Source organism: Leptidea sinapis, chromosome 12, assembly GCF_905404315.1.
Source record: "Leptidea sinapis chromosome 12, ilLepSina1.1, whole genome shotgun sequence".
NCBI classification, from domain to species: Eukaryota; Metazoa; Arthropoda; class Insecta; order Lepidoptera; family Pieridae; genus Leptidea; species Leptidea sinapis.
The window spans coordinates 4,483,042-4,555,130 of NC_066276.1; the positions used below are offsets into that span (position 1 = coordinate 4,483,042).

The window sequence follows — 72,089 nt, forward strand, 5'->3', positions numbered from 1 at the left end:
ACCAATGTCAATTAGTGAAAATGCAGCTTTCTAATGGTTAAACAATTTTGAAAATTGGTCCAATAGTTTTTGTATGAAAACATTACAAACATACATACAAAAACACAAATGTTTCCTCTTTATAATATTAGTTTAGATGTAACGACTAACACTAGAAAATTTACAGAATTAGGCGTTACTTCGCGGAAATCCATAATTATACAAATGATTTAAGTTTTATTTAGTGTTAATTCCGCCAATATTTGTCTTTAAAACAATTCGACACGTGTTTCGCCTCTACACGAGGCATCCTCAGGACGTATTGTCTCGCCAAAATCTGCCACGAGACTAAAGAGAGACGAAAGAGAGTCTCGTGCCAGATTTTAAATTAACACTAAAGAAAACTTAAATCATTTGCATTACTAACACTAGAGCAACCGCTTCCTTTTCCTTTTATAGCAGTTATCTATCGCAACTCTAAAACAATTCTAACATTCTTAAAAGCAATAATTGATGAGAACTTTAACACTGGAAAAAGATATATCACAGAGTAATTTATAATAAGCTACTGAAGTGTATAAAGAGTAGACAAAGACTCAATTTACTTACTCAATAATCTCATTATTAGTAATAACACCCACATTATTTTCCATGAATGCAAATAACGTCATAGATGGCGAAGTAGTTAACAGAATTAACCTAGGTAGTAAATTTTAATTAAAACCTTTATTACTATTCAATTATATATGCTTGTCTACAAGTATGTTTTATTATTCATATTTTGCTCAATATTATTTTAACCAGGATTCCGTATTTGAACTGTAACTAACTGGCACCTTAATATTTAAAACTCTAGACTCTGTCCGTCTGTCTATAGTCAGTGGTTTTGTATCTCATTGAGCTTTTAGTATCAATAGCGCTATTAAAACAAATAATACTAGATATAGAGTTCGTCTCACGAAAGAATTCGACATTAATTGGAATTAATTAATTATTACTTTTAAGTGTGCATGAATTTATTATAACAATATAAATTTGTTAGGATCTTAGATTAAGGATTGGTCGATTGTGACAAATCGTCGAATAACGTATAAATGAATTCGAAAGCCTACAACACACATATGTGGTACATGGGGACTGACAACTCAAATGATTGCGGAATTGAAGTGGTAGTGGGCAGGCCAAATGGTTCGTCGGACAGATGGCCGTTGAGACAGTAAAGTGCTTGAATGGCGACCACGTAATGGAAGACACTCACAAGATGGACAGATGATCTGGCCGGAACAGGTTGGATGAGGGCAGCGCAGGACCGATCGTCGTGGAGACCTTGGAGGGGGGGCCTTTGTACAGCAGTCCGTCTTCCAGCTGATGATAATGACGTGGTGGGCGAGGATCAAACCATGGTGCAATTCAAATGTAGCACCTATTTTGAACCTGACGTTTATTGACGCTTTTACCATAAATTTCCTATAAATTTCTGCACATATAAATAATCATATAATTAAACATAATAAAGATGAGGATTTTTCTACCAAAATCAAATAACTCCGACTTTTAATTCATCATATATCAGGTATAATTGCTGCAAAGAAAGCTGCAAAAATTTTTACTCCTTTATTTTGTAGTCTGTCATCAAGTAACATAAGAAAATATATAAAATACTAGCTGACCCGACAGACGTTGTTCTATTCATAATAAATAAAAAAATGTTTTTTTATGAATTTGTCAATAATATTTCATAACATCAAGAATTATTTAAGTATGAGTATAAGAGTTCGACGGAAACAAACATCAGGACACTGGATTTATATTATATATTAAGATGAACGGTTCCACAGTACCGGTAGGTTACCTGAACGATGACGCAAAGCACGTTGAAAGTTTTGTGTTAATTCATTATAAAACCGGTTTTATCTCATTTAATCTCGTAACTAAGTTTCGAAGCATAAATCATCTTTTAAAAACTAATCTCTTGTGACGTCAATTTTGATATTGAAAATATATACCTGTTTAAGTTACAAAACGGTTCATTTAACTATTTATTGCTATTTAATTTAATTATGCTAGTGGTCTCGACTGGTGAAGTCTACGTTCCGACCCGTACACATCCAGATCCAAAAACCTCGAAAGCATTCAACTCGAATTTGCTTCTAATGCCTCGGTGACTGCATAGCCGTGGACGAGTACAATCACAGATTCCTGGCAGCTGTCCAAACGACTGGGTCTAAGTTCTTCAAGGTTAGCCATTCAAAAAGAACCAGAAAAACCTGATCTCTCAAATTGATAGATGTAAGACGCCAAATGACTCTTTAGTGCCCCGGAGGATGCTTCCCAGTATAGACAGCTAAATATACAGATCTCCAAGTCATTGACTCGCGATATAAGTCGCCACAAAACAGATTGTGTGAAGGCGACCATAGGGCGTAACAAATGCTCCGAAGAATTCGCACGAGATTTTTCTATTGGGCAGAGCCAACTCACGAAGCTGAAGACCGGTGACGGCAGGGTCGCTTCGTGTTAGCCCGAACTTATTCCCTCAGGAAGTCGAAGAGTTCTACGGACAGTTATACACGACTGCACAGACACCTGTTACTAACAAGGCTGATGATCCAAGAGTCAAATTAACCCGAAACTATACCGAAGATATCACAGACGTCAGCCTGTACCCCTGTGGCCCTAAAACAGCTGAAAAACAACAAGGCGCTGGGTGATGATGGAATTATAGCTGAACTACTGAGAGCTGGTAATACTCCTGTGCTTAAGATCCTCCAGAAGCTATTCAATTATGTCATCCTCGAAAGCAAAACGCCGCAAGCATGGCACAGAAGTAAAGTGCTGCTGTTCTTCAAAAAGAGCGATAAAATGCTTTTGAAGAACTTTAGGCCCAAATCACTTCTGAGCCATGTATATAAGCTGTTTTCTACTTCTTATAGCGAAAGCGTTCTTCCGAAACAAGCCAAATTCCGACGAGGCTTATGCACCATTGACCGCGTACATACGTTGCGGCGGGTTATACAGAAGACTGAGGAGTATAACCAGCAACTATGCTTGGCGTTCATGGACTATGAGAAAGCCTTTGATTTATTGTGCTTCAGTCTCTACAGGAGTGCCACATTGATTATCGATATATCGAAGCGTTGAAGTGTTTGTAAGGTAACGCCACCATGTCAGTCCATCTCCATGATCAGATCTTGAAGCCTATCTGACTGCAGCGGAGTGTCAGACAAGGTCACATCGAATAAGCTGTTCACCGCTGCGTTGGAAGATGTCTTACCACATTACCCATAAGATGGACCGACGATCTGGTCAAGATCACCGGAATACGTTGGATGAGGACGGCTCAGGGCGTTTGCCGTGAAGCAGTAATGCGTAAACATTATTGAAAGGCGCCGGAGCTAGTGACATTACTGGGCGAATGAGACTTAACATCTCGATCAAGGTGATCAATCCAAGTACGATGCTGCGCGTAATTTCAGATTTTCAAGAGCTTTCGTATAAATTACAAGCAAGTGAAGATTTTGCACGTCTGTTCACTTTCTCTGTTTTACTTCAAAAAAATAATATAATCTTAAAATATTTAACTGTACACAAAGTGTGGCCCTATGATTCGGTACAATAAGTAACAGTTTACAAACCAAAAGGCTTTAACACTACACCGTAATATTAAAGTGTGTTTAAGTTAAGATTAAATATCCTTAAGTGGGTACCATCTACGCCCCTCAAAGGCCTACTGGCGGCCCAAGCGCTGGCAGCTATTTCGGTCAACGGTTCAGCCTAGCTATCCAACATGTAAATTCTACCAGTATTCTTGGTATACTTCCATTTTAAAGACGATATTAATCATAACTTTGCACAGGATGCCGGCTAGATTGTGGGTACCACAACGGTAAATGTTTCTGCCGTGAAACAGTAACGCGTAAGCATTACTGTGTTTGGGGGTAGCTAGTGAAATTACTGTGCAAATGAGACTTGACATCTTATGTCTCAAGGAGACGAGCGCAGATGTAGTGCCGCTCAGAGTTTTTGGGTTTTACAAGAATTTTGAGCGGCACTGCATTGTAATGGGCAATGCGTATCAATTACCATCAGTAGAAGGTCCTGCTCGTCTCGTCCCCTATTGTCAAAAAAAATATACTATCACTAGCTGACCCGTCACACGTTATGTTCTGTGCAAAATAAATAAAATATTGTTTTCTTATGAATTTGAAAATAATATTTCATAAAATCAATAATTATTTCGTTAAATATGCTCCATGTTGTTATAATGAAATTGTTTCACAGCAGATTTCAAAATAATTTAGCATCTGATATAAATCGACATACCACGGTGTCTTGTAAATAAGTAGCTAATATTGATGGCTTTCATAGCACTTACATAGCGAGCATTGACAATACCTCACCATATCTTAATATACTAACTATGAATATCAGAAGTATTAACAAGAATTTAGACGATTTTCTTATTTTTATAACTCATCTTAAACTTAAACCAGACATTATTATTTTTACTGAATGCTGGATAAAACATTTAATTAATCCCCCACTTATCTCGGACTACTCAAGCGCTCATACAAAAAATAACAATAATCAAAATGATGGAGTTATTGTTTACATAGCCACCTACTTGAACGTTGCATCTTTTGAGACTTCAATTTCGGATGCTAACTGTCTTGTTATTTCATACAAATATTCATACTATAGCAATATATAAAAAAATCCACGGACGTTCTTAGATTCTTTTAGTATGTTCTTAGAAAGTGCTAAATATAAACGAATTATTTTAACGGGTGACCTAAATCTAGACCTTCTTCCGGATAGTCTCTGCACTTATAGCCAGGAATACCAAAATATTCTCGCTTTCAACGCCCTTGTACCAGCAATCGATTGCCCTACAAGAGAAATGCGTTGTCTGGATCATTTTGCTATAAAGAACATAACACATTCCCATACATTTGTCTTTGAACCCACTATTACAGATCATGCTCCTATTGTATTAAACCTAAAACTAAACAACAAAATAATTAATAACTCGCTAAAATACAAAACTAAATACTTATATGACTACGATGCCATGCAGGAAGGCTTAAGAAAACTAGACCTGGAAAGCTTTTATAAATCAAACGATACTAATTATACTGCAAACTATCTCGTAAAAAATGTTCAAGAATTAATTTCAAATAAAACGCTAATCTCAACTGTCTCTAAGAAATTTAAACCTGTCAAACCATGGATTACGTATAGTATTCTCAAGTGTATGAGGAAAAGAGATCGCCTGTACAAAGTATCTAAAAAATCGCCATCCGATCTAAATAGGATAACTTATACTATGTATAGAAATATTTGTAACTCACTGTTGAAATCACTTAAGCAGCAATACTTACGAGGAAAATTAGAACAAAAACACGGGTAACTCTAAAGGTACTTGGGATACTATTAAAGAAATTTGTAATTTACCTACTACTAATGATCTCCGTACTGAATTATTGAATACTAAGTCTACCCTAAGAGAATCATTAGCAGAAGTAAATAAATACTTTACTCATATTGGTAAGAATCTTGCCTCGCCAATAATTAGTAAACTAGGCAAACATAAAATTGATTGCTCTGATATGGCCTCAAATATTCCCCTCGGATCTCTTATGCTATACCCTACTGATATTGTCGAAGTGAAATGTATTATCCTCAAACTTAAATCAGAAAGTGCTCCAGGTTATGATAAAATTCACTCAAATTCTGTTAAAAGATTTATGAATTTAATCTTAGAACCGCTTGTTCATTTAATCAACTTAAGTCTTTCTAGTGGCATTTTCCCAGAGGTTTTTAAACAGGCATTTGTTATTCCGGTTCATAAGAGTGGTGACAAAAAAGTAGCTTCAAACTATAGACCCATATCATTGCTGAGTGTTTTTAGTAAGATCTTGGAAAAAATAGTTAATATCAGATTAACCAAGTTTCTTGAAAAATACAAGCTATTTGCGCAAAACCAATTTGGTTTTCGGTCAAATAGATCTACTCTGGATGCAGTACTTGAGGTTACTAAATATATCACTAGTACCCTAGAAAGTGGCAATAAATGCATAGGCGTTTTCCTAGATCTGCAAAAAGCATTCGCTACAGTCTCAATTCCTATCTTACTCAATAGACTTTCCAATTTGGGAATTAGAGGAATAGCTTTGGACTGGTTCAAAAATTATCTTAATGGAAGACAGCAGTGTATTAAGATAGGCGATCTTACTAGTGATCTTATCACCATTGACTATGGAGTTCCCCAGGGAAGTGTTTTGGGCCCTACACTATTCCTAGCTTACATCAAACCTCTTTGTAAGATTTCTCTCTCGTCAGGACGTATCGTTTGCTTTGCCGATGATACTGTGGTTCTATTTCATGGAAATCAGTGGGATGACGTGAAATCGCTAGCTGAAGAAGGATTGAGCCAAATCACGTCTTGGCTGGAAAATAGTTTACTAACTGTCAATACCGCTAAGACTAAATATATGTGCTTCATTATCTCTAACAGAAATAATCCTGACAGACAATTTACCCTCCCAATACACACGTATCCTTGTAACCGGAAAAACGATCGATCTTATTGTAAATGTAACATCCTAGCCAAAGAGGAAACCATAAAATACCTTGGTGTTACGCTACAACTATGATGGTGTATAAATCTCTCTGTGTTCCAATCATGACCTATTTAGCATGACCTATAGCATTTGTGCGTGGGGTGGAGCTGGCAAAACGTTTATGCTTCAGTTAGAACGAGCGCACAGAACTTTAATAAAAACAATTTTCAATAAGCCGTTTAGATACCCAACCAACCAATTGCATGAAGAGAGTAAACTTCTTAGTGTCCATCAGCAATATATTTATGGAATAATTTCAAGATTTCATGTAAAAAGCAATATTAACTCCAATGATAATAACAGAATAACCACATTTCGTACCCCAATCACTAAAACAGGCTTTGCTCAGTCACAATATGAATTTAATTCGGCATACGCTTATAACTACTTCAGTAAATATAATAAAAATATAAGTAAAATAAATAAATACTCTTTAAAAAAATCTTTAAAATCATGGCTAGTAGTATTAAAATACGACGATACAGAAAACGTTCTTAAAATTAAAACTTAATATTCAATTACTAACATTTATTTAATCTTGTGCACAGTTGTGCACTTGTGACATACTAACAAAGACCTAATAAAAAAAACACACACACACACACACGCAAACACACACACACACTTACACACACACGCACCCATACACACACACGCACACACTCATATCTCTTTTTAGTGAGTTTGCTAATTATGTTTAATAATGTATAGCCTTTCGGAAGGACCTAGCATCTGCAACTCAGGGTATCCTATCGCAGAGGATAGGATAGGTAGCACAAAAAATTTTGTACCACATATAATTAGTTGAATAAATGATTATTATTATATTATTATTTAGTTCCTATGTACTAAGTAGGTGTGCATTTGAGTATATTGTGGTCTTCCAACGCACACATTACTATCTGCTACTAATGCAGGTTTGACAACGAAAGAACATTGATCTAAAATTGCGATTCCCTAATTATATTACAAAAAAACTGAACGATTTTTATAAGATGACTTTATACTGGGTAGGTGAATATGTAGGTAAGTAGAGCTGTGCGATCTGAATTACACCTTATTATATGACCGCAATAGTCCATATTTCTTTAATTGATTTTGTGAGACTTCCGTATTTGTACTATTACATATTCTTTGCCGATATTCAAATTTATTAAATGGGTAAATAAATAAGAATTTAATTTCCTTTTTTTATGACATTTAGGGACGAGACGAGGAGGACGTTCAGCTGTTGGTTATTGATACGCCCTGCCCATAACAATGCAGAGCCGCTCAGGATTCGTGCAAAACCCAAAAATTCTGAGTGGCACTACAATTGCGCTCGTCACCTTAAGACATAACATGTTAAGTATCATTTGACCAGTAGTTTCACTAGTAACGGCGCCTTTCAGACTGAAACATAATAATGCTTAGGTACACATTACTGCTACACGGCAGAAAACGGTTGTTGAAACGGTGAAAACGTTGTGGTACCCGTAATCTAGCCGGCATCTTGTGCAAAGGAGGAGGAGGAGAAGGAAGATGTACGCGCTTTTTTTGAAGGTACCCATGTGATAAGAAGCAAACAAGAGAAATGGACAAAAGAGATTATAGAGTGGTATCCAAGATATGGAAAAAGAAATAGTGGGAGACAAACCAATCGATGAGACGATGATTTCAAAAAGATTTCAAGATTGCTGGACCTACATGGAGAAGAACAACTTCCGACAGGAAAATGTGGAAAGATCTGGAGGAGGCCTATGTCGGCGGACAAGCGAGTAATAATTAACATAAGATATAACATATATTAGGTGAAATATAATTATAATCATTTACAGCCTTACAAATAAACTTGGTATAAACTTATACATGAGAATAAACCAAGAAAATTAAAAAGGTTGGTTATATTGCTGACAACACTATCAATACAATGATAATTCTGAAGTTTGCCGCATGTCAAGAAGCCTTGCAAAGAAACGCGAGAAGCGTTGTGCGTCCGACTGAAGCAATCATAAACAAAATGTCTATTTGTAAACATTTTGCATATTCTTGGTTCATACTCAGGTATAAGTTTATGCCATTTTTATTTATAAGGCTGTATGTATCTATACATGGGGCACACTAAAAGTTTTGCACTTCTAGCTAATCTAAACTAATTGAATTTCAAATGTTATATATTTTAAAACGTTGCAACCTTCTTAGTAATATAAAAAAATTGGCGGGAAATCATTTGTCAATTGTTTTGTATCACACATCAAAGTTCTACGTACGCAACGAAAATGGAATTAAGTCGAAAAGATTTTAGAGCGATGAGTTTTTATGATTTTAAAAGTTCTCTCTCTCCGCAAGACTGTGCCAATTGTCTTCAGAATGCTTTTAGGAGAGAAGCACCTTGCATGAGCACCGTGAGGCGATGGTTTGCTGAATTTGAGAGAGGTCGGGTTTCTTTACACGACGAATTTCGTGAAGAACGGCCTTCAACTGCCATCAACGAAAATAATGTGGCTACTGTTAAGCGGCTAATTGAAAAAAACTCGCGGATTACCTATGAGACAATTCGAGGACTATTGGGATGAGCCAAATTCAGAAAAATTTACACGAAAAATTTAAAGTTCGGAAACTTTGTTGTTATTGGATCCCTCATGAACTAAAAGCGGAGCAGAAGCGGGCTCGCGTGGAATGGTGCTCACAGATGCTAATGAAATACGACCACGGACATTCTAATGGTGTCTATAACATTCACACAGGAGATGAAACGTGGATTTATTGTTTTGAACCCGAAAAGAAACAGCAATCTTGTGAATGAGTGTTTGAAAATGAGAACAGTCCAACAAAAGTGAGGCAGGCGAGAAACGTTGTTTAAAAATAATCGCATTTTTTTCTCAGCAACGGGTCCCATCGGCACAATTCCACTTGAAGATCAAAAGAGTGCTAATGCCGAGTGGTATTCTACCATTTGACTACCCAGGGTGTTAAAAAAAGTTCGGGAATGACGACCTAAAGACGCGTTCATCACGCTACATCATGATAACGCTTCTTCACACACATCCTCGTCACCCATCCTGCACAAAGCCCCGGCCTAGCACCCTGTGCTTTCTGTTTTTCCCCAAAATCAAAGATTTGATGATAGGTATCACTTTTACCAACTCCGAAGAGGCAGTGATAGCGTTCAATCAGCACCTAGAAAACATGCCTTCAGATCTGTGGTCCTCCTGTTTTAACAAATGGTTCGACCGCATGAAAATATACATAAAATGTAAAGGAGAGTATTTTGAAAAGCAATAAACATTATATTTTTGTTATAACATGTTGATTTTTTAAGTTAAGCAAAACTTTTAGAGTGACCTACGTAAGTAGTTGTAGCATAAGTTAAAAATGTACCTTATTCGTTTACTTGCAATAATGCAGAATTAAGAAACCTGTTTTAAGAAATTTTCGTTCCACATTATTTACTTTATTTTACCTATAGGACACCGAAATTCAAATATAGTTTTCGCGAATAGACATACGTATACGGAAATAAAAAATGTATAACAAATGTATGTTATTAAAGTGAATAGCGTCAATACAACGTAAATTAACATACAATACTTTATCGACCTATGAACTGTAGACAGCTGAATCGTTAATTTTTTTGTTTTCAAAACCATTGTTACAAGTTTCATTTGTTGAAATTTTTTGTTTATCTTCAATATCGTATAATCAGGTACTTGCGCAGACTGTACGTCTGCATTGTTGATTTTCAAAAAGACATGTGTCGATAAACTAAATGCTGTTCATGAATTAAACAATTTATTATGTAAATATTCACATTGTATTATTTGAAGATAGTCTACAGTGTAATAATAATAACTTTTACTAGCTGATGCCCGCGACTTCACCCGCGTAAATAAAGGGTATTTTAAAATTGTAAGCAAATTTGGAATTTAAGATTATCTCGTGTCCTATTCCAGTTCCGATTCCCGTTTTCGCTCCAGTTCCAACATATTATATGAATCTTAAATCGAAGAAGATTGCTGTGGCGAACTAAACCAAATAGTTATAGCTCATCGAAGGGAATTTCAGCTATTCACAAATCCCGGTTGGAATCATGGATTTTTCCGGGATAAAATGTAGCCTATGTCCTTTCACAAGCTGTAGTCTATCGCTGTACCAAATTTCATTAAAATCGGCTCAGAAGCTCCGGCATAAAGGCGTAACAAACAAATCTACTTTTACATTTATAATACTGGTTGGATTTCCACAATATTATAATAAAGGGGAGAACGGGCTCATTACTGATTATTTTAAATTATTTAAAATACCTAGACTTATATTAAATAATTAAATAATTCTATTTTGTTGTTCTATGTACCGTATGTACACCGATTACGCTGTGATTTATGGTCCAATTTTCGTGATTCGTTTTATGAATATTTTTAATGCATATTTTTGTTTACGTGGATGATGTTATAATAGTTTGTGTACCGCTTTTTTAGAAGTTTTCATCTAGTTTGATTATATATTATTATTATTAACCATTTGCCGAAATGTGTTTACCTGATTAATGACACTAAAAAGTAAAAAATACAAAAAAAATACTTATGAAAAAACCGACTTCAAAATCTCTAAAGTATAAAATAACTTAATAGAGAGTTAATTTAATTCACCTCTTACGCAAATCTTATACCTTTAATATTAATAAAATACTATTATTTGTACGATGTGCCTACCTATTGATAGGTTTGAAGTCGGTGCCATGCCAAATGTATTAGCAGGTATTTACACTCGCTACGCGTGACTTTGAGCGGGATAGCTTCGTCTAGAATCAATCAACCCAAGCGGGCAAACTAACTTAATCCCTACCAATAGGTAGCACATACAAATAATAGTATTTTATTAACATTAAAAGTACAAGATTTGCATAAGAGGTGTTTTAAATCTCTATTAAGTTAGTTTGTACTTTAGAGTTTTTGAAGTCGGTTTTTTTAAACGTAGTTTTATTAAATATGATAGATATAATTGCACACAACTGTAATTTAATCAATATCCTTGGAATTTAAAACATTCCTAAATTAAAGTAGCGCCTGAATTAATTTACATCAATTATTTGACCTTTAACCTCAAACCTTTTGTTAAACTTAGCCGCTGTTACTTGACAATCAACAAAAACAATGTGTGCTAAATACCAATATTATTGTTTATTATTGTGCACTGAAGTAGATTTGTTGTTTGGAAAAAAAATATCAACCAATTTGATATTCCCTAAGTCTCTTGTTGATTCGATCCCTACTTCGGCTAGCTACAGGCCTATTGCTGCTACATGTGTGCTCTCAAAAATAATGAAGAGGCTTCGAAGGAACTAGGTGTAATCAATAAAAATCATCAGCAATACTTCATGCCGTCTCACTGAATAGTATGTACTCTAAGGCTCCAGCGATATATGGAATATTACTCGTATATTCCGTCTAGTATCAACCAAATGTATCTAAACAGACAGAGTATTTTGCGAATGGCACGATATTTTTGACTTATCGTAAAGATGACACATTCTAAAGAGTGATAGTACATTGTACTCGAAACAAACATAAACTCGCAAGTACATCTACTAAGCTCCGTTAAATTGCTAAGTCTTTAAAAGTCCATTCTGTTATTTTTATAATAAACTTACAAATTATATTAAAATATTACCATTTCAAATTTTTAAATGTTTCGTAAAAAATAAATTAACATCTAAGGCCTATTATAATGTGAAATATTATTTGAATGATAAAGATATTTGGGATTAATGTTTTTTTTATGAAAATAAGGGACGAGACGAGCGGCACGTTCATCTGATGGTAATTGGAACGCCCTGCCCATTAAAATGCAGTGCCTCTCAATATTATTGAAAAACCCAAATATTCTGAGCGTGACTACAACTGCGCTCGTCGCCTTAAGACATAGGATGTCAAGTCTCATTTACCCAGTAATTTCACTAGCTACGGCGCTCATTAGACTGAAACACAGTAATGATCACACATTACTGCTTCACGGCAGAAATTGTGCACCGTTGTGGTAACCATAATCTAGCCGGCATCCTGTGCAATGTGTGTGAAATGTGCCACACTAATTGATATTTCTAAATTAATTCTTAATAAATATTGTTATAATCATTTGAAGGATATTGTAACTATTGAACTTCATCTTGACTTCCACTAAATAATTTATAAAGTTTTACAGTGAATAAAGATTTATTTGAATATGATATATCCATGTTACCACTTACCACACGCAACTTCCATTTCATCCTCAATGATTAAAACTGCAATCATTTCACATCCTCAGAATAAATATAAAAGTACGAATAGTATACGTGCTACTTTGGAAGGTTTTCTTCAAGGAAGCAAACCGCAACGAAGCTGATCTAATAGAGTAACCCCACACAAAATATTCCGCATTGGTAGAATTATAAGATAGTATAATAAATACTTATAGCGCGTGCGTAAAGCGTACTTTAAAAAATAGCCGTTTGAACTCCTCTACTAAGAAAACTTTCTTCTTGGGATCCCTCAGTTCTTATGGTCGTGACCTTTCCATGTATATAGCACATGGAACTCCCTCCTCTCCCTGTCTTCCCTACATTCCCACTTAATCCCGGTAAAATTGTAAGGGCATATTTCCGTTTCAAATCGAACACACTGACATGACATTGACTGAACGGACTTCGGATTTTGTCACAGTAAAAAATAACCAGTAAATTTATTTTATTCGTTGTTTTCAGACAATTATGGAATTTCCTGCTATTCAGTATATTTGGGAAACAAAATTAATAAAATATTATAAAATAATAAGTATTTATCAATAATTTATGAGCTAATAAATTAATTTCTTATTATTTTTTATACTGGTATCACAAATAATTTTTCGATATCCCGATATTGGAAGAGCAGCTATATGCTTACTTAAATGTGACCTTAGCTAAGGAAATTAAAAGTGATGTCTCTGGGATAGAACTGTCCTTAGTAGATTAAAGCATACTTAGGTAAGTACTCTTTAGCACTAAGATATGGAACGACTCTATAAAGAAAAGTTTTAATGACAAACAAAAACTCAACGTATGAAAATCCTTGAGGCGGCAATTATAGCAAAATATTTAATTAAAACTTAAGTCACTCGACAGTCTTTGAGAAATTGGGCCAGGTTTGAATCAGTTCCTTCAGAAGATGGCCAGGGCTTGTAGTATTTGAAACTTGATAATGTCCCAACAGTTTGTAGTCCCCAAATATATTCCTGTTATCTACGTGGCACATTATAAACTCCTGTGCCGATTTCAGAGCAGCATCGGTCGGTAGTTTATCTGGAATTAAATAATAGTGCATATTTTGGGCTAATCCGATCTTATCGTGAGAGTAATATTGTCTGAGTTATTTTTGGCACAACCACCTTTATGATGTGGCTGACTGAGAGATGGCAACCATATTTTTTTCAATTCTTTACATAGTTTAAAATAAATTACAGGTACCTGCAGCTTATTTTTTATAGGCAACCTATCGATAGTACATTTCTCCCTAAATGATTACTTAGATGAGTTTCATCAAAATACGTACCTGCAGAATCGCGAGGCAATATCTTAGTATAAATTGTTGCATGGGGTCGAGCAACTATAGGGGGCCTACACAAATGGAGGTGAAAATATATAGAATGAAAATAAAGAGTACGAACCTCTGAAATCTCCAATAAATGAAATTCCAATAGACTTGTTGTTATAACCGCGTGTGTGGCGGCCGACATTCCAGCCAGCACCTTCATATATATTACCATTGCTTGCTACGTAGAAACTGAAACGCATTTGGAATTTGAAACTGCATTTTGCACTATTTTAAATTTCTGACAAAAAAGTTGGCGTAGACGAGATCAGCTTTATAGAATATGGCTCTATTTCCTTGCTTACATGTTGGAAACAGTTGCTTAAAAGACGAAGCTAAATGATATGGCAATACTATGACAGGAAGAAAATCCACAATTCTATCATAGTAGATATATTTACTCAAAGGGTGTACCCCGTGCACTCACACAGCAGTTATTCCAAGGAGTCACACTATATTTACCAACTAAATTATGACATCTCATACTGTTTCTTTACGCATACTTTGCATTATGTACATTTCATCCTCCGTTACGTTACTCTTTTGTTCTACTCTCAAATGACAGCCATGAGCCAGTGTCACGAGGTGGCGGAATTCAGGTCACAATGCCTCGGAAGGCCGAGGTCACTACCAGAGGTCATTGGCAATATCGAGTGTCTGCTAGGCTTTCTGGTAGAATTTGGTAGGTAGGAGTAACGCTGTCAGCTCTTCATGCAAAATAAGCGCACATAAGTTGCGGAAATATATATATGGGCAGGGCAGTGGGAAGGGCACATAGTTCGAAAGACAGATGGCCAGTGGGGCAGAAAAGGCCTCGAATGGCGACCACGTACCGGAAGACGCAGTGTTGTTAGGGCGGGCCCCTACAATATGAACCCCACAAGCTGGTCAAGATCGCCAGAATACGTTGGATGAGGGTAGCGCAGGACCGATCGTCGTGGAGATCTTTTGGGAGGCCTTTGTCCAGCAGTGGGAGTGTTCCGGCTGATGATGATGATGATGAAGCGTCTGATGTGTACACCCTTGAATTTTCCAAACTCTTTAATCTTAACATTTCACTGGCAAGCTTAAGACAAGGGTATAATCCTACACCTAGAATTCCAATGAAAATTCCTTACGAATTTCCAATGTCATTAAACTTTCGTTTTATTATGTGGACCTCGCGAATCTTCCTCAATAAGTGTACACATTCTTCGTCGGTGTAGCATTCAGGAGACACTGTATGTTGGATTATGACGTAGTATACCGGTTTTTCAAGTGGAACGGGATTATTGGGAGGTCGGTCCGAACCCCACCAAGCTAATGGAACCTCGCCGCATTCGGAATCTGCAACAAAACAACCACTCGCTTGTTATTTAGATAGATAATCAACACACATTTAACTAAAGACACTTGGTCTGCTAATAAGAAGACATTCTTCTAAGAGACTTCTTTGCACAGGATGCAGGCACGATTATGGGTACCACAACGGCGCCAATTTCTGCCGTGAAGCAGTAATGTGTAAACATTACTGTGTTTCGATCGGAAGGGTGCCGTAGCTAGTGAAATTACTGAACAAAAGAGACAACATCTTATGCCTCAAGGTGACGAGTTCAGAGTTTTTGGGTTTTTCAAGAATCCTGAGTGAATCACTGTTTGGAAATGGGCAGGGCGTATCAATTACCACCAGCTGAACGTCCTACTCATCTCGTTACTTATTGTCATAAAAAAATCAAAATTCCAATATGAATTTCTTTCACTTAATTACAACGAGAACCCCCTTGGTTATATCCGGATAAGTTAACGCTCGCAATTTGCAACAGCTTAATACTGTACTTATTACTAAATTGTATATTGTTATTTAAAATTGTAATGATTTAAAGTAAAAATATTATGTTTTTGATATTATAAATTGCTATTTTTATCACAGTATTATACTTTAAGGAATCCATTAAATTTCAAGAAATCGCCACAATATCTCATAATTGAAACCGTTTCTTAACGGTTTCTATAAAGCTTTTATTATTACGAAAAATAATTAAATATTTACAGAATATAAGAAGAAAATTCATTTTTTCTTTACATTTCTATCTTGAATAGACATTGCAAAAAAAAAAAAACACATAAGTACCCCTAACTCTTACAATTGGGGCCATGTTAATCATTCAATCCAGATAAAAATTGTATGAAAATACTTCTAATTCTGAATTAAAACAATGGCGATCTTGTGCGAGATTGGTAACCTAGATCCGCTCGATTCCTCAAGGCCGTTGGCTCGGTCCCCAGCCTTAAGAGACTATTCTTAGACTAGGAACATCTATAGACTATACAAAAGTAAACAGAAAAAAATGGCAATTTTTCAATGGAATGCAAAATATAAGTAGTTTATCTAGCACAAATTCTGCTATAGATATCACGCGTTATATACTTACCTCGCACAGCCACTCTATGGAATCAAAATCCGGCTCAAGTATTCCTGAACCGATACGACTAAGGAACATTCAAGCTAAGCATATTCCTTACTTTAATTAAAGCAACACTTATCTTGATCTCTGGTACTGCAGATGTGGGAGGCTTCTTTGCACAGGATGCCGGCTAGGTTATGGGTACCACACGGCGCCTATTTCTGCCGTGAAGCAGTAATGTGTAAGCATTACTGTGTTTCGGCCTGAATGGCGCCGTAGCTAGTGAAATTACTGGGCAAATGAGACTTAACATCTTATGTTTCAAGGATGGCGAGCGCAGTTGTAGTGCCGCTCAGAATTTTTGAGGTTTTTCAATAATCCTGAGCGGCACTGCATTGTAATAGGCAGGGTGTATCAATTGAACGTCCTGCTCGTCTCTTCCCTTATTTTCATAAAAAAATCCTGACCACTTCCCATCATATGAATCTCTTGCCTGTTTGCCTGTTTTATATTTAAAAAAATGTTGACTTACTTCGCGGCGTTGGCGATTGCAACACTGTCAAAAGTATCGAGAACTCGATACTATTATTGTACATGATAAATATAAATTTTAAACACCTACTTTATATATTTTGCTAATTGTGAAATTCTGCAGCCGTAGATTCAAACAATAAATTTAAAGACCTACCGAGCATAAAACCTAATTAATAATTCATTAACACGTTTCGTATTAAACCATGTACAATACAGCATATTATCAACAAATGTATTAATACCAATAAATTATTATGCTATGTCACGAAAACGAAAAATATTTACGTTTTCACCTCCTTATGAGAAGCTCAATGTCAATCAATGGACTCAATCTCAGAGGACAATGGAGAGGGTCGGAGTTTCCCAGCGAGATCAAATCCGAAATGAGATGATTGCAAAACTGAAGTTGCAGTGGGAAGGGCACACAGTTCGACGGACAGATGGCCGTTGGGGTAGTAAAGTGCTCGAATGGCTACCACGTACCGGAAGACATAGTGTCGGTAGGCCCTCCACAAGATGGATGACCATTGACTGAAAAATAGATATATGTATATCCAATAGGAGAAGTAGAGAGACCAACCATTTCCACGTACAGCTTGAGAATCAAGATAACTTGATCATCGAGGGCTTGATAGCTTTTGTTGTATGCGGTAAAGGAAGGATCTGGTGCACTCGCCCATTACCGCTATTCCGAGAGATGTTGGCATCGCAGCAACATAAGAAGTATATAGGAATGAAGACCGCAAATTTTCTGTATATCATTAATATGCAGTTGAGAGAGACAGCGTGAAGGAGATGGTAGCCATGTGGGACAACAGCGTTTATTGTTTATTAACCATGTTGATCAGTTTGTTTATTCCCGGACAGCCCTACAGGAAGTTTCAATGGAAGCGCTTTGTGCCACACACAATCGAAAGTGCTTTCTATATACACAATAACCGCTAATCTCCCCTCCCCTTCGACTCAACCGATCACTTTGACACCGAACCGACACGTAACGACCTTGGAAACCGTACTGGCTGTCGTTTATCAGTTCTCCCAAGAGCTAGCAGTTGATGATCAACTCGATCACCTTGGTTAAAAGGAAGATAGTAGTGATGATGACTGAATAAACACTTTAAACGCAATATAATATAATCTACACTGTGTAATTGCGCTATGAGAGACATTACTACAACCGCTGCCATATTTATGTTCTCCTAGTGTCTATGTAGCAAAACTTCGAGTGCATGACGTCAGAATATATTACGGTATACCAGGGGTGTACATATCATATAGGCAATTAGGCAGTGCCTACCCAGTTATGAACCTAAATAAATATAGCGCAAGTGTTAAAGTTAATTTAGTTTAATTTGGTTACGTTATTTTATAGCAAAAATCCTATTTAACAAATACCCACGGTAAGCAATCTTTATCTATTTAGATCCACAGTGCCTACCTTACTTTCTAGTAAATGCACGCCCCTGAGGTATACTAGCGTCATACATAAGACAATTTCTACTTCAACTATGATCGCCTGGTACTTCACAGTGGAAAGAAAGCATAATACAGTGTTTTGACACTGTATATGCCTATCTCATTTTCTCCCACGTTAAATCTGATTTATGTCTGTCTCTTTTGAGTGTCGCTTTTTCGTTTCATCGACTTGCTAACTTACCAACGATGCTAAAGAAGTTTTAAGTTCAATAAAAATTCTTCTATCCGTTACTTTGTCCTGCTGATTTCTTTGTAACAATTTCACTACTTTTTATTTAAGCAAAAAGACATCTACATCCATATATACTTTCCCTTTAAAAAGATTTTACAAAAAAGTATTGTTAAAATTACCCATTCGAATTGCAGAAATCTGTTAAATTTAAGGCGTAAACCACCTCGTAAGCTAAACTTGCTAAGTTAGATCACGATGCTTTGAGGTATTTCTGCCTTACAAGCAGCAATAAAAAATAATTATAATTTTCTGAAGCAGTTAGTTTGAAGCTTTACGCTTGATGGCGGAAACCCTTCCTAGATAATTTCAGTTGTTCAGCTTAAAATACACAAGTCTTGTAATGAAACCTTCTTTCTTGAAGTCTGTTAAAAAGCCAGGATTGGCTTGTGCTACGGGGTAAAATCTTGTAAAATGAAAATATAAAATATTCTCTCAAAAACTGTACCTTATAATAGAGACATAATCATGAAGGTGTTTTGCAAAAGAGCATAGGCGTAAGTCAGTATGTTTTACTTAAAGGACCCGCAAATTATATTTAGTATTTATTCAAACAATACAAATCTTATAACTATATTTACAATACTATTATAACATTAGATTAAAACTATCATTACGGGGAAGTGTACCAAGAATACTGGCAGCATTTCCGCGTTGGATAGTTAGGTTGATCCGTTAACCGAAATAGCTGCCAGCGCTTGGTTTTCCAGTAGCCCTATTAAGGCGCGAAGATAGTACTTTGTACAAAAAGAAAATTAAAAAAATTAGACGGTTAACTGACATAGATACGGCGAGATTAGTATACTTTAGTTATTTTCATAGTATTATGTCCTATGGTATATTGTTATGGGGCAGTGCGGCCGATATTAATACCATCTTTGTACTGCAGAAGAGGGCTATTCGCGCGATTTATAACCTAGGTCCTAAAGAATCATTAAGAGAAAAATTTAAAGAAATAAACATTTTGACTGTTGCTTCTCAATACATTTTTGATAATGTTTTGTAGGTTCATAAGCACATTGAGGAATTTTTTTGAAACTGTGACATTCATAATGTTAACACGAGGAACAAACATAAACTTGTTGAGCCTACTACTCGGTTGGGTCGAGTTAGTAAGTCTTTTGTTGGGCGATGTATATGCTTCTACAATATGATCCCAGAAAATGTACAAAACAAATGTGTTACGAAATTTAAAAGAATTGTTAAAAAACGTTTGTGTGGGAAAGGTTATTATAGCATAAATGATTTTCTTAATGACACCACGGACTGGGAATAAAGCGAACACCCTCAGGCTCTTTAATTATAAATGTTTATTGTACGATATTACATTGTAATCCATATTTTATATTTAAAAAAAAAGCCCGCTGAGTTTCTTGCGCCCATTCTTCTCAGGTCTGAGGCAGTCTCTTTTGAATGGGTGGTAGATTTTGACGTTCAATAAGTGATTTTAAATCCTATTTTGAATTTGAATTTGAGTACATTCTCCGCGCCTCTGGGTCCCACGGGCCAAGTGTCTCGACTCCAAACGGCACAAAGAAGATTCACTGAGACCGACATATTTGCGACGCTTAGGCAGTCGAAGCAGCAGCCCCAGCACCAACTGACGTAACTTGAACATGAGAAGGATCCAGAGTTTCGACGCAAATCGCGTCCCACACTAATTTTCTAATCTTTATCTTTATAATATTATTATCTGATTAAATAATGGGAAAAGCAGATGACCCACTCAATAAAAGGCGGCTCCTCTACTCATAACTCTCTATATATTATTTAAGAAATGTATTTTTCGTATTACGAAATAGTGTAGGCATCCTACACTATTTCGTCATCAAATTAATTGATTAAAATAGACGTAGTTGATATATTTATACGTCTAGATTGAGCCTATTGCTGTTAGGCAACATATTCGCACGACACGCCATAAATTAGGATATCATCCCCACCATCTGAATATGTGGCGGTTCTCCACAGTGCGCTTTTCAAGAAGCTTTCTTCCACGTACTACAAAACTGTGGAATGAGCTTCCTTGTGCAGTGTTCCCGGGACAATACGACATGGGTACCTTCAACAAAATCGCGTACACCTTCCTGAAAGGCTGGCAACGCTCCTATGATCCCTCTGGTGTTGCAAGAGAATGTGGGCGTTGATCACTTAACAACGAGTGACCCGTAAGATCGTTTGTCCTCCTTTTTCCATAAAAAAAAATGAAAACAGGCCAGGTTTATTACATTTATGTGCATGACCAGCTTTTACTCAAGATACGGCAGTCACTTTGTTTTAGTGTGCGTGGGTTGCAGCAAATAGAGGTTAACAGGTAGCCGCTATTTTTTTTGACGTGTTTACAGTAGTCACAGTCAATCTAGGCGTGTAAATTATCTAAGGCTCGGCTACATCAACTAACTTTAGCAATAACAAACATAAAAGTACCGGTGCTAATGTTAAATAGCTAAATAGCGACCTGTTAAATGTTTCAAATAAATTTTCGATATTGACTTGATATTTCACTTTTTAACTTTAACTATACCAATGAATTCGATGGTGTAACGTTACTGTTAACGTGAAATTTTACCTAAACCTTAACTATAACAGCTAATATCATGCAACTAGGAAGGAAGCAACGTTTGAAAGCTTACCCTTGCCGCTGTCAATGAAAAATTATTTTTTGTTCGATGAGGTGGATAATATAACATACATATATGTATATTTAGAGATATTCACATCCGATGATGGGAAAATTCGTAATCATCTCAGATGGACTATAAGGATTTCAGCTTTAATTTCCGCCTCTGACAGCTTTGGAAATAACTCTTCAATTATTAAGGTTAGCGTGGGTCTTATTATTTGCCCTTACTAATTGTTTAATAGGACCCAATTTAATATGCAATGGCATTAATATAGTTTTAGGATCTACGATTGGTTCCCTTTTAATATTGTATTTTCGTACCTCGTACTCAGTACGTACAGGCATCATTTCTACTATTCCATAGGTATAAGTGATTTAAGGATTATAATTTATACTAATTTTATGTTTTTATTACAACATGAATAGACAACTGTTTAAAAAATATAGTTTTTCCGAAAATTTATGAAAAATAAAAAATACATCGATTGACAGAATATTCAACAATTTTTTATGTTGTTAATTACCTCTCATTTGTTTGGGCTTTGACCTTGAGTAATTTTTTTTCATACACGGCAATGATGGGGAACTAAACATTTTTTTATTTTTTTATTTATAATTACGTTTTGAACAATTTTACTGATCTTCAGCTTGTTGGGAATTTATCCACCTTCACTCACATTTTTTGGTCTAGATTGACCGGTTTCCCTTGTGACGAGACGAGCAGGACGTTCAGCTGATGGTAATTGATACGCCCTACCCATTACATTGCAGGGTCGCTCAGGATTCTTGAAAAACCCAAAAATTCTGAGCGGCACTACAATTGCACTCGTCACCTTGAGACATAAGATGTTGAGTCTCATTTGCCCAGTAATATTACTTGCTACGGCGCCCTTCAGACCGAAACAAAGTAATATTTACACATTAATGCATCACGGCAGAAATAGGCGCTGTTGCGGTACCTATAGTGTAGCCGGCTTCCTGTGCAAAGGAGCCTCCCACTGGTTTTTATTTATTATATTATCCCTCTATGAACGTTTTTTTAAATTACTGTGTAACCGTACATTTCGTGCGAAATATCCTCACTGTTAATGACAATGTGACACTATTAATGACAATGTGATTCAAGCAATGAACGTGTTTATAGAATGTCATTTGATTGAAGTTCATCACGAAACAAGTTAGAGTAAAGGTGATAAACAAATTAAATGCTTCACAATAACAGCATTGCAAAAACACTGTAAATAAAATGATAAAATTATAGTGTCATTAAACATATTATCACCGTACTAAGGCGGTTAGATAACCGAGAAGTGCCAAAGTCTTTTGTAAATATTGTTCACTGAAAATAGCATCACTTACATAAGCCGTACTAATGATTACTATTCTTTTTGTATATAATATAATATTGACACACTTTTTACACAAATTATCTTGCTCCAAATTAGGCATATATAGCCTGTACTATGGGTGCAAGACAACGATATATTTTATACAATATACTTACTTAAACATACATAAATACATTCAAACATCCATATTCATCATATAAATGCCTGCACCTACCGGTATTCGAACCCGGGACCTCTAGCTTAGTAGGTATGATCGTTAACCAGTCGGCTATACAGGTCGTCAATTATATTATAAATGGTTATTATGTATATGGTCGTATATTACATCATTTATAGCATTTTTTGTACATTATAATAAGAACTTAATGTAAAAGTAATAAATTGTTATTATTATACAATGTTAACACAAATAAAATTGAAAAACAAAATTTGTGAACTATGCGGGTCTCGAACCCGCGACCTCTAGCGTTCCGTGCGAGCGCTCTTCCACTGAACCAACCATTCAAGTAACGTAGAGTTCATAAATCTTGATATGTCTTTGTTCCCCTCTCAGGTTGTGGCTTCATCTACAGTATCTACTTAACAGTTGATATCCTGCTCAACCTCAATATTATAAGTTTTTTCGCACAGTCTTATTTGACCAGTGCACCTATTATTATTCAACAGAAATATACGAGTATTAAATATCCTCGCGCATATAATTAAATGAAAAAACAAAACAGTATAACTATTCGTTTAAAAATTTAAGTGACATTTCAGCTTTCCCAGCATTTACTTATCTGTGTTCAAAAGAGCTTTTCGTTCATTCTGACTTTTAATTTAACGCCCAACGTGATATGAAATACTTTGTATTTCACGTTGCGCAGTCTTTCTTTGTTCAATCGTTGTTTCAGTTATGTTAGTTTGTAATTTATTGTCAAGCAATTCACAGTGCGTATTTACTGGCTCAAACAATTTGAAACACGTTCTGTTGCTGAGAATTTGATAAAAACCCGTTCAAGTGCGAGTCGAACTCAGAAATGAAGTATCTGAAACCATCGTACAAATACTTTATACTAAGAAAACCCGTTCAAGTGCGAGTCGAACTCAGAAATGAAGTATCTGAAACCTGTATAACTTGCTTTTCTTTTTACTAATATATTTTTTTTCTATTTCTTTTGTTAAGTTAAGAATTTTACTTCTCTATTGTTTGAGTGTTAATGTACTTAGATTATAATGGAGCTATATATATATGTACATGTCGTACATACATATAAAAGCCCTTAAATAAATAAAGAAACAAAAGGTTCCTGCTCCTTTGAGTGAGACAATAATTTATTATAATAACAATAACAAAACAGCGTGGAACTTCGTGGTTTTCGGTTATTGACAAGTATGTACATATACCATTTGATCCGATCGCCGTCTAATGGTCATTTAATGACGAGCTGCGACTGATAATCATATTGCTACTGCTATGAGCGACATTTTACACAAACTATCTTGCTCCAAACTTAGCATAGCGTGTACTGTGTGCAAGATTTTATACTTATCACGATAAATATGCTAAAGCATACATTAACTCATATAAGCAACTTGAAAACAAACTTTCATGTTCATCTTATTAATGTTTCCACCTACCGGGACCCGGGACTTTTTGTTCAGTGGGCAGTATCAGTGACCACTGAGCTGTGTGTGTCATCTTGAAGTTTTTTTTTATGGAAAAGGAGGGCAAACGAACGTACGGGTCACGGGTGTTAAGTGATCACCGCCGCCCACATTCTCTTGCAGCACCTGACAAACAACAGGAGCGTTGCCGGCCTTTAAGGTACCTATGTCGTGTAGTCACGAAAACACTGCACAAGAAAGCTCATTCCACAGCTTTGTAGTACGTGTAAACTTGCTCCTTGAAAACCGCACTGTGGGAGACCGCCACACATCCAGATTGTGGGAATGATATTCTAATTTGTGGCTTGTGAAGGTGGCATTCGGCGGCAGGAATCAGGTGAAACAGCTCTTCGGAACACTCCCCGTGATAAATGTGGTGGTACACACAAGATATCACTGACATAGACTATAAGGGATTGCATATAGGTACAAAACTGAATTAAAATCAGTCAACAATCTTGTGGTAAACGATACAAAAGGACTCGTGTTTTAAATATGATGAAAAACGATTAATTCCCTGCGGATTTATATTGATTAATCACATAACTGAGCAACGTGTTTCTAGTTTTAGGATAATATCACAGAAGTAACATTAATAATTTAATTTTACTCATTTTTGTGTATAACTGTTGGTACCTACTATTATTATAGTTATAAATATCATTAATTTAAAACGTCGAATGTGATAAAGTTTAAACACGTGCAGCACGTTGTGTTATAAATTGAAACATTAACGTTTACGATTTATGATTAACATTCTTCATTAATTATATAAATCCGGTATTTTTTAAGGTGAGCGCACAGTAAACACTAATAACGCGCATACGCGCAGACGCTATAGGATATAAAACTTATCTAAAAATTACTTTATGTAAAAATCTTAACAGCTATAATGTTATTATATTTAGAAATAATCTAGCCAATGTTCAATACTGAATAGAATTAAAGAAACTAAAATAAGTCTCATCTCTAACCTTTTCAACATTTTTGGAACGAAGTTCCTTATGGGACGATTCGGAGTGGTACCCTAACTGGGAAAAAACATCCGTAACGTAATACATGAAGTTTGACAACTCTCTTCAAGTACGTCGAAGCGTTGCTACGCGACAATATCTTGCTGATTATTAAATGCAACATGAATGACATAACAAATAAAATTATACATTTTATGTGAGAAAAATAAGAAATAATCGTAAACGAATTATAAACATACAACCACAAAAATAAAACACGTGGTAATCATACATATAACCCACCAAAAAACATGTGTTGCTTATATGTGAAATGTTTCAAATATTTGTTTTTAATTTTCATTTTAAGTAAAACTTCACGATATTATTACACAACAGGAGAGGCGCGATATTAACAATACTCGAGGTCGTGATATTTGTATAATTCAAGTAATTAATTTTGCAACTTATGGACACCTAGCTGGGGTTACACTGGTAGCACACAAATTATGCGATGCGAAAGTTGAAACGGACACGGACCTGGCGGCGAGTGCGCTTAGCTTACAAAAGAATCACGCAGTGCGATTATTTTACTCTTCACTATTTACAAGAAAATTTGTTCAAAACTTAAGAAGCTAATTGTATTCCATAATAAGAACAAAAATCGAGTACCGAGTACTCTCCTTAAGTATCGATTGTGTTTCACCATTTATACTGTACAAGATATATACATATATCGTTTCTGGCACGCATTAAACTATTGTAAACCGACAACCAGTTCAGTGTGCCTCCACCTTAAAATAAAACAATGATGATACGAATTGACCACAACGTCAGACCGAACCGTTTCGTCATTATATAAACATCGTCACAGATAACATGGTTTTCACACCAAAGTAGGACTTGATGACGCTGTAGAAATCACCAATTAAGGTATTCAAGTTTGCCCGGATCTATTTGTTTGCTTGTCTTCTACGTTGATTACGTCTACCAAGAAATATACGTATGCTGGACTTATTTATCTGTTACAGCTAAATATGTATTGGCATATCTAATGTACGATATTCATATGATACTTATTTTACCAGTGGGAGGCTCCTTTGCACAGGATGCCGGCTAGATAATGGGTATGTGGGGTACAACGGCGCCTATTTCTGCCCTGAAGCAGTAATGTGTAAGCTTTATTGTGTTTCGGTGTGTAGGGCGCCGTAGCTAGTGAAATGACTTGGCAAATGAGACTTAACATCTTATGTCTCAAGGTGACGCGCGCAGTTGTAGTGTCACTCAGAATTTTTGGGTCTTTAATGAATCCTGAGCGGCACTGAATTGTAATGGGTGGAACGTCTCGTGCTTTATTTTCATAAGTAAAATATATTCACTAGTAGACGTCGAAACTGAATTAAAGTATAATTTTTAAATCTAATTTTACATTCGAAAATTGAAACTTTTTATTAGACTTTAAGAATGATAAAAAAAGCTGGTTAATAACAAAAAAAAACATTAAATTTATATACAAAAACTGTTGTAAAAAACGAAAAGTAAAGTCGTCAATATATTAAGTTTATTTATTTTCAGTGTTGTTACCGTTCCAATAATTATTGTTATAAAGTATCAATTGAATAATTTCTTGCACCCTAAAGCCTATCCAGACCACAGACTATCCGTGACGCACTTTTTAGTCTGTGATAGTAAAACCTAAAGAATTATAGGCAGTACATCAAACGACGCGTAAAAACTCAGACACACAAAATATTCTCGTAAATCTGACAGTCCGCGCCGCACCGCGCCGTACAAAAGTGCGCCAAAAAAATATAACGTTACCGTCAACGCGCGATAACACAGACGACGGTCACTTAAAAAGGGATGGCGATTCGTTCCAAAAAAGATTGATTTTTAACTCGATTGAAATCGTTGCAAAACATGGAACAATCCGTTATATAATATGATCTCTTATCGATAAAATTAGTTTTTTTAGTTCAGGGAATTCGATAATATGTATTTTCAAAATGTATTTATTTCATGAAAAAATTAAATTTCCCAATATATACTTTTATATATAAACTTTTTAAAGCAGATTTCAAAATAACTAGCAGTTCGTTCAATGTAGTAACAGACATTCTATAAAATTTTAAAAATTTAGTTCGATATAGCTTTTTAAATTGCATGTTTAATATGAAATAATCCTTTAATAATCTTTCTGAAAGAATAGGATGTACCCAAATTTCTGTATTTCGTCTTTTTTTGTGACTCGAGTATGAAATAATACACAGCAAGCCCTACAATTCTGCTGACAAAATGGCCGAAAATGTACGTCGTAAGCGTTGAGACTGTGAAATGTCTGCCAAAGACATTTTGCGCGCAATGCAAACTTTTTGTGTTCTGCAGACTCGATAGCACAAAATGTGTGTCGTCTGCGATTGGCCTAAATGCAATTTTTTCTCGCAAATATGGGCACATGTACAAATTCTTCATTCATTATTATTCAAAATAGGATGTGACATCACTTATTGAAAGTCAAGAACTACCACCTTAAGAACTACGACCTGAGAAGATCGGGGGCAACAAACTCAGTGGGCTTTTTTTTCATCGAAAAAATATGTTACCAAAGTAATATTGTACAATTAAACTTATTATTCAACAGCCTGAGGGTGGTCACTCCATTCCCAATCTGTGGTATCATTTAGAAAGTCATTTATGTTATAGTAACCTATCCCACACAAACGTTTTTTAACAATTCTTTTGAATATGTTGTGATACTTTTGTTTTGAACATTTTCTGGGATCTTGTAAAAGCATATAAATCGCCCCACAAAAGACTTACCAACTCGACTTATAAATCACATAAAATGTTGTTTTTGGTACAGCGAGCCTACGATCAACGAACAATTGCTGGAAAATTAAATGTAAACAACTATTCGTCTCAAACCAATGCTCTCTCAAAGATAGTGCGTTGGTTTGAGACGAATAATCTGCACTTAAACAGTAAAATAAACAAGTGTTTACGGTTCGTTACACCAAACACAGCGGAGGTACAAACCAACGTAATTATAAATGACCAGAGATTGGAACTTGTGGACACTACGGTCTTCTTGGGTATCACGTTTGATAAAAAGCGTCAGTTCTTTCCACATATTGCCCATCTAGCAGATAGACTCAGCTATGCGGCATATGCAGTTAGAAAGATTAGAGAGTACACGAATGTTGCGACCGCTAGATTAGTGTACTTCAGTTATTTTCACAGCATCATGACGTACGGTATTTTACTATGGGGTCATGCTGCTGACATTGATATAGTGTTTGCTCTGCAAAAGAGAGCTGTTCGTGCTATATATCAGCTTGGTTGTAGAAAAATCAAAGAAAAATTTAAGGAAATAAATATTATGACTGTTCATTCTCAGTACATTTATGAAAATTTAATATACGTTCACAAAAATCGTCACCTTTTTGCTCTTAATAGTGATTTTCATTATAATAACACTAGAAATAAGGGATTGCCTGTAACTTATTCTAGTAGGCTTCATAAGATACATAATAGCTTTAAGGGTAAATGTATAAACTTCTATAATAAAGTCCCAGCCACTATTCAGGCATTATCTATAAATAAATTTAAATGTTTTATAAAAAAAATGGCTCTGTCGTAAATCCTATTACTCCACTTCTGAATGTCTAAATGATCGGACAGCCTGGGACTAGATTGTGATTATTTTATAGCGATAGAAATGATTATACAATATTGTATATTCTTATTGAAAAGAGCGCAAAAAAAGAATGCTGAGAGAGTTTCTTGCGCCGCTTCTTCTCTCTCAGAGCGCCATTTGTTTCCGAAGCTGTAGTAGTATCTAGTAGTTATTAGAAATGACATCAAAAAGAATTCTAAAGGAATCAATTTTGAGAAAATAAATGCCTTTTAAACCAGTCTACCATATCCCGAGTTAACAGAAGTTTGTAGAGACAGATTCACTGAAAAAAATAGGTTGTGGTGGTGGTAGATATTCATCATCAGCCGGAAGACGTCCACTACTGGACAAAGGCCTCCCGCAAAGATATCCACTATGACCGGTCCTGCGCTGCCTTCATCCAACGTATTCCGGCGATCTTAACCAGATCGTCGGTCCGTCTTGTGCGGGGCCTACCAAAACTGAGTCTTCCGGTACGTGGTCGCCATTCGAGGAGTTTACTGCCCCAATGGCCATCTGTCCGTCGAACTATGTGCCCTGCCCACTGCCACTTCAGTTTCGTAATCATCTGGACTATGTCAGTATAGTTGGTTCTCCTACGGATCTCCTCATTTCTGATTCGATCTCGCAGGGAAACTCCGAGCATAGCCCATTGCCCTCTGAGCGACCATGAGCTTTCTAATAAGACCCATAGATAGAGGTAGATATTGACCCCTCATAATCTTTATGTAAATTAGTCTGGAATCTTTAGTCTGAATCATTATAATACTTGTCTGCATGCGAAGGAGCCTGCCTCTCACTGTTAAATTGGATGATGGCAACTTTCACCTGAATTCAAAAGCTTATGACTTCTGTTTTAATAAAACAAGACTTTAATTAATCTAAACCTTAAGCAATTTTGAGGTTATAAAAGAAACCACCACCTATCTTAAACAACTATCATAATATTCAAAAGCGGAAAGCCTATTATAATAGTATCCAAGTATCAAACACACAAACACTTTCATTTTTTTTATAATGTTTAATTATTTTTAGTATCTTAATTTGACTAGGAATACCTCCGAAGATATAGTTTTCACTAGTTTTGGAGTCTAGGGTGGTTTTTTTGTCTAACTGCAAAACAGTTGTTTAATTTTAATAGAATTAACAAAAAAACATGTAAATGCTATAGTAAGTAATAGTTAATAACAAATTTAGTAAGATAATCCAATCCCCACCATCTGTGTGTGTGGCGGTCCTCCACAGTGCGCTTTTTTTTATGAAAATAAGGGACGAGATGAGCAGGACGTTCAGCTTATGGTAATTGATACGCCCTGCCCATTACAATGCAATGCCGCTCAGGATTCTTGAAAAAAAACAAAAATTCTGAGCGGCACTACAACTGCGCTCGTCACCTTGAGACTTGCCCAATAATTTCACTAGCTACGGCGCCCTTCAGACTGAAACACAGTAATGCTTACACATTACTGCTTCACGGCAGAAATAGGCGCCGGTGTGGTACCCATAATATAGCCGGCATCTAATGCAAAAGAGCCTCCCACGTACTACAAAGCTGTGGAATGAGCTTCCTTGTGCGGTACCTTAAAAAAAAGCGCGTACACCTTCCTTAAAGGCCGGCAACGCTTCTGTGATTCCTCTGGTGTTGCAAGAGAGTGTGGATGGCGGTGATCACTTAACGCCAGGTGATCCGTACGCTCGTTCGTCCTCCTTAAAAAAAGATAGGTTATCTGCAATGAGTATAAAGAAATGAAAAAAAGATTTTGCATTTAAAGAAACTTTGAAATAGTGGCTCCTAGTATCGTCTACACTCAAACTTCTAACTATCTATGGACTTCTTGCCTGAGATAATTGTATGATTGATTATAATTATTAACATAACACGCATATATCTAAGTTTTTAAGTAATATTTATCCTTGTTTATTTCGAACGTTAGCGATCGATTGCGTCTTTAGTTTTTGCTCTATGTACCGGATAGTGATCTTTTTTGCGTTCAATTTTAGCATAACACTTTTAGGAGTGGTTCTTGAAATTATTTATGAGATAATTAATTATAGACATTGTGACGCAAACACAATAATTTATATTGTGAACGCTCCAACTAGATACCGCACTACCTAAGAACAATAGTTTTTTTATTTTAGAAAGCAAGGGGGAAGGCCTGGCAGTTGGTCTGGATATAGCGAAGGCCTTTGATCGTGTATGGCACAAGGCGCTCCTCGCAAAACTTCCATCATTTGGGCTTCCCGAGAGCTTATGCAAGTGGACCTCCAGCTTCCTCACTGGGCGCAGCATACAGGTCGTTATCGACGGTTATTGCTCGAATCCCAAGCCCGTGAACGCTGGAGTTCCCCAAGGCTGTGTGCTATCTCCCACGCTGTTTCTTCTGCATATCAATGATATGTTGGACACCGCCAACATGCATTGCTATGCAGACGACAGCACTGGTGATGCCGTATACACGGGCCATGCAGGTCTCTCTCGGGAAAACGTCGACCAGTGCCGGGAGAAACTTGTGTCTTCTATCGAGTCCTCTCTCGAGAAGGTCGCGGAATGGGGTAAGTTGAACCTTGTCCAATTTAACCCCCAGAAGACTCAAGTTTGCGCGTTTACCACAAAAAAAACCCCATTTGCCGTATCACCGCTCTTCGAGAACACTTCCCTTAAAGCCTCGCCTAGTATCGGAATACTGGGTCTCGAAATCTCGAGCAATTGCCAATTCCGTGGCCATCTGGAGGGCAAAGCCAAACTGGCTTCAAAGAAACTGGGCGTCATAAATAGAGCACGGCAATACTTCAAGCCGGCCCACATTCTAGCGCTCTACAAAGCGCAGGTCCGGCCTCACATGGAGTATTGCTGTCATCTCTGGTCTGGCGCACCCCAGTATCAGCTCGATCCATTTGACCGCGTGCAACGCAGAGCAGCTCGAATTGTCGGGAACCCAGTACTCTGTGAACGGCTGGATCATTTGGCGTTGCGTAGAGACGTCGCTTCATTGTGTGTTTTCTACCGCATCTATCACGGGGAGTGTTCCGAAGAGCTGTTCAACCTGATTCCTGCCGCCGAATTCCACCTTCGCACGACACGCCACAAGTTAGGATTTCATCCCCACCATCTGGATGTGTGGCGGTCCTCCACAGTGCGGTTTTCAAGGAGCTTTCTTCCTCGTACCACGAAGCTGTGGAATGAGCTTCCGTGTGCGGTGTTTCCGGGACGATACGACATGGGTACCTTCAAGAAAAGCGCGTACACCTTCCTTAAAGGCCGGCAACGCTCTTGTGATTCCTCTGGTGTTGCAGGAGAGTGTGGGCGGCGGTGATCACTTAACACCAGGTGACCCGTACGCTCGTTCCATAAAAAAAAAAAATAAAAAAAATATTACGGCAACGGTTAGATGCTTGTGTGCGTGGCATCTTGACACTCAATGGCATCTTTCAAATTTTGTTACATACGCTTCGTGTTATTTTACATTGAAATTAATAAAATACAAAATACTTACTGATGATATGCGATTCTCAGAGTCTTTCATATTTCTTGTAATATTGTTTCGGCATTTTAGATTCAATTAGAATAAAGAATTTCCAATTGTATTTGTTTCATTCGATTACTTATTAAGACAGTAATCACGACCATCATGTTCACGAAGCACCTGTACCAACCTTACCCAAACAATGATTTCAAGCTCTAAAGGCTAATGCATCCAATATATGACCATTTATATTGTTTATTTTTTAGTACTTTTTATGAGATATTATGTTATTTAAAACGTTTTTTACATGACTTTGGACATGATTCATATCAAATCAAAAATATAATATTATTTCATAGGTAAATCTTATTACACTTGAAGCATGTAATTTTTCTCAAACATTTCATTCGGAAGGCAGATTTCATCAGAAAAAAACGAGCAAGAAACTCTAAGGTTGCTCTTTTTAAAAGAGATTAAGTATTACAAGTTATTTTAATGCAAATTACAAATCATTTCAATTACAATAATTAATTAATTAATTATTTAATTTACAGATCGTGCATGGTCTCAAGCCTCTTTACCGATACGGTTTGGTGGTTTGGGTACTCGCAAAGTTTCGGGCGTTGCCTTACCAGCATTTCTATCTTCAGTTCATAGTGCGCAGCCTTTGGTTACTAGAATTGTAAATCATGTATCAGGTAACTCAGAGATTGTGTATTTGAACGAAGCTAACAATGCTTGGCTAAATATTGCAAACATTCAAAATTTTCCAGACGATTTAAAGTGTCAAAAAGCATGGGACGCACTTCTTTGTAAGTCAGCCTTTGATGATCTATTGATCTCATCTACTGACATAACAGAGCGTGCTCGTCTTTTGGCCGTGACACAAAATGAGTCGGGCTTTTGGTTACAAGCCTTGCCTTCTGCGCCGATTGGAACGCTACTTGACAATATGACATTGTCAATATGCGTATCACTCCGGCTAGGTATAAAACTGAATGAACCACATCAATGTAGATGTGGCGTTCAGGTAGATGCTCTTGGACGCCACGGGTTATCCTGCCTAAAATCGGCAGGCCGTATCAGTCGTCACGCCAGCATTAATGAAGTCATCCGCAGGGCATTTGCCGCTCTTAATATACCAGCTGTTTTAGAGCCAAATGGTATTACCCGCCGCGATGGCAAGCGTCCTGATGGAATGACGCTGGTGGCTTGGGCACGGGGAAGGGCGCTGGTGTGGGACGCTACTTGCGTCGACACTCTGGCTCCTTCTCATGTCCATGTTACGTCAGTTGGTGCTGGGGCTGCTGCTTCGACTGCCGAAGACGGCAAGCGTCGCAAATATGTTGGTCTCAGTGAGTCATACATCTTTGTGCCGTTTGGTGTCGAGACACTTGGCCCGTGGGGCCCAGAGGCGCGGAGAATGTTCAAAATACTATCTTCGCGCCTCAATAAGGCTACTGGAAACCCAAGCGCTGGCAGCTATTTCGGTCAACGGATCAGCCTTGCTATCCAACGGGGTAATGCTGCCAGTATTCTTGGTACGCTTCCACGTAATGATAGTTTTAATTTTATGTAGTCGTAGTATTGTAAATATAGTTATAAGATTTGTTTTGATTAAATAAACATTATTACAATAATATATGCAAAGTGATGCAACAAAAATACTCAAAGGTCAAACACGAAATGGCTTACATGAGTAAGTCAAAAAAAGGTAATTAATATTTAAAAATACAAGAGTTATTGAGTACAATAGATACATCAATCCACATATACCGTTAATACATAATATCTTTAATTTTAAAATATTTCAATAAAAAAAAACATGAAGCAGACCTCCTGGTACCGAGATCATCCAGCCACCACAAGCATGATGCATGGATCAGCCACTGCTTCACTCGACCATATTTTAGGGAAGTTAACTACCCGCCCCAGGTCGCCGCCACAAGCAGTGGCATTTAAACGAGCATGACGATGTATATATTCAATTTTTTATGACGATTCAAAAGTGCTTAGTTTAAGCCTATTTGAATAAAGTTCATTTGACTTTGACATTTAAATCCCGCTAAAATGGCGAAACAACTGAAAAGTTGAAGAAATATACCAAAATTTATTTATCACGCGCCCTTCGGACATATTGCTTAACGGTTCGAACGTTTGGGGCATATTCTCCAGAGACGCCGATTCGAATCCCGCGTAGTCAATATATTTTAGTACAAATATTTTTTTATTAATAAATAAATGACTTACAGTCCAACGACTATTGAAGTATAATAACAATAATACCAATCTTATTATGGTAATATAGATAAAAATATCTTCATAAACATCATTTCAGCCAGAAGACGTCCACTGCTGGGCAACGCCCTCCCCCAAAGATCTCCACGACTATCTGTTCTGCGCTGCCCTCACCCAACGAATTCCGGCGATCTTGATAAACATATACTACTTATCAATACATATTATTATTTGAGAATTATGCAAAGGAGCCTCCCATGTACTACAAAGCTGTGGAATGAGCTTCCTTATGCGGTACCTTAAAAAACAGCGCGCACACCTTCCTTAAAGGCCGGCAACGCTCCTGTGATTACTTTGGTGTTGCAAGAGAATGTGGGCGGCGGTGATCACTTAACACCAGGTGAACCGTACGCTCGTTTGTCCTACTATTCCATAAAAAAATCACAATAATGCCAATCTTATTATGGTAATATAGATAAAAATATCTTCATCAACATCATTTCAGCCGGAAGACACGACGATCGGTGCTGCGCTGCCCCCATCCAACGTATTTCGGCCATTTTGACAAACATATATTGCTTATCAATACATGGTTATTATTTGAGAATTATAACTTTTTAATATCTTGTTAAACTAAATTTCAGTATACATTATTAATTTTAGTTATTACTTTATTATACTGAGCACAGCCCAAATGTTTAGTTTTTGTTTTACCACACAGCGAAGCTTTACCTAAGTAAAGTCTTAGCAAAGTCTGAGTACGCTTTTTAGATCTCAGACTTAGTAATTTGTTTCATTAGTTGGTTCCCAACGGAATTATAAAGATGGGTTAGCGACCCATACACCTTTAAGTCTGGGTTCGCAGCCTAATCGTAACCAAATTCAAAGTTGTCTCTAAGTTTTAATTAATATAATAATATTAAAAATATTATATTGTCACACTTTTACACAAATTATCTTGCCCCAAACTAGGCATAGCCTGTACTATGGGTACAAGATAATGATATATTTAATACAATATACTTATTTTACCAGTGGGAGGCTCCTTTGCACAGGATACCGGCTAGATTATGGGTACCACAACGGCGCCTGTTTCTGCCGTGAAGCAGTAATGTGTAAACATTACTGTGTTTCGGTCTGAAGGGCGCCGTAGCTAGTAAAATTACTTGGCAAATGAGACTTAACATCTTATGTCTCAAGGTGACGAGCACAATTGTGGTGCCGTTCAGAATTTTTGGGTTTTTCAAGAATCCTGAGCGGCATTGCATTGTTATGGGCAGGGCGTATCAATTACCATCAGCTGAACATCCTGCTCGTCTCGTCCCTTATTATCATAAAAAAAACCTACATAAATACATATATAACATCCATGACTCGGAAACATACACCATTCATCATACAAATGTTTGCACCTACTGGGTTTCGAACCGGGACCTCTAGCTCAGTAGGCAGGGTCACTAACCACTGGGCTATACGGGTCGTCATAATGAAAGGTAAACAACATAATCTAGAACAATTTAATGAAACCATAGTATCACGTGTATGACTTCTACGAATGTTGTATAATTTCGTTTAATTCGTTGCGTAATTGCCACAATTGTAAGCAATTACTGGATAATTGTTGCATTCGAACTTCGACCTGTAGGTTTTACGTGGAAAAGTTACATAATTAATAAGCACATATGCAATAAAATAATTGTTTGTACACATAAACAAAATAAGATTCATTCATCACAGTTGTAAAGAATATCTCGATTCTTGGATAAATGGTTGCATTTTTAACCGACTTCAGAAATGGAGGAGGTTCTCAATTCGTGGGTATGGTTTTTTTTTTGGAGCCAGAGTCAGCCAAGGTAGGTTTGTATCTACATGCATGTGCTTGAGTTGCACGCGCGATGTGAGGAGGCGAGAGGCGAGAGCGCGGGAGGACAGCGATTCCAAAAGTAGATAACAATTATCGTAACTAGAGTTAGATTAATTAATTAGATTATATAAAAATACGCCATTCTTTTTATACTTTTTAGTGCATATTATATCTATTGTTTTGGAATAATGTTGGTTATGTTAGTTGTTTTTATTTAGTACTAGCTGACCCGACAGACGTTGTTCTGTATATAATAAATAAAATAATGTTTTTATATGAATTTGTCAACAATATATCATAACATCAAAAATTACTTCGTGAAATATGCACCCTGCTGTCGTAAGGAAAAACAAATTTGTTGTTTTGATTTAATTAAGCAGCATTTTCCGATTTATTTACCTATTAAACCTTCTCTGGACTTCCACAAATAATTCAAGACCTATATTTGCCTAATCGGTCCAGCCGTTCTCGTGTTTTAGCGAGACTAACGAACAGCAATTCATTTATATATATATATATATATATATATATATATATATATAGATTAGCCTCGTCAACATCAAAATTGTCAAAGCTAGTGAAGACCTCTTGAGTAAAATTTTGTTAAACATAGTGCAAAGAGAATGGATTGGACGTTAATCTAAGTGCAAACAATGTGTTTTTATGAAATATGATGGATATTGATTGGTAGTTCTGCTGATGGTAATTGATACGCCCTTCCCATTACAATGCAGTGCCGCTCATTATTCATTATTAAATTATTATTATGCTTACTGAAAAACCCAAAAACTCTGAGTGGCACTACAGCTGCGCCGTCACCTTGAGACATAAAATGTCAAGTCTCATTAACCCAGTAATTTCACTAGTTGCGGCGCCCTTCAGACCGAAACACAGTATTGCTTACACATTACTGCTTCACGGCAGATATAGGCGCCGTTGTGGTACCCATAATCTAATCGGCATCCGGTGCTAGGAAGCCTTCCACTGGTGAATGTGTGCATTCTTTAGCATGGAACTAGCACAGGTTGTCATCAAAGCAATATTTAACTGTTACTAATATTCAGTTCAGACCAGTTAATGAACTGCAATTTTTGAGACTATAAACAATATATACTAAGTAAAATATAGAGATATAGTTAATGTTTATTGAAAGTAAAAATAATTTCTTGAGTTTCATGACCGTCTCTTATAGAATGCAAGGGCAAACGGACTCGTAGTGGACGTCATAAGTAATTAGTAACATCTACGCAGCACGCACACAAGTACTTCGGTAAAACCAAAGGAGTTGTTATTTACTCACGTGTATTGGAATATATAAATACAAGGGGTTTAACCAGTTAACTTTTCTATACAATATATATTTATATCTAATAGCAATGCCCCGCGGTTTCACTCGCTAAGATCGCGAGATCGGTATCTCGTGGTAATGGAAAGTCTACTTACGGCCGTTTTCAATAACCTATCTACCCTTAGTTTAACTTACTTATTAACGGATCCATTTCTGTCACCGTTTAATGACAAGATCTTATCTATCCTTAGTTATGTTCAATATAGTTATAGTCCAATGCTATCTGTCAATAGGTTATTGAAATGTAGGTAAGCGTAAAAGGATAGATTTGTCTATGTCTAGTAAGTTAAACTAAGGATAGATAGGTTATTGAAAACGGCCGTAAGTTGGTATTAAAGCCTTTAATTAAAGCCTTTAGATTGACATTGTTTAAAACGTTATATCGCTTAAGTCGAATGTCCGATTTTAATAATAAATGGGATATGGATTAAAGTAAAGAAGTAGTTATAGTGGCATGACTACAGTAGTTGGTCATTATAGCGGACTTTTTTGTAGATATTGTTACGTTCTATAATACTGTAGAACATTTTTTGTTTTATCGTCAATTGTTTCCGCAGCGCACGCGATGACAGGTTTTTTATAAGTAATTTTTTCACATCTTGGGTTATATTATTGAATTTTTATTAAGGATCCCTATTTTATTTGAAAATGTAATAAAGCCTATGTTACTCAGTGAAGATGCAGCTTTCTAATGGTGAAAGATTTTTTAAATAGGTCCAGTAGTTTTTGTGTAAAAACATTACAAACATACATACAAAAACACAAATGTTTCCCCTTTATAATATTAGTATAAATAATCACTGTTTTGTTTTAAGGTATTAATATTTATACGTAATGGTAAAATTTTGAAAACCTTGTTAAGAATTTTCTTAGCATGAGTGACGGTATTCAACTATGGGGTCATGCTGTTGATATTAATTTAGTTTTTCTCTGTAGATAAGAACTGTTCGTTCTATATATAAATTGATTATAGACGTTTTTAAAAAAGTTTTAAGCTAATATAACTTATTTGAAATAAGTGAAGTTACTTAAGGTTTTGATTTTAATGATACTTATTAGTTTACTATTTCAATACAATTAACGCGAAGGCGTACAATTTTTTTTTGTATGACATTAAGGGACGAGTCAAGCTGGACGTTCAGCTGATGGTAATTGATACGCGCTGCCCATCACAATGCAGTGCCACTCAGGATTCTTGAAATACACAAAAATTGCGCTCGTCACCTTGAGACATAAGATGTTAAGTCTCATTTGCTCAGTAATTTCATTAGCTACGGCGGTTTTCAGACCGAAACACAACAATGCTTAAACATTAGTGCTGCACGTGGATTGTAGTACCAATAATCTAGCATCTAGATGTCAACATTAACATGCATTAAGAAGGAATCCTTCACAACTATTACAATTATTTTACATTAAAAAGTTTATCATTCAGAAAAATCAACTCTCATCCATAAGTTCAACGACTGCCTTACGAATTTTCGATCAGGCCACGTGTCCTGACGCGAGGGTAACATTTTATACCCATGCCAAGAAAAGTGCTCAACACCGCTAAAGAAGCTTTCACTTCAAAAATTAATTACAGGATTTGTTTCAACAATTAAGGTTTTAGAATAAATAATATTTGTATTGAACAAATGATTTAAGTTTTCTTTAGTGTTAATTCCGCCAATATTTGATTTTAAAACAATTCGACACGTGTTTCGCCTCTACACGAGGCATCCTCAGGACGTGTTGTCTCGCAAAAATCTGGCACGAGACTCAAGACTCAGTCTAAAGAAAACTTAAATCATTTGTATAATTATGGATTTCCGCAAAGTAACGCCTAATTCAATAAATTTTATTTGTATTGAAGTCAATGCAGCGTTTTATAACAGTTATCACAATAATGTTGATAAACAAAAGTGTCGTGAGCACGCATGAGAAGGTCGTGCTATAGTAAAATATAAATGGTGATATGATTAAAGACCTTTTGTTTTTGTTTTTTTACTTACTCTACTACAACTGCGCTCGTTACCTTGAGACATAATATGTTAAGTCTCATTTGCCCAGTAAATTCACTAGCTACGGCACCCTTCCGACCGAAACACAGTAATCCTTACACATTACTGCTTCACGGCAGAAATAGGCGCCGTTGTGGTACATATAATCTAGCCGGCATCCTGTGCAAAGATGCGTCCCACTGGTCCCACCTACCTAGACATATTTAATCACGGAATACAGAATTCAACCATAGAGTTACGCCGTGATTTTGGTCACGGGCCAAACTATGATGCGTTGGGGCTCACAAAATTGAAAATGTTTCAAAACAAGAAAAGGCTTACGTTGAAGCATACCTGGGGTCAGTTGAATTAATTATCTGAAATAGATCTTTGCAATAATTTATATTTATACAGTTGATCATTTATTACTTTTTATGAAATAATTTATATTATTTAAACACGACTCATAATATATTGGATACAGCACCTTACAAACTAATTTGTTATGTATATTACAGCCATTGTAAAATACTCAATTTGATTGAAAAGAGTGGCCGTTGAGTTTCTTGTATGTTCTTCTCATGAGGTCAACTTTATACAAATTATAGTAAATTCAGTAATTTAAAAGAAATATTTGTAGTGATGAATCAAAAGCACCTAGGTTAGGCCTAATTGAATAAAGTTTATTTGACTTTGATTATTAATAATTATTTCGAGTATATTCCATAAATAATAACCTTAGCTTTGCCACAGATTTTAACAAAACATTAAGGGCTTTTGATCAAAAAATTTTTAACAAAAAAACAACCAATTTCAAAAACACTGTTTCAAAACAATAGATATAATAAGTACTAAAAAGTATAAAAATAATTACGTATTTTTATACAATCTAATTAGGAAATCTAATTCTAGTTAAGATTATTATCATTATTTGAATCGGTGTCCTTCCGCCGCGACTCGGTCTCGCCTCTCCCCTCCTCACAACTCAAGCACACCTCACCTTTAACTATGTATGTAGCTACAAACCTATCTTTGATGAGAGGAGTAAAAGGAATCCTTAAATTTTATAAATATCGAGAAAAAATATAAATTTATTACTTATCACCCACATTATATGTATTTATTATCAGGGCAACCAACCCGACATAATCCTTATCAAAGGCCATAAAAGAACTTAATTAATCTATTTTTATAATCTCTTTTCATTGTTAGGTTATCATCGGAACTTGATTGGGGACAGGGCTATATTCAAATTCAAATTCAAATATTTTTATTCAAAATAGGATTTAAAATCACTTATTGAACGTCAAAAACTACCATCCATTCAAAAGAGACTGCCTCAGACCTGAGAAGAATGGGCGCAAGAAACTCAGCTGGCTTTTTTTAAATATAAAATATGGATTACAATGTGATATCGTACAATAAACATTTATAATTAAAGAGCCTGAGGGTGTTCGCTTTATTCCCAGTCCGTGGTGTCATTAAGAAAATCGTTTATGCTATAATAACCTTTCCCACACAAACGTTTTTTAACAATTCTTTTAAATTTCGTAACACATTTGTTTTGTACATTTTCTGGGATCATATTGTATACATCGCCCAACAAAAGACTTACTAACTCGACCCAACCGAGTAGTAGGCTCAACAAGTTTATGTTTGTTCCTCGTGTTAACATTATGAATGTCACAGTTTCTAGAAAATTCCTCAATGTGCTTATGAACATACAAAACATTATCAAAAATGTATTGAGAAGCAACAGTCAAAATGTTTATTTCTTTAAATTTTTCTCTTAATGATTCTTTAGGACCTAGTTTATAAATCGCGCGAATAGCCCTCTTCTGCAGTACAAAGATGGTATTAATATAGGCCGCACTGCCCCATAACAATATATATATATATATATATATATACTATATACTACTATAACATATATGATTCCTTGACCACTGATCCTTCAGGGATTAAGTGACTGAATACAGGCAATTATTTTAGTCTAAGATTAACTGCTCGGATAAGATAGTACGAACCCGTCTAGACCAAGTATGAATCCTTGTTATTGAATATAGTATATAGTAATATTTTCACCAGTGGGACGCTCCTTTGCACAGCATGCCGGCTTGGTTATGGGTATCTCAACGGCGGCTATTTCTGCCGTGAATCAGTAATGTGTAAACATTATTGTGTTCGGGCGCCGTAGCTAGTAAAATTACTGGGCAAATGAGACTTAACATCTTATGTCTCAAGTTGACGAGCGCAATTGTATTGCCGCACAGAATTTTTGGGTTTTTCAAGAATTCTGAGCGGCATTGCATTGTAATGGGGGCAGGTGTCAATTACCATCAGCTGAACGTCCTGATCGTCTCGTCTCCAATTTTCATAAAAAAAAGATTATTAACAACGTTCTTTTTATTCTGTAGTGTTTCAATTTTATTTTATTAGGTAAAGGATTGGTCTCCGTTGCGCTCAATTATCAGCAAAGCTTAACAAAACAAGTGACACGTCAACATCACACATTGTTCGAGACTGGCTAGACCCACACACATTACATTTACCGGGCTTTGGGTGCCCGGTGACTTTTAGCACTGCTCTTCCTTACCTATGTCAAGCACCGATCTCTCATAAATCATGTCTAAATATTGATATAAATGAGAGTGGCAGGCTCCTTTGCACAGGCTAGATTATGGGTACCACCACAGCCGATATTTCTGCCCTGAAGTAGTAATATGTAAGCATTATTGTGTTTCGGTCTGAAGGGTGCCGTAGCAAGTGAAATTATTGGGCAAATAAGACTTAACATCTTATGTCTCAAGGTGACGAGCACTTTTGTAGCGCCCCTCACAATGATTGGTTTTCGAAGAATCCTGAGCGGCACTGAATTGTAATGGGCAGGGCGTATCAATTACCATAAGCTGAACGTCCTGCTCGTCTCGGCTCTTATTTTCACTGATTATTTATTTTGAAAATGATAGTGTATGTGGGACAGAGAACGAAATAATTTACAATTAGATTCTTCAATAAATCTTATTTTTCAGACAATAATTTATTTCGAGATACGGGTCTTCATCAATGTCACTTCTGTTCCGCATGCGATATCATCTGTTGCACAGACGGTAAATTCAAAATATAAATCACTTTGATATTAACGTAACTGTATGTACATACATTTACATCGAATACAATGACCTTTGTACTAAAATTTGTATTATTTGCCATCATTGTTGTGATACGTTCCGCGTTCCGTGCCACTCGCACTCTTCCACTGAGCAAACCGTTCGAGTGACGTATCGTTGATAAATCTTGTACACGTCTTTTTCAACTCTCACGGAACGCGACAGGTCGCTGGTTCGAGTCCTGTATCGTTCAAAAATTTTATTTATAAATTTGATTTGTGTTATTTAAAAGAAAATTAAAAGATATCTAAGGCAATTTATAATTACACAAACATTTATTTATTCTTTAGAAATAAAACGTCATTGTTAATATCCACACTGATAAAACACTAAAAACTTTTTTACTTTTAAAAACCAATTCCTAGATTGTTGAGAGCATTGTGAAACATTTTAATCATTCGATAATAAAAGTTTTTCCTTCATTCTCTTTCATTATTGTTAAGCTAATTTTTCTTGGGATGTGTATAAAATGTTAAACTCGCGTCAGGACACGTGGCCTGATCGAAATTTCGTAAGACAGTCGTTGAAATTATGGATGAAAGATTTATACTTTTGATGTAATTATAGTTCGGCTATTTCAACTTAATGATCATACGGTCATTGGACTATATCATTGTGATTGCGAAGCCGAAACACCGCGAGGTGAAGCGATCGAATCTCATCCGTATTTCACTGCGATCAATGTGATCTATTGTGATAGCCACTGTTAACTGTAGCTAACTGCTTAAGATGGATTCTTTTCATGAATCTTATTATATTTTTGCAGTGAGCTAGCATACGAGCATAGCTTCAGGTCGTTGAAGAATTGGACTTCCCAAAGCGATGCTACGTTTACGCATTAAAGAACCACGTTCAGAGAAAATGTGTCACTAACAATACGAGAATACGAAACAAAGTCCTGAGAAGTAAATTCAGTAGTCAAATAAGTAAGTAGTGTCATGTCTTACGGAATTATATTGTGGGGTACGGCTGCAGATATTGAAAACATATTTGTGCTGAAAAGAGCAATTCGAGCAGTCTATAAAATGCGTTCAAGGGATTCATTGAGAGAAAAGTTTAGTGAAATAAATATTATGACAGTACACTGCCAGTACATATACGAGAACCTCTTATAGGCCTATAAAAATATTAGCCAATTTAAAAAGAATAGTGATGTACACAGTGTCAATACTCGAAACAAACATAAACTCGCAATTCCATCTACTAGGCTCCGAAAAATTGCTAAATGTTTTAAAGTGGATTGTGCTGTATTTTATAACAAACTCACTATCTATTAAAAAATTTAAATGTATCGTAAAAAATAAATTAACATCTAAGGTCTATTATAGCGTGAAAGATTATTTGAATGATAAAGATAGTTGGAATTAATGTTCTAAATTTTGTTAATGAATATTGTTATACTCATTTGAATGCTATTGTAACTTTTGTACTTCATCCTGACTTGCACTAAATAACTTATAAAGTTTTACAGAGAATAAAGATTTATTTGACTTTGACTTTGACTAAGGTTATTTGCTTTTCAAGTTATTAAACAGGTAATAGGAAAACAAATAATACAGTAAAAGGGGGAAAAGGGCCGAATATGGAATACTTAAACAAATTTATAAAAAAATTAGTATAAGATTGTTATTTTTATCAGTGTCATGGGTTGTTATTAAATGCAGTAATTGTCACTCATAAAAAATAATTATTAAATCAACAAATAACTTTCCGTAATATCATTAAATAAAATAAATTAACCAAAAATATGCCTCTCAAAAATTTCACTAGATAAAGATCTGGTGGATCTTCATGAGAATATAATTCCGACTCCAACACTGGTTTTCTTGAGTTTTCGTTTGTTTTTCTAACAGCTACTCGTTGGTTGTTGAAGCTCGTTATTGCTGTTTGTGTTGGTTTGACGACAAGCTCAATTCTTAATGAGCTTTATAGGGACTTCTGTCACAGTTAGATAGTTTTAATTGAGGATAAGGTGAAATGGCTTCGGGGGTATTGCCAATAAGGCTATATAAAATTTGTCGGGTTAATATTTTCATTCTTGGTGGGTGTGATTGGCCTATGGCTTTTGGGCGACACATTTATTATACCAAGAGAATTGGATCTTGTAGTTGTAGATATCTAGTGAAATTTATATTCGTCCACTTCAGTTATTAATTCTGCATTTGTGAAAATATTTCTATCGAGGGCATAAATGCCCTAAAAAAACAATTATGTTCAATGTCAGGTCCTAAAATTGTTTTACGCCCATTCCTTATTTGGTTCGTTGGTAAGAAAAAACAGAATGAGGGTAGTCCGAGATATACTATTGATTTGCGCAGTTTTATTATAGCTTTATGTTTGGGCTTTCACGGCTTCAATAGCATTTTTTAGACTGCAACTGTCCCATGCTTTTCGGTTTTGTAACTGGTGGGGCAGTGTTGATTACAAATATTATATCTGCCAAAGAGAGAAATAGAAATCAATCACCGATATAAAACATGCTTACTATGATGGACGAGTAAAAAAAGAAGGACTCCGCGCCGTGATATTAGCCAGTGAAGCACCGTTATGCTACTGTGTGTGCGGTTACGGGGGAAACCAGTTACACAATTTTTTTCTCCCTTAAATAATCATATGTGGCCACGAATATTTATATAGTATCGTTTTTACACTTTTTCACAACGCACGACGGCATATTTAAAATATTTTATTGAGAAGGTGACATGGAGTCCTTATTTTTTACTAGTCCGTGCTTATGGTATAATATCAACGATAACGAAAATCATATTTTCGCGGCGAAAGTACTGTACATGTAAGCTTTTCAGCGCTGCAGCGAACTCTAGTTAAAACTTAACAAAACTGAGAACGACATTTCATTGAATAGCTCCTCTATACGTTAGTAATAATCATATACTTATATAAAACCGTAATATACTAACCCTGCGTGAAAGTGACATAGCTATCCTTACATAAAAACCTAGGTGAGAGAAAGAGGCGGAATAAATGAACACCATGAAACCGTTTTGAAACAATTTAGTGTCCATTAGTCTCCTGTCAAATTGGACCACATTTTAGTTTAAGTGTTTGGTTTCCAACTAAAAGAAACATTTCACAGGTAAATGCTGGTTCTGCAATACTTCTTTCGTGATGTTTAATTTCGTAGAACATAATATGCACTATAATACAAAATACTCTATTTTCTTAAAATTATAATCATATAAGAAAATATGTGTAATATAATAAAATGCTGTTTACGTGAATAGGACTCCGTTAATCAATATTTGTCATAGGGATTGACTAAAAGTAAAATACTACACACTTCACTAACACACCTGTAAAACTGCACACATGAACATTTTAAATTTAGTCTCGCCGTAATGAGGAGAATTTTTCTCTATTACGCTATTGTAAGTTTATTGTAATATAGCTCTTTGGGGTCAAACGTCTATTCTGTTATCTTTCTATAGAACGTATTTCACAACAATATTACCACAGTCATTATTTAGTTCACCCAATTTCTTAAGCGATAATGTGTTGACTTCTAACCACGTTTTTTTCTCAATTTTTACCTTATCCGGATACTCGATTTATTTATAAGCAATCTTTTAATCATTGTCACTGAAATTAATTGAACATATTTAACGTAACGTTGCAAATTTCTCTTAAATAACCCCATCTTTACTTATTCCTGAAAAAAAATAGACTCTGCTTCAATAAAACTCAAATTCAATAGTTAATTGTTCAACAAGAGAGACCCGTGTGCATTCTCGACTGGGCGTCGACTAGTCGCGATGGATTATGATTTATGGTCAGTTTTAGAGAGTTCGGCTTCAACCGTACAATTGGCAGTGAAGTTTTCCCATGGAAAGAGTGCGTGCTTCTATTTATAACTGGCCTCAACGTTTAAAGGACTGTATTGCAGCCAATGGACACCACTTCGAATAAACTTTTTATATATTTAAATTGTTTTACATTTAGGTTTTAAACTAACCTACTGTAAAATTAATAAATATAATATTACATACTTACTTATAAAGTCTAATGCTAGAAGATATAAAAGATGTATTGAGTTTCCTGTATCACAACCGTCAAGGTACTTTATAATGCACTGGTAAGGTTTCGTTTAGAGTACAACTCGATATGACAACTCCGTTATGAGCATAAGTACAGGTTGATGTTAGAGCGTGTCGAGAACAAATTCGTTAGGTCACGGTAATGACACTTATGAATGTAAAAAAAAATCTACTGCTACTTCGTAAAGCTCAACCCTTTAGTGTAGTTACTTTGCGGGAATCTATAAATATCCAAATGATGAAAGAAGAAATGTTGAAGTAGTCTCGTGGCAGAATTTGGCGAGTCAATATCTCCTGAGGATGGCACGAGGCATCGTGTTGAGGCAAAACGCGTTACACTCAATAAAAATCACAACATTTATTATTTATAATACTGTTTGACATCATTCAAGATGCTAACAGATCCTTAGGTTTGTAGGCATAAAAGGCATTTATTTTCTCAAAATTGATTCCTTTAGAATTCTTTTTGATGTCATTTCTGATAACTACTAGATAGAGAAGAAGCGGCACAATAAACTCTCCCAGCCCATTTTTTTTGCGCTCTTTTCAATTAAAATATACAATATTGTACAGTCATTTCTATCGCTATAAAATAATCACAATCTAGTCCCAGGCTGTCCGATCATTTAGATATTCAGAAGTGGAGTAATAGGATTTACGACAGAGCCATTTTTTTATAAAACATTTAAATTTATTTATAGATAATGCCTGAACAGTGGCTGGGACTTTATTATAGAATTGTATACATTTACCTTTAAAGCTATTATGTATCTTATGAAGCCTACTAGAACTAGCTACAAGCAATCCCTTATTTCTAGTGTTATATATAGATACAGCTATAGGTTACCGGCAAAACCCGATTCTAGGACAAACTAGTTTTTCCTAGGCCCAGCCATTTCATCCTACAGGCGATAAGATTAACCGGTACAAACTAGATGAAACATGTTATACATTTAGAGGCGCAATAGATTCTTTGATTTATTAGAAACTGAGCTATCAAATGATTGAAAATTCGTAATACAGTCATTAAAATTATGGGTGATAGTTGAATTTTCTAAGAGATAAACTTTATAATATAAACTAATTTTAATAGTTCTGAAGTGTTAAATTTTTTATGTAATATAAATTGTCATTTTTGTGTACGATAAATGAATTTTGTATCCATCCTTCCAGAATCGGCCAACCCGGTCGATCAGGTTCGCGCGAGTCGGGTACCTTCCAAAAGGGAACTTTCTGGAATGGTCTGGAACTCGTCTCGGCCCATATAAATAGTCGCAGGGAGGCGAGGAGGTTCAGTTCAGTTTGAGCTATCTTCGAGACGACTTCGAAGTGAAAACTAGTGATCAAGAGTGATACCAGTGAAACCTACGACTTGGCTACGACCTAGGACATTGTTAGTGCTTAGTGTTTGGACCTACTGCTTTGTGCTGGACCTAATGCTAGTGATTAAAGTCTTCAAAGAGTCAGCAGGACTTTCTCTCCAAATCCTTCGAACCCTAACACTTAACAACTGGTTGTAATTTTATACTGATAGATAAAGCAATTCGTGCGTAATTATTCCCTAACCATTCCAAAATATTTATAAATGCACAACGCTAATGTTCAATATTGCACTTCTGCCGACACTTCCAGAGTGCAACCCGTTATTTTGTTTCTCAATCAAACATTAAGTTCTTTTAAGAAAATATAATGCTTGTCTAACTTGGCTCAAAAGCTCTATGCTTATCTAAATATATATATTTCTTACTCCTCCTAAACGGCTGGACCGATTTTGATGATTTTTTGTGTGTTCCAGTGAAATTGAGATTGGTTTAGATTCTCAATTCCGTTCAATTAAAATATAAGTCTTCTGCTCATGTGTATGCTAGTGAACACCTCCTAACGGCTGGACCGATGTTTCAAATTTAAGAGGTGTGTTCAGGACAACGTCTGTCGGGTCTACTAGTGTTTGTATTTGTATTCAGAGAATAACATGATTATAGAATTCAATTACTCAGTCACAGTATAGAATTAATAACTTAAATGGCTCCCGTACATGATAGTGTAAACAAATACGACTAGGTTTTTACAGTGTTTATCAGATTCAATCATTAATAACGCATCAATAATATTGTATTTACACAAAAACCACAACGACGTCATTGAATCATTATAACTAATATGCTGTTTGTCTGTCGCAGTTTATAACGGATGTTGTTTTTGAAGCAAACCAGTTACTTTAAGTAGGCACCCGCTAGGGTTGTCAACTGCAGTCAGTCTGGAAGATGTAGAGTGTCTCTGATTTCAGAGAGGATACATAAAAAGTACAGCCAAATTAAATAGTGCATTATACACACTGTCGTAGCGTGCCTTGTACAAAAATTTACTTGGGGCCCTTATGCATGGTAAAGATTTCTAAGAAAAAAAAGTTTGCATAATATTAAAAGAAATATTTATTCATTATAATTATCTATCTGCTACTTTTTCCATAAATTTTACAAAACTTTTTGCCTTTTTTTCGGCAAGCAGCAAAAGATTTTATTAATTTTTGCTTACGTACGTCAGGGGCCCCCGTGGCCCCGTATAATTGATACGCCAGATATGGCGGTAGCTACGCCCCTGATTATAAATTGATATATGATACAAGTTAGAGGTGTTCGTGCTATAATATCAGCTTGGGCATAGACAGCATCTTAGAGAAAAATTTAAAGATTTGAAAATGTTAATTTTTGGTATATTTATGAGAAAACTGTATACATTTGCAGATTTCCAGCAACTTTTTTCTCTAAGTAGTTCATAGCTTCAACAAAACAAACGCATTATTTTTGTTCACTAATTGTAATAGACTACAAAAAATACACAATACTTGTAACGGAAAATGTATTCATACACTTTTAGTAAAGTCCCAGCCTCTAGCCAAATATTTCTGAGTTCAATGAGGATAAATAAACTGTACCCAGAATACTGGCAGCATTTTGCGCGTTGGATGGCATAAAGGCATAAAAGGCATTTATTTTCTCAAAATTGATTCCTTTAGAATTCTTTTTGATGTCATTTTTAATAACTACTAGATACTACTACCGCTTCGGAAACAAATGGCGCTCTGAAAGAGAAGAAGCGGCTCAAGAAACTCTCCCAGCATTATTTTTTGCGCTCTTTTCAATAATAATATACAATATTGTACAGTCATTTCTATCGCTATAAAATAATCACAATCCATTCCCAGGCTGTCCGATCAATTAGATATTCAGCAGTGGAGTAATAGCATTTACGACAGAGCTGTTGCTGATCTGTTGACCGAAATAAATGCCAAGGCTTGGGTTTCCAGTAGCCTTATTAATACACGTAGATAGTACTTTGTATAATGTAATGGGCATTGAGTATTGGTTTTTAAAAACAATGTTTTCATCCGACAACTCAAATCAAATTTGCGAATTTTGACCTGAATAATTATGGTTGCATTCATAAACGCAAGGATTTATTTATGCTATGTTACGCCAATAAGAATAGCTGGCATATGTAAAAGGAGTATTTTAGAGTATTACTAGCTGACCCAGCAAACGTTGTATTGCCGATATTAAAATCGCGATACAAAAGTAACTGTTGATCGTAGATGGGTGAAAATTTGAAGTTGTATGTATTTTTCTAATACTGACTCATAATCAAAAAAATTAAAAAAAAAACAAAAAAGTTAAAAAAAAATCTTCGTGGACCACCCTTAACATTTAGGGGGATGAAAACTAGATGTTGTCCGCTTCTCAGACCTACCCAATATGCACTCATAATTTCATGAGAATCGGTCAAGCCGTTTCGAAGGAGTTTAACTACAAACACCGCGACATTAGAATATTATATATTAGAGTACTCTATTTATGAGTACGGTTGCCAACCCTGTTACATACACTTCTTCGTTTACTATCTTCTTTCACTATGAATCGAGAAAATGGAAATATATAATCCATGATAATTTAGATATATTGTTAATATTAATATAGAACACAATATAATTCGAAAGTAAATGACGAGCTAGTGACATGCATCGTTAAAAACGTCGCATGTATTATGTGTATTCCATTCCATTTCAGCTGGAAGACGTCCACTGCTGGACAATGGCTTCCTCAAAATCGTCATGACGATCGGTCGTGTGATGCCCTCAATCAACCCACTCCGTCGATCTTGACCAGATCGTCGGTCCATCTAATGGGGGGCCTACCAACAATAAGTCGCTACGTGTTCGCTATTCGAGGACTTTACTGCCTCAACCGGCCATCTGTCCATCGAGCTATATGCCTTGCACACTGCCACTTGAGTTTCACATCCATTTGGGCTGGCATTTGGTCGGTGACTTCGGTTATCCTAAGGATATTCTCATTTCTGACTCGATCTCGCAAGGAAACTCCAAGCCCTCTCTATTACCCTGTGAGCGACAATGAGCTTCCTAATAAGGCCCATGGTTAGCGACCACGTCTACGTTCCGTAAGTCATCACTGGCAACACACAAGGGGTTTAAACCTTTGTCTTCAAACACTGTGGTATAATGTGTATATTAATCCCAAATAAAAATATTTTGATTCATCAATTCAAACTCAATCTTTGTGTTATTATGTAAGTATAATATTCTGTAGATTTATTTATGTTTGATTGCATTAAGATATGTTATTGGAATGAGCCTGGTGGCTTGGGCACGATGAAGGGCGCTGGTGTGGGACGTGACTTGCGTTGACACTCTGGCTCCTTCTCATGTCCAAGTTACGTCAGTTAGTGCTGGGGCTGCTGCTTCGACTGCCGAAGACAGCAAACGTCGCAAATATGTCGGTATCAGTGAGTCTTACATCTTTTTGCCGTTTAGTGTTGAGACACTTAGCCCGTGGGGCCCACAGGCTGTAAAAAGTACTATCTTCGCGCCTCAATAGAGCTACCGGAAACAAAAGCGCTGGCAGCTATTTCGGTCAACGGATCAGCATCAGCCTATCCAACGCGGCAATGCTGCCAGTATTCTTGGTATAATACTTCCCCGTAATGATAATTTTAATTTAATGTAATCATAGTATTGTAAATATAGCTATAAGATATGTTGTGTATGAATAACTCGTACTTAATTTCGATAAGAAATTTTAATAATAAACAATACGGCTAACGATTCAAGTACAAGACATTAGCGCTATGTATCCATAAAGTGTCAAAAATGACTGAACATTAATAGCGCAATTCACGCGTCGAGAAACTCCATCTGTATGCAGATAATCAAACTTTTCCATCTAAAAGCAAAACGACACAAATTAACACATTTCAAATTCACGACGAGCAAAAACCAATGACGTATTTGAAGCCGTGTTGACCTGCGCGTGCGTCGGATAATATACATATATAACTGGAGTGGGAGGTGGCAATTGTATCATACGCAACCTAACTCTTGTGAGCGAAACACGTATTTAACAACCAACAATGTATACAAATCCATTTGAACGTAAACACTCCGCGCTGAGGCAGACCTTGGACAGGCTTATCAGAGGAGAAGCCAGATTGAGCTTCAGAAAGAAAAGTTCCTTAACTAAGAGCAACAGCAGTGCATCAACCTCTTCATCGTCCACTGTGTACCCTAAGTTCATTGAAAAGAAATGAATTAAGTGATGTGATGTGTTGTGAACAGTTTTACGTAGCTTCGCGTTGAAGCAGGTTGGTACACTTTTTTTATGGTTTTAATTTGTCTATTAGGAAAGTCTATATTTATGAATTTTGCAATTTGGCAAATAATTATATGATTATTCGTTAAGTCAAGATAGCTTGTTTCTGGATTCAATATTCGTGTTGATTCGATTTGAATTATTAATTAAAAGTATTTACCACCTTCAAAGATTCATCTAAAGCTTCTGTAACACGTGCACATCATTTTTCATATAAACCAGTTATGTACGTTATAAAAAGTTAAATTATTCATTCCAAAATCCAGTACTGCTGACAATTCTAATTAAATTTTCATTGTCCAAAACCCCGCCTGGTATTACCCACTTTGTGTTAACTATTATTTTTTGCCTTACAATGATAATATAATAGCAGACAATTTACTTGAAGACAATATAATATTAAATTGTGTTTCTAGTTTAGATGTTTTATCTCTTTACGTTTATCTTTATTATGCCTCTAATATATTTAAAACCTTAATGTAATGCCTTGATTCTATGTCGATATGGTTTGACTTTAGTGATAAATTTGTTTATTTAGGTTACTGTTTACGATCTAAATGATTATTATTGCATTAATCTTTAACCGATACAATAATGTGATTATTTATTTGCTTCGATTCTTGTTACTTAGTTAATGTCGCTATTAGTTGTATTTATTTATTGGGGCTTATCAACTAGTATCTATACTAATTTATAATTCGATCTTTATTTAAAAGCTGATTCGACGACAGACACTGTTCTGAAGATAATAAAAAAATACTGTTTTATAGAAAGTTGCCAAAATATTAATAATATTAAAAAATTTATAATCAAAATATCAAGAATTATTTCGAAAAAAATGCTCCCTGTTGTTATAATGAAGTTGTTTCTCAGTGGAACTGTCAAACCGTGTGTCACTAAATTCTCTCATAGAAATTATGTCCATACAGAACAAATATTGAAAATAAAAATAATTATGGGTCCCAAATCGAAATACAACACTATCCTACCTCTCAAGTTGTACTAAACTGCATTCAATGAAGTGATCCCCATTAAAATCCGTTCATTAGTTTAGGAGTCCATCGCGGACAAACAACGTGACACGTAATTTATATATACACTGGCTTACCCGGCAGACGTTGTTTCGCCGTATAAATTATTTTTAAAGTCAGACCGTTTCTTGTACATTGCAACATTACTTTATTTTTCTAAAATAAACGTAGCCTAAGTTACTCCTCATTACATCAGCTACCTGCCAATAAACGTCCCGTCAAAATCGGTCTAGCCATTTCAGAGATTAGCCGGAACAAACAGACAGACAGACAGACAAAAATTGTAAAAAGGTTATTTTGGTGTATGTATCGCATATATATACATATAAATGTAGTAAAGTATAAGTAAGGATGTGTGGCGGTCTTCCACAGTGCGGCTTTCAAGGAGCTTTCTTCCTCGTACTACAAATCTGTGGTATGAGCTACCTTGTGCGGTGTTTCCGGGACGATACGACATGTGTACCTTCAAAAAAAGCGAGTACACCTTCCTTTAAGGCCGGCAACGCTCTTGTGATTCCTCTGGTGTTGCAAGAGAATGTGGGCGGCGGTGATCACTTAACACCAGGAGACCCGTACGCTCGTTTGTCGTCCTATTCCATAAAAAAGTAAAAAACGGTTTTTTCAATATTACAAACAGACACTCCAATTTTATTTATATGTATAGATGTATAGATTAAGATAGTTTACAAGTATATTGTAAGTATAATTACGATTTGGCGCAGTTCCAACTGTCACTCTCGTAAATGTCAAGGGTCTTGTTGGGACAAGTTGTTGATGTACTGTTGTCTCCTATTGATAATAATTTCATCTGGCAAGACCATCCGTTCACTTATCAATCGTGTCCGGTTTAATGGTGGGGTCAATGTTTTATGATTGTTCAACTTCATTATTTTAGCCATTCAACTTAACTTAACTTTACACGAGAACTTACATTACTTGAACCGTATTTTTCTGATTATTCTGTTTTTCCCCAAACTACACATTATACGTATTATCATACATGAGGGTATTCTATTCAAATTCCTAGGTACAATTTAATATACTCAGTCATTATATTTGAAAGACAGTTATTAATTGTATTAATTAAATACGAGATTTGTAATAAATTACATTAATTTAAACTTTAATGTCTGCCTAAATTTTTATGTTTAAAGGTTTATACAGTACATATTAAGTAATAGAGGCTTTTTTGTATTCATTGTTTGTTAAGTTATATCACAATAACTTAGAATCTCATTTTAAAATAAACTTAACTAATTGTTATAATGGTACAAATTAAACAAAAATACAACAGCAGTTTAATATCCAAATATAATACCGTTACCTTAACAAAGGAAAATTTGTTCGAATCCTTATAAAACTTAACAAGAATAATATTATGGTACAGTTATAATTCTTACCTTAGATCTTTATACGTCTAGATAGACTATGACAGCTGTGAAAACGTCAAACAACTAGCCTCTATTTTGAGCAATTCACGCACACTAATACAAAGTGTCATACAAATCGCGAGTGTAAGACGTAGCTTGTCACGCAGCTAAGCTAATATTTCTGGCCAACAGGCTTAATAACAATTATCGGTTGTCTAACAGCAGGAGACTCTTATCTGTATATAAATGTATGTATAAATTATATAAGTTTCTTAGTTATAAAACGCCAAAATACGTTGGACAGTTTGACTCTATTTATTTATCTATGTACGCAGATACGGACGTTATTTTTGCTTGAACACAGACGCGGCTATTTATGAAGTCCAAACTAGTTTTAATCAGGCTAGCGAAACTCTCTAAGAAAAATGCGATTCACTCGATTGTATGAAACGCGCAGTCATTGATAGATTGACAGATGACGACTATAATCTTGTAAAAAACGGAAATAGCCGAAATACACTACGTTTTAAGCAACTGTTCGCTTTCAAATTAAGCCGGATTATACATCACAGCCAATACTGTAATTACTACTATTTTAAACTTATGTCAAATCACTGCATATTTCATACTTAACTAAATTTCAATTTTTACTTCTCTTTGGTTATAATACTTTACTAACGTCTAAAGACCTTGGACATTTTTACTTATGCCATTTTCTTTTTGTTACAGATTATATATTGATCACCACAGAACAATGTGGGAGATGAACCAGCTGTCAGTGAATGCTGCCATTGTGTACCGGCTGATTGCTCTACGAGATCAATTAAATAAAATTATACCTTTATAATGCTTCTTTTTATTTAACCTTAAGTTAACCATAAATAGTTGATGAGAATGTGGATACATAATATATACAATAACCTTACATTGACTGTACCTTATTCTCGTTACTATTACGTCTGTTATAAAACCAGTAATTAGTATCATGTAATTAAATTGACTAAGAAATATCTACAATCTCTTAAGAGAAGTATATTAACATTGAGCATTTATTAATGTTAAATATTGTAATACTTTACAATTGTGGTAGATGCCCCACGCGATGAACCGACGATCTGGTCAAGATAGCCGGAATATGTTGGATGCGGGCAGCGCAGGACCGATCGTCGTGGAAATCTTTGGGGGAGGCCTTTGTCCAGCAGTGGACGTCTTCTGGCTAATGATGATGATTATTGCCAAACTAAGATTTAAGTATACTAAAATATTGGTAGAAATGAATCTTCCATTACCGCCGTACTTATTTTCATAGTCGTTTAAGGAAAAATTAAATAGCTAATTAGTATAGTCAACACGTCCTGAGGATGCCTCGTGTAGAGATGCTTTTTAGTGCATATTATATCTATTGTTTTAAAATAGTGTATTTGAAGTGTTTTGAAATTATTAAACTCGGACATTAAGTGAAACAAATCTTTTATGTTTTTCCACTACCATGAGATCGGTATCTACGCGAGTGAAGCTGCGGGGGATTACTAGTTAATATAATAAACAGGAGGGTGAGAATGTAGACTAATGATAGGCCATTTAAGTCCCAAGTATATCCTCCGCCATAAAAATATGGTTACAAAAAATTTGATACGCAGTCTTTACTGCAATCCAACATTAATCTTGAACACTGACTTTCTAATGGACAATAACAACGGTTTAATTGTACCGTTATTTTAAGAAGTACTATTAAGGGTAATCAAACAAAATTCACATTATAAATTTTCAAGTGTATTCAACACAGAATTGTCATTCAATATGACGGTGTATGCAAAGGATTGGATAAAATAAAATTCTTGCCAAAACAGTGCCGTAAATTGTTATATAATATATTCTATTGTTATGGGGCATAGTATATGTTATATTATATCTATTGTTATAGTATACTAGCTGACCCAGCAAACGTTGTATTGCCGATATTAAAATCGCGATACAAAAGTAACTGTTAATCGTAGATGTGTGAAAATTTGTAGACTCATAATCAATCAAATTTAAAAAAAGATGTCCAAAAAATTTAAAAAAAAAATCGTGGGGACCACCCTACATTTAGGGCGATGAAAAATAGATGTTGTCCGATTCTCAGACTTACCCAATATGCATTCAAAATTTCATGAGAATCGGTCAATACGTTTCGGAGGAGTTCAAAGTTTAACACCATGACACGAGAATTTTATATATTAGATTGCTATGGGGCAACGCTGCCGATATTCATAAAATCTTTGTGCTGCAGGAGAGGGCTATTCGCGCTTTTTATAACCTAGGTCCTATTTATTATTATTATTTGCAGAGGGTGGCTATTTGGCTATTCCTGATTGGGTCTTAGTAACACCGCGTCCAGAATTGAACTATAGTCTTCGCCAATCATACTTGTAGCTCGTCGTTAATCCCTGCCGCAATTACCAACCGCAGTATCTTCTTGACGCGAGTATTACAGACAGCATCTGGAAGTAGAGTATAGTCACCAAGGATGGTGTTACGCTTATGCATTAGTGGGCCGCAAAGGAGAGGAGCTTAAGAGGCGTTTCATCCTCAAGGCAAAATCTCCAAGTTCTTTCGTTTTTAAATACCGACCACATTGAGGTGCGTATTTAGGCGACAGTGCCCAGTTAATGTCCTGGTGAGTATGTACAGGTTTTTCCTGCTTGAGCGTTTCTGTTATTGAATGCCTTTATTTGAGCTTTGGAATGGTTTCAACCTGTTGGTTTTCCCCAGCGTTTATGTGCCAAGGAACCATTGTCAACTAGATACTACATTAGTTCCTCAGGCTGTATCGAAATGCGCTCTTAGCCAGTCCACAAATAGGTTCCGGACCGTATTGGACTGCTTTAGCTCGCTTGAGCTTTCTTGCGAGCTCATCGGCCGTTTCATGGCCTATGATTCCGGCATGCCCTGGGACCCATCTGAGGTACACATTACTGATATTACCTAGGTCCTAGGTAATAGCAGTAAGCATTACTGTGTTTCGTACGTCCTCCTCGCCTCGTCCCTTATTTTCATAAAAAATATATGTATAAAAGCCTCTTAATCTTGCAAATAATGTGCAGTTTTGTTTTTCAGAAACATACAAATAATAAACTCACATTACATATACAAGACGAATATAGCCAAATCGAAGAAATGCTCCTTTTATTGAGGACGGTTTAAAATACAATTCAAAATCAAGCAGATAATGTGTCGTTAGTTATTGTTTTAAATATTTGTAAATATATTAATACAATGAAAGTTTAATGAATGAAATTGTCGTTTTATTGCAATAGGTACTTCGAATTGACTTAGAACCTTCATGGTTTGAGATTTTTGAGTGAAACTTGTTTCACGTGGCACCTATGTAGTTCTTCTTTTAAAGCTTTCGTGATAGAAACTTTGATTGAATTTATTGAAGAACGAAGCACGAGGAAGCCCACCCACACAGGTGAATAATAATGAATTAAAAGAGATGGTGGAAGCCAATCTGAAAAAATAGTCCCGGGATAGCGTCGACGAGAACCGGAACAAACTTGTGTCTGAAATCGAGACTATGCTTTGCAAAGTCTCGGAATGGGGCCGACATAATTTAGTCCTATTCAACCCCAAGAAGACACAAGTTTGTGCGTTCACCACTTAAAAACTGCAACTTTATAAGGCGCAAATTCGGCCTCACATGGAGTACTGTTGTCACCTCTGGGCGGGTGCTCCCCAGCACCAGCTTCTTCCATTTGACTGCATACAACGAAGAGCGGCTCGAATCATCGACGATCAAGTCATCTCCGATCGGCTTGATTCTCTAGCATTGCGTAGAGATGTGGGTTCTCTCTGCATCTTCTACCGCATTTATCACGGGGAGTGCTCAGAGGAGCTGTTCGAATTGATTCCCGCGGCCGAATTCCACCCTCGGACATAACGTGCAAAGTACCATCCGCATCACGTAGACGTCTGGCATTCCACAACCGTGCGTTTTGTTCGAAATTTCTTGCCTCGCACAGCCTCTTTGTGGAATCAACTACCGGCAGCGGTCTTCCCGAACAGATTCGATCTCCCCATCCCGTGAGCCTTTTGCCCGTTTGCCCCCTCTCATATAAAAAAAAAAAGAATTTAATTTTTTTAATATAAATCAGTAATTTCATACTTTAACCCTTTATATAAATTTAATTAAGTTTTCGTTTCATGTTTACGTCTAACAATATTTTCTATGTTGTCATTAAAAACAAATTAAAATTCAATATTAATGATTCTTTAATTGCAATATATATGAACTGTTGACGTATTTATTAATGGTTGTTAAATTTGAGGTTTGGAAAAATTTCTTATCAATTAAGGTCTTGTGAAAGACACGGATTTTGTAAGAATAAATAAATAACAGGACTCATGTTAGTGCTCTTAAATTACTCAAAAACGTAAAAAGTAAGCCACTTGTAATTATTTATTATTATTAAGCCAATTGTTGTACCATTGAAATATATATTTTTGCTTTTATTACATTTTTATACATTAATTCAAAACAAAGCGGTGCTTATGGCTATATAACTACAATACTTAATATTACATTAAATTAATGAAGATTATATGAAATTAAAACTATCATTACGAGGAAGTGTACCAAGAATACTGGCAGCATTTCCGCGTTTGATAGCTAGGCTGATCCGTTGATCGAGATAGTTGCCAGCGCTTGGGTTTTCAGTTGCCCTATTGAGGAGCGTAAATAGTACATTGTAGTCTGGGCCCCACAGGTAAAGTGTCTCAACACCAAACGGCACCAAGATGAATAATTGACTCTAAATGATAAGGGTCACCTAAATATTTTTTGACAATTTTTTTATTTATATTTTATTATTATTATTAAAAAATACATACAACTTCAAATTTACACCCGCGATTTTAATATTATTCTATTCCATTCACAGATACGCAATAAAGTTGCATGATGGCAATCGAATATAATGATTATTCTAGTACGATAAGTTTTATGTACGATATAGTATATTGGTAGGCCTGAGAATTGATCGATATCTATCTTTTACACCTCAAAAATTTTAAGAACTCATTGAATTTTTTTATCATTAATTTATATGCCAAAACAGCTAGTTTTATTATAAGAATGAATCGATGAAGAATGGATGCATCATACACTTGAACGTATGTTATGCTAGGATTAAGAAGCAATAGATACTATTACTAAAATTCTGCGTACTCTCTATCGGAATGATACTGAAGGTTAATTTATGCTAGGAATCCAGTCAGCACGAATCCTTCCTATGACACCCCTTCGTTCGTTTTACGTTCAGATCACGCACGTCGACAACACTTTCCTTTTAGTCTCGCCTAGTATCGGAATACTGGATCTCGAAATCTCGAGCGATTGCCAATTTCGCGGTTATCTGGTGGGCAAAGTCTTGGCTTCGAAGGAGCTGGGAGTCATACATAGAGCACGGCAACACTTCGGGCCGGCCCGCATTCTAGCGCTCTACAGAGCGCAGGTCCGGCCACATATGGAATATTGCTGTCATCTCTGGTCTGGTGCACCCCAGTATCAGCTCGATCCATTTGACCGCGTGCAGCGCAGAGCAGCTCAAATTGTAGGGGATCCAGTGCTCTGTGAACGGCTGGATCATTTGACGTTGCGTAGAGACGTCGCTTCATTGAGTGAAGACACTCAATTGAAAATACCGCATCTATCGCAGGGAGTGTTCCGAAGAGCTGTTCCACCTGATTCCTGCCGCCGAATTCCACTTTCCACTAAGAAAAAGATAGAGTCCGGCAATATGATGCTTAGTTATCTTTCGCTCCCCATATAAGGTATGTTACCCCCGGGCATCTAAAATGTTAGGATTTTTAATAAGAAACAACCGTATTTCGTACAAACTGTTTAAAAATTTCACTTTACAACTCATTGGTACTAGAAGTCAGTACAAGTTTAGTTTGAAGACTTCACTATGCGACACACAATAATAATATGTTAAGAATAGAGCGGATTCAAAATTGATTTATTTAGCATTTAATGTATTCGAGTCAAGGGACTATCAAAGTCTGCCTTTCAGAAGGTCAATGTGAATGGCAACAGATCTCCTGGGACTCCTCTTAGAATGGGGGTATCACAAGGGTCTATTCTCGGACCGTTCCTCTTCCTTATCTATATTATATATATATATAACATTAGGTAGGGTATTGTTTGCGGACGACACTTCACTGATTTTCAAAGTGAAAAGAAACCAACCTATATATGACGAAGTGAACGATATTCTATCTGACATCGTGTACTGGTTTAGCGCTAATAACCTATTGTTAAATAGCAAGAAAACGAAATACATAAAATTTACCGTACCAAATGTCAAAAATGTTGATGCAAGTGTTATGTTGAACGGAGAGGTGATAAATCCGGTGGAATCTGCTATATTTCTTGGCATGGAGACATTCTCTGAAATACAAATTACAATATACTTGGTAATGTAATGTATGTTCATTGGTTCATAGGTGAATTTGCTAGAAACTGTCATAACCATAATGTTAACACCAGGAGCAGAAGAAGACAAGACAACAGACATAAGTTTATAATGCCTACTACTCGGCTAAGTCGAGTTAGTAAGTCTTTTGTGGAGTGTTGTATATGCTTTTAAACAAGATCCCAGAAAATGTTCAAAACAAAAGTATTACGTAATTCAAAATAATTGTTAAAAAACGTTTGTGTGGTAAAGTTACTACAACATAAATGACTTTCTAAATGATACCACAGATTGGGAATGGAGCGACCGTCTCAGGCTATGAAATAATAAGTTTAGTAATTGTACAATATTATTTTGTAAGCATATTTTTTGATGAAAAAAAAGAAGCCCACTGAGTTTTTCGCGCCCAGTCTTCTCAGGCCTGAGGCATTCATTTTGGAATTGATGGTAGTTTTTTTTTACTTTCAATAAGTGATGTCACATCTTATTTTGAATATGAACTTGAATATATGTACTAATAGACTCGTATTTTTCATAAATACTTCTTTGGAAGACCGGCGAACTTTAGTCGATCTTATTTTTGCTAACTTTTAATTAACAAGATTGACTGCCCTCAACTTTTGAAAGAAATTAACCTTTCGAGTCCCTAGTAGGTATACAGGCTCCTTTACACAGGATGCCGGCTAGATTATGGGTACCACAACGGCGCCTATTCCAGCCGTGTAGCAGTAATATGTAAACATTACTGTGTTTCGGTCTCAAGGGCGCCGTAGCTAGTTAGTGTAATTACCGGGCAAATGAGACTTAACATCTTGCGTCTCAAGGTGACGAGCGCAATTGTAGTGCGACTCAGAATTTTTTGAGTTATCAAGAATGTGCAGCACTGCATCGAAATGGGCAAAGTAATTACCATCAGCTGAACGTCCTGCTCGTCTCCTCCCTTATTTTCGTAGAAAAAAAAATCCCTGGAAGCAAATTTTTCCACTAGTTCCACCAGTTCGAAGATGTATGTTTGGAGCGAACTCTCCTATTCCTAGGCTGTGCAAGATGTTGAACACGTATGTTTACATCATCGATATTAATCTTACGTCTAACGAGATAGGTCTCCTTGCAGTTTGTAAATTATTTGTATGTTAGTTAAGCAAATAAAATATAGTCATAGTTATATTTCTTAGTCTTATATAATAATAGTTTATAATCAATTAAATTCTTTCTTAATTATATTTGTTTTTTTATGAGGACAAACGAGCGTACGGGTCACCTGTTGTTAAGTGATCACCGCCGCCCATAATCTCTTGCAACACAAGAGCGTTGCTGACCCTTAAAGAAGGTGTACGCGCTTTTTTTGAAGGTACCCATGTCGTATCGTCCCGGAAACACCGCACAAGGAAGTTCATTCCACAGCTTTGTAGTACGTGGAAGAAAGCTCCTCGAAAACCGCACTGTGGAGGACCTCTACACATCCAAAAGGTGGGGATGATATTCTAACTTGTGGCGTGTCTTGCGAAGGTCGTCGTCTTTTTTTTCTCTTTTTAATATTTTAATGTTTTTTTTTTCACTGGAGAGTAAACTATTATTTACTTTGTGAAAATTATTGACGCATGTTTTAGATACCTGTTTTTGCAATAAGTACAGTATATTTTGTCTTTATGGTAACATATAATGCATCAATATAAAACAGACAATAATCTTGGGAGCTCAGCTATATAACAACCTACCTCAGAAATAAGAAATGCTAAAACATTAAATTGTTTTAAGGCGAGTCTTCAGAGGCATATATATACTCAACAATTATTAAACGTTTCAATTACATAAGTGGGTTGTTTTATGTTTTATCTATTTACTTAACACATTGTATAGCATTGTATACATTATAAAACCATAAATCATTGCTTGTAAGTACCTACCTTAATTGTTAAAATGTTAATTTCTCATGTAAGCGGCAATAGTTCTTAATGAGAATAAAGTTATTCAAACCTAATGTAAACAAATGTTGGTATTTCTTAATAAATAAATAAATAGGTACTCCTTGGTGGCCTACTAGCTCTCAATAAGGTCTGTATGAAGTACAATGTACACCATTATAACTTGAACAATAGTAAAACAAAAAGCTGTAAGAATACCAGTGCCTTGTCGAAATACCTTGGATAAATCAAATCTCTCGAAGAGATGATCGACGTGACAACACGTTTCGTGTTCAGAGTTCCGTACCCTTTGTGTAGCCAACGGGAACCCATTTACTAAAACTACGATGTCTGTCCGTCTGTCCATCAGCAGACAAAGCACAATAACGGCTGAAATTTTGACAATGTATGTATAAAACTCGAATTCCGAATATTTCTTTTAATAACGCAGCTGTGCCATGTTTGCGAAAACACTGCGCAGTCACTGCGATCTCATATGGTTTTAATGTTATGTCAATATTTAGAAGATCTACATTCTAGAAGATGGACGGTAATAACATATTTACTGATGAGTAAGCCACAATTATATATTTAATTTCGCAACATTCAGTTGTTATCAAGATACTAAAAGTGCATTCATCCTTTCGAATATTATGTGACGTGGGCTAAAGGACGCTTTTCGGAAGCCATTCCCGCCAGCCTAGCGAAACTCTGTAAGAAAAAAGCGATTCACTCGATTGTATGAAACGTGCAGTCATTGATAGATTGACAGATGACGGCTATAATCTTATAAAAAACGGTGATACCCGAAATCCACTACGTTTTAAGCAGCTGTTTGCTGTCAAATTTAGCCGGATTATACTTGATCGCCAATCGCTATCCTGTAATTACTACTATGTCAAACTTATGTCAAATGACAGCACGTTTCATACTAAAGTAAATTTCAATATTTACTTAGGCAGTCCCACCTCTTATTACGTAGTATTTACATTATCTTTGTTTCCTGCGTCAAAGCCACTGCGACACTGATGCTGCGGCCGTTGCGATAGAGCCGCGCTGGTTGTAAGTCTAGCTAAACAATTATTACTGCTATACATTAAGTATAAATAATAAAAACTAATTTGGTATATTTCTCAAGCGAATACAAAGAATAAAGAGTCATTTTACGAATCTGTAGGTACCCTACATACACTATGTATATATTAACAAAAGTATTAAACAATTACATACTTTTGAAAACGAATGTACATACTGTTATATCTAGTATGATGGTACAGAACCCTTAGTATTAAATTTCGGCTCGCACTTGGCCGGTTGTTTCATATTTCTGGTTAATTTTCACTCAACAGCATTTTTTTATGGAAAATTAGGACAAACGAGCGTACGGGTCACCTGTTGTTAAGTGATCACCAACACCAGATGAATCACAGGAGCGATGCCGGCCTTTAAGGACACACCTTGTGCGCGCTTTTTTGAAGGTACGTGAATAGATATCGTATCGTCCCGGAAACACCGCACAAGGAAGTTCATTCCACAGCTTTGTAGTACGTGAAAGAAAGCTCTTTGAAAACTGCACTGTGGAGGACCGCCACACATCCAGATAGTACGGATGATAACCTAATTTGTGGCGTGTCGTGCGCAGGTGCACAGCATAACAACATATAAGCTGCATCATTACCACCAACCAGTTCATGGAAATTTAATGCATAATACTAACATGTTTATTACTGAGAAGGTCATGCAATAGTTGTACTACAGTACTAAGAACGTTGCAGGGTTTTTCCCTAATACAAACGATTAAAACAACGTGAGGACTTTGATCATTGACAATCAAAGCGTGTGGATTGATATAACTCTCGGCGCCCGTCGACAAACACGAAAGTATACCTGCTAATACCATAATCTAGTTAAAACTGTCTATATTTACAAGTTGGAGACGTTATCAAATATTATTTACTGTCACGCCCCGCCTACTAAAATCCTCTCTGATAAATACTCTCTACTTATTATATGAACATTCGAGATACTTTCATGGTAATATAATTAGCTGGTTCTTTTACATTTTCAACTTTGGGATCTCTGACTCAGTGGGAGACTTCTTTGCACAGGATGCCGGCAAAATTATCGGCACCATAACACCGCCTATTTGTGCCGTGAAGCAGTAATGTGTAAGAATTAATGTGTTTTGATCTAAAGGGCGCCGTCGCTAGTGAAATTACTGGGAAAATGGGACTTAATGTCTTATATCTCAAGGTTACGACCGCAATTGTAGTGCCGCAGAGTTGTTGGGTTTTTCAAGAATCCTGAGCAGCACTGAATCGCACAATCGCTCGTTATATTACACTAGGTAGTGATATCAAGCAAGAAAATAACGCGCTTCGCACAGACCTACATTTACTGACGACAAAGTTTGATGAGCTCGACCAGGCTTCTCGTAGCTGTAATGTCGAGATACAAAACATACCAGAGCGGAAAGGCGAAAATCTAATACAATTGTCGTTAGAAATTAGTAAGATCCTAGGCGTCGAGTTGAATCATAGTGATATTAGGAACGTGCACCGCGTGGCTCCAGGCCTACCCACGACCCGCCCCAAGAACATTATATTGCAACTGACAACTCGACGGCAACGTGACGACCTAATCGGTGCCGCGCGATCGCGAAGGTCACTTACGACGACTCAACTGTTTGGTACACCAACAAGTGCCGCCGCGGCCGTTTCCACCACCAATATCCGCTTCTTTATAAACGAACACCTAACTCTTAAAAACAAAATTCTTTTTAGTAAGACTCGCACATTAGCTAAGGAAAAGGGTTATAAATATGTATGGGTAAGAAATAGTAATATATTAGTACGTAAGAAAGATGATTCAAGGATAATTCATGTGCGATGCGTTGATGATTTAGCCAAAATATCATGACTCCTACAAATTATTATCACATGTTTATTGGTAGACCTTTTATATCTCTTGTTTTTTGTCGTCACTGCAAACTATTACGTTTTGTTCTTTATATTACCTAAAATTATTTACGTGCTATGGAAAGACTCAGGTGATGACGATACACGGTTACTTAAGCTTAAATATGATTTAATGTATTGCTTATGTACATCAGCTGAAAGAAAAATGTACAAATTTTATTTATTAGAATTCACTTTATGTCCCGGGATACTAATTTATGTACGCTTTTACAACTATACTTCCTTTTTTACGGTGTTTAATTTATGTTTTAATTTTATTATTATAAGGTTGTTATTGCCACAATATTTTAAAATCATCTACACATCATGTACTGTATTAGAAACACTTGATTCATATATTATAATAATTATTCACCACATGGAGGAACACGCACACTATCTACTGAAAAGAATTGTTAACGTATTATTATTAATTAAAAATATTTATGAAAATGATATACTTCTTAAAAAATGAACTCAAATAACCTTACTATATTTTACCAAAACTGTGGAGGGCTTAAAACCAAACTTTCTGAATTAAGACTCAATATGCTATCTTGCGACTATGACATAATTATACTGGTAGAAACCTGGTTAACTGGCTCAATTCGAGATGAGGAAATTCATAATGATAATAATTATGTACTATTTCGACGTGATAGAAATCTGGCACTGTCTGGTAAAAAAGGGGGAGGGGGCGTATTAGTAATGGTAAGGAAATACCTAAAGGCTATCCGAATACCTGATATTGAAGCTGAGAACTTAGAAGAGATATATATATACTTTCCTTTACTCTCCGGACTGTTATTAAATGTGTTATATGTTCCACCGGCCGCTAGCAACAATTTATATAACCAATATTTTAATAAACTTCACGATGTATATTCTAGTGCACGTTACCAAAATTTTCTTATAATTGGAGACTTTAACTTACCTCATCTGAACTGGTCTTCCATTTGTCAAGACACTTTATTGTTCTCCACCGGGTGCGAGCCATCTAAACTACTAATATACACTATGTCCTTTATGAATTTAAGACAAACCAATATTATTCAAAATGAAAATGGAAGACTCCTTGATTTAGTATTATCTACTTTAACAAACCGTATCGAGCGTTCGGATGATCCTTTGCTTAATACGGTACCTCATCACCCACCTTTGGGCATATCGTGTAGTATAAATACTTTAAATAATAATATTATGCCCTGTATTGCTAACATTAAAAGGAATTATTATAAAGCAGACTATTATCTAATTAACAGCGCAATAGAAGAAGTGGACTGGATTTCTCTCCTATCTTCTCTTTCAGCCGAAGAAGCCGTGAATGTCTTTTACAAACAAATTCAAATAATCATCAACTCTCATGTTCCTTTTGCCAAAATTAGTTCATCTAAATTCCCCACCTGGTTCTCTAAACCTTTAATTAAATGTTTAAAACGCAAACTCAAAATATGGGCCCGTTGGAAATCTTACAAAAACCTGCGTGATTATCAGGAATTTTCACTATTACGTAAACGAGTTAAATTGCTTCTTACTACATGTCATAATAAGTACATTAACAACGTTGAAAACTCCTTGAAGAATAATATTAAATTTTTCTGGAAATATGCATCTTCTTTAAAAGAGTCTAACTCAGGTTATCCTCGCTTAATGTGGTATGACGGTGTCGAATATGATGATCCTAAATTCATAGCTGATATGTTCTCTAAATATTTTCACTCAGTCTTTGAACCCGGTTTCGATGGAGCATATAGTATTGACCAATTTGAAAATATAAGTTGCGACGCCGATCATACTCCGCTAATTGACAATGTACGTCTCCACAGACCCAATATTTTAGCAGCACTCCAAAATATCGACCCCAATAAAGGCGCCGGTCCTGATAACATTCATCCGGTTTTTCTAAAGCGTACTTGCAAAACGCTATCTATTCCTTTGGAAATTATTTTTAATAAATGTTTATCCTCTGGTTACTTTCCTAGTATCTGGAAGATAGCTTATATTACGCCTATATTTAAAGCAGGAGCAAAAAATCAAGTCGCAAATTATCGTCCGATCTCTATACTGTCATCTATTCCAAAAATTTTTGAGAAATTGGTACACCAAGTCGTATACACTAAGCTCAAACACACAATCATAGAACAGCAACACGGTTTCGTGGCTGGCAGATCTACTTTGTCAAATCTTCTTGTTTTCACTGATTATTTATTTAAAGGCGTTGACAATAAAAACCAAATTGAAACAGTCTACACAGATTTCCAAAAGGCATTTGACAAGGTGGACCACCTACTGTTACTAAAAAAATTATCATACAACGGTATAAAAGGTAACCTCTTGCGTTGGTTTGCTGCTTACCTAAGTGCCCGAGTACAATCGGTAGTTATTAATGGTTTCATCTCCCCTACAGTTAACGTAACGTCAGGCGTACCTCAAGGCTCTATACTTGGTCCATTGCTTTTCACACTTTTTATTAATGACATCTCTGATTGCTTTAAGTCTTGTAAGTTTTTATTATATGCAGATGATTTAAAATTGTATTCCCATATTGTTGACTTCAATGATGTCCTGCTTATGCAGGAAGACTTGAATAGGTTAGATGTCTATTGCAAAAGTAACAAACTATTTTTAAGTTACACTAAATGTAAGCATATCTCTTTTACGAAAAACAAAAATAAAATTGAAACGAGATTTACACTAGGCGATCAAGAACTTGAAACAGTTACCTGTATTCGTGATCTTGGGGTATACCTTGATGCCAAGTTGACACTTAATGACCACATTGATCACATAGCGAATAATGCATATCGTATGTTAGGCTTTATTACACGCGTCTCTAAGGCATTTAAAAATAAAGATACATATATGTGTCTTTTTCGAACACTTGTGCTGTCTCAGCTTGAATATGTCACCCCAATATGGAATCCGCTGTATAAGGTATATGACCATCAGGTCGAGATGATACAAAAGAAATTCTTGCGTATCCTAAACTTTCGCTTGGGTGGACGTCGAAACCACTACAAGAATCTCTTAAAACAATTTAATATTCTTTCATTAAGCCAGCGACGGAGTTTAATTGAATTAGTCACTCTGAGAAAAATATGTACGAGTGAAATCATATCCTCAGAATTGCTTCAGTTAATCGATTTTCATATACCAGCCCGTGCTACACGCTCTAATAATTTATTTCATCTCTCAAAAACCAGGACAAATACTGGTATACGTACGCCACTGCACAGAATGTTTGCTCTCCATAACTCTAGATTTAATGATGTAGATATGTTTTCGTGTTCCTCTAAAACTTACAAACTCAGAATAAAACAAATCCTGGCACAAACAGAGTAAGTTAGAAATCACGTAATTTCATCTAAATTGTAACAATGTCTACCATGCATTATGTTAGATTTATTTATCAACTGGTTGTCTGCAACTAAGTGTAATGTAAGTGTAAATTTAAATATTAAGTGTACTTAGTGAAACTGTTGAAGGAGACATCCTTGTGTCCATATTTCTATTTTTACTTTATCTACTTTATGTTTAAGGATGTATCTGTATTTGTTTCCAAATAAATAAATAAAAAATAAAAATAATATATATTTTCATAAAAAAAAAACTTTTGTCCAGCTGTGGACGTCTTTCAGATGATGATGATGAAATAAAAAAAATCTGAATTAACAGATTTTTTTTGCATACCGCTTAAGAACTTGTTGATTTTACCAGCCTAATAATTTTTAAATTATCGGTTCAAATAATTACGAATCTTTTTTAAGGTCTAAGTGATACTTCAAGATACGCGACATGGTTTTAGGTGTTATATTCATTACCATAAAATTTAAAGTTTGATGTCGGACAGCAACTCTTCGAATTTACCTTCTTTACCTACGTAGATGGCCAGGAAAAGTCAGCCCTCTCCAAAACCGACAAACGTAGTACCTACATATGGATCCTCTAAATATTAAAATACACACACACACACTAACGCCTCTTTCCTGTCGGGTTAGGCAGAAGCAACAGAACGCCACTTGCTTCTATACTTACAAACCTCACGTGCTTCCTCAACATTCATTACTCTTTTTATACATGCTCACCGGTTCTGGGTGCTTCGGAGAATTCCTTTTTCTTGAACTGTGTTCCCTGCCCACAGCCACATCATTTGGGCTTTGTCAGTGACTTTCGTTCTCCTACGAATCTCTTTATTTCTGATTCGATCTCGCAGGGAAACTTCAAGCATAGCTGTCTCCCTTGCCCTCTGAGCGACCATGAGCTTTCTCATCAGCTCTCTGATATCTATCAGGTCTTTGCAACTATATTCTTAAGTCTATAATTTTATGGATATTAAATTAATTCTAACCTGGGTTATTTTACTAGAAAAAATACATCTTATGAATAATCCCTAACAATAGAACATCTTATAATTAATTAGAAGTGGCAATAACTAGTACGCGCAAAACCTGTAGCATTACATTTCTAAGTATTTACTTACTTAGCTTTAAATTTATTACGTGGCATTAAATTGTTACGTTCGGTTTTTCCCTAGCTGGTGGCAACAAAGGAAGTTTCTTGCATTAAAAGGTATGAGTATATTTAAAAGGAATTCCGTCAAACTTTTTTTTGATTTTTAATCATAATCATAATAATAAAACCTACCGAGGCGTAAAAAGGTATCAGAAGTTTTTGTCATTCTTTTGCATGTCCTTCACGTGTAAATTCCCAATCCTAAGTTCAAGATGTTGGTCACATCGTAATCCGCTATGTGTTCGGTTCTTCAGTAGGAAGAACCGATTCTTTGTCATATGTCATAACTAACTTATAACAAATTTATTGGTAATATAATAACTTTTCAACTTTTACTTATTTAAAATAGTAATGACTTCTTATGCTGTCGCGATAAAGCGAAAATTTGAACTGTCGCGCCATAATATCTGAACAATGAATAGGCTGGATAATACTGTCACGTTAAATTTGGAATATTTCAGTATATTTACCAGTGGGAGGCTCCTTTGCAAAGGATGCCGGCTAGATTATGGGCACCACAACGGCGCCTATTTCTGCCGGGAAGCAGTAATGTGTAAACATTACTGTGTTTCGGTTTAAAGGGCGCCTTAGCTATTGAAATTACTGGGCAAATGAGACTTAACATCTTATGTCTCAAGATGACGAGCGCAGTTGAAGTAGGGTACGGCGGGGCAACTACAGTTTTTCACTTGAGCGGTTATAGCTCCTCAACGATAACTCTGTCTATGTCTTGTTCAGCAAACTGATCAATTACTAATATATCCCTTAGAAAAAGTGTCCATAGTAATAATTATTTTAGCTAGTTGAGTTTAAGAGCTGTAGCTGTTTAAATACAGAAAGTCATGTTTGCTCAACATACCCCATGGGTGAGGTAAGTTGGGCAAGGATTTGGGGCAAATTGAGCACTCAGATGGCTTCAATGATAACTAGACATAAAATCATATTTGTTTTTGACAATCATCTTTTATTTATAATTTTTATGGGCAAATCGACAAAACTAAATTATTTGAATAATGA

At 35.9% G+C, this 72,089-nt stretch overlaps 1 protein-coding gene and 2 long non-coding RNA genes across 3 annotated transcripts in view; 1 reads left to right on the forward strand and 2 right to left on the reverse strand.

Moving 5' to 3' along the window:
* The window catches only part of LOC126967273 (uncharacterized), an 8,303-nt gene extending 7,637 nt beyond the window's left edge, over positions 1 to 666 (reverse strand). Inside the window, exon 1 of the long non-coding RNA XR_007729954.1 lies at positions 589 to 666. This is a non-coding gene — a long non-coding RNA (uncharacterized LOC126967273). The remainder of the gene's footprint in view (positions 1 to 588) is intronic.
* A 13,014-nt stretch (positions 667 to 13,680) lies between these two features.
* LOC126967261 (peptidoglycan recognition protein-like) lies at positions 13,681 to 17,315 on the reverse strand. Its single transcript, XM_050811752.1, has 4 exons — positions 17,105 to 17,315; positions 15,307 to 15,514; positions 14,265 to 14,380; positions 13,681 to 13,899 (listed from the first exon to the last, which is right to left on the reverse strand). Exons 1-4 carry the CDS (start codon positions 17,166 to 17,168, stop codon positions 13,712 to 13,714), a joined length of 576 nt encoding a protein of 191 aa, XP_050667709.1. The 5' UTR covers positions 17,169 to 17,315; the 3' UTR covers positions 13,681 to 13,711.
* A 35,095-nt stretch (positions 17,316 to 52,410) lies between these two features.
* On the forward strand, positions 52,411 to 56,088 carry LOC126967266 (uncharacterized). The gene is made up of 2 exons (XR_007729948.1): positions 52,411 to 52,832; positions 55,971 to 56,088. It is a non-coding gene; the product is annotated as an uncharacterized LOC126967266 (long non-coding RNA).
* Positions 56,089 to 72,089: the final 16,001 nt, after the last annotated feature.

Coding starts and splice junctions, on each gene's coding strand:
- LOC126967261 (XM_050811752.1), bottom strand. CDS start 17,168: ATGTACAATAATAGTATCGAGTTCTCGATACTTTTGACAGTGTTGCAA. Junction 15,515..17,104: donor GCAATCGCCAACGCCGCGAA/GTAAGTCAACAT, acceptor GTTTTGTTGCAG/ATTCCGAATGCGGCGAGGTT. Junction 14,381..15,306: donor TTTAATGACATTGGAAATTC/GTAAGGAATTTT, acceptor AATGCGTTTCAG/TTTCTACGTAGCAAGCAATG.